At 42.8% G+C, this 60948-nt stretch overlaps 2 protein-coding genes across 2 annotated transcripts; one reads left to right on the top strand and one right to left on the bottom strand.

Annotated features, from left to right (window-relative positions):
- Positions 1–290: 290 nt before the first annotated feature.
- Positions 291–2906, bottom strand: PROP1 (PROP paired-like homeobox 1; the record flags this gene model as incomplete). The annotated part of the gene is made up of 3 exons (XM_081135607.1): positions 291–632; positions 1341–1573; positions 2792–2906. 3 exons carry the CDS (start codon positions 2904–2906, stop codon positions 291–293), a joined length of 690 nt encoding a protein of 229 aa, XP_080991733.1.
- Positions 2907–17983: 15077 nt separating this feature from the next.
- ZNF354A (zinc finger protein 354A) lies at positions 17984–38347 on the top strand. The gene is made up of 5 exons (XM_081135168.1): positions 17984–18123; positions 19024–19111; positions 22224–22350; positions 23609–23704; positions 36216–38347. Exons 2-5 carry the CDS (start codon positions 19079–19081, stop codon positions 37778–37780), a joined length of 1821 nt encoding a protein of 606 aa, XP_080991294.1. The 5' UTR covers positions 17984–18123; positions 19024–19078; the 3' UTR covers positions 37781–38347.
- The last annotated feature ends 22601 nt before the right edge of the window (positions 38348–60948 follow it).

Genomic DNA, 60948 nt, shown 5'->3' with positions numbered 1-60948 from the left:
TCAACCCTTTTTATACACCAGCAGCAACCATTGCTACCATCAAAACTACCCTTCCTCTGGTCACCTCTACTGAGGGTTTTGTGTATCTTCCAGTAGGTTCACCTCCCTAAATTCTCTCAGTTACCTCTGTGAGCCTTTATCATGATCTCCCATTTTTAAATTTCTAATCTCTGAGCTGCCCCTCACCACATTTCTACTTTACTCTTAGAAGGAAAGGAAACTGCCTAGTTTTCTCTGTGTTTCCTGAAGGCCACGGGCTAGGCAATTATCTTATCAGCACTTGTTTGACCTTAGTTCCAGGACTTCGGTGGCTCAAGGCTGAGAGGAAGCATGGGTGGGGGTGGGGGACAGGGCAGGTGACCAGCGGGGTTTGGGTGCAAGGTGGGGTACCAGTCTTCAGACTGGTGGGGTCGAGCAAAGGAACCACCTGTAGAGGGCTGAGAGGGAAGAGCATAATTGTAGGGGTGAGGAAAGCAGGTGCCCGGTGGAGATGGTGTTGAGTAGGAGTAGGGGCAAGCAGGGGACTCGGGCAAGAAACCAGAGAAGGTGGCAGGAGACAGAAGGTGGGCCAGTGGCTGGAGCAGTGACCGTTCTTGCTTCCTCTGCTTAGCTCTGCGGTTCTGGAACCAGACCTGAGGAGTGGGGAGAACAGCCACGTCAGAGCCCTTCTCTCAGTTAGGTGGCACTGCGACTGGGGCCCCTCCCCCAGCGACAGAAGGTACAGGTACGGGGTACATTTCTCCCACATCACCTCAGGAAGTAAAGCTCTCCAGAAGGCATGTCTGCGCCAGGCCTGCTGGCAAAGTGAGACGCATACTCCTTTCCCCAACTTGTATCTAAATTTGCCCCTATAGCTGTGGGTAAGAAATGTCAACTTCCAACAAGAAAGAGATAAATATGACACGATGGCATTTTCCCTCCCCGGAAAATAGGAAATTTCCCCCAGGGTTACTAGAGGTTAAGACAATGGATGCGTTTAATTGTTATAGACAGGGTTGGATTTAGGGTAGGGCTTATACTTTAGACTGATTAACTCCACGTTAGACTTGAGGGAGCCTCAGGCTGGTTGAGTTTTGAGGCCGTGGTTAGGGGCAAGGTTATATGTTTATAGGTAGGTGAGGAGTTAAGATTGAATTTCTGTTGGAATTCACAGCACTGTTAAGGTTGGGGGTAGGTGCTGAAATTCAAGTTAGATTAGGGTGGCACTAGGGTGAACTCGGTGCGGATGAGCTTATGGTGACTGGTGGGCGAGGCTGTTACTGAGGCTGGGTTATGATGCCCGGGAGAGCCTGTGTCCCGGGAGTGCCTCAGCACCGGGGCTGCTGAGGACGGGGCATCACCTGGATTCTGGCCTCGCTGAGGCCGGTGTCCCGGGCAAGGCCCTCTCGGGCCCAAATGTCAGGGTACTGGTTTCTCCCAAAGGCTGACTCCAGCTGGTCCAGCTGCGCTGGGCTGAAGGTGGTGCGGTGGCGACGCCGGGAGTGCGGGTGGCCTCTCCGTTCTCCGTGCGGGGAAAGCCTTGGTGTCCCCACCGCTGCACCAGAAAGGTTCCTGCAGGGCTGAGTGCTCATGTCTGGGGACGGAGGGGAAGGGAGAGGTTGCTGCCCGGTGGACCCACCATCCATTCCCGGACCTCGTATGCTGTTCCCCGGAGGGTCTGTGCTGTGCCTCTCTGCTCCTCGTACAGACTTGGCCCCAGACAGACGCCCTTCAGCTTCCATAACTAGGAACCCAGCTCAGCCTTGGCCCTGCTTCCCCTCTGAGTGTCCTAAGGCGGGCTGCCCTCTCCACATGGGGTCCGCTCTTCAGGCTCACTTCACACCCTGGGCACTCAGGCCCTGGCAGCCTCACCTCTCCAGGGCATGCCCGGCCCTATTCCCCTCCCCCAGATACGCCCCCATGTAACATGCCTCTACGCGTGCCTTTCACCTCTCTGAGCACACATGTCACCTCCTGGGTCACAGCCTGTGGATCGCCTGTTCGCTCGGAAACCCTAACAAACGGCCCAGGTCTCTAGGACCCCATCACTTGTCCCTGCTCTCAGGCTCACATTCCCCTGAAACCTTCTTTATAAGGCTCCCATCCTCCTACACCCCTCGCCAGGGAGGGTAAAACATTTCCCCCCCTTCCGCTCGGACAACCCTCCCCTCTGAACATTTCATCTTCTGCCTGATTCCGGCCCTGGCGGGGCCGCTAGGCTGCAGGAACCTGAGCTCGTGGGAAAGGCTCGCCTGTCCTTCCCACAGGCTCACTAAGCCCCCACACTAATTAGTCTGAGAGCCAGTCGGGGGAGAGAGAACAGGAGAGAAAAGAAACACCTGGAAGGCACGCACAGAAGAGGAGATGTCTGCAGCGGAGGCTCCCCATCCCCATGGGGACCCAGGGGTGTGGCCCGACCCAGGGCTCACCGTCTGTCTTGGGGACCCAGATGGGTTGAGCCACTGGTCCCTTGCTGTCCTCAGCTCCCAAACCCTGGCCCCGCCAGCCCTCTCCTCCAGAGGAGGCGGTGCAGGGGGCAAGCTCTGAGGTCAGGAGTGAGGACACTCAGCGTCGCCTCTGCCCCCCGCTGTGTGCTGCTCAGCAGCGCGTCACCGCCAGGGCCTCGGTTCCCCAGCCCTGAGCTGAAGGAGCGGCCCAGGCCCTCTCAGGCACCCACGGTTTTAACCTCCTAGGGCTCTGCTTTTTATTTCTTCTCTTCACCTTCCCTATGGCAAACCACTGCCCCGCAGGAGCCCAGGCCTGGAGCCCCACACCTGCGGCCTGCTCAGGACCACCCCCGGGAGTCACTCACCCACCGTGGAGGCCTGAGTCCCAGTGGCCGGGCAGCTCTGGAGACTCTGCCAGACGCCGCTGCAGACTCGCCCCTTCCTTCGCTTGCCCCGCTCGCTCCTTCCTTCTACTTCCATACCGAACAGCACACACCCTGGGCGTCGGGTCTCTGTGTCCCTGTGTCGCTAAAGCTGGGCCAGCCTTTCTCCCTTCCTGTTGCTTACCTCTAGGCCTGTTACCTCCTCTGTTTATACCTCCCTTGAGTCTCTCTCTCTGTGTAGATATAGATAGATATCTTCGTTTTTTCACTGCCTCTCCTTTTTTTCTATTTTTTTCTGATTCCCCAGTCCTTTGCTTGAGCGTCACCTCTCTCTCTGCCTTGCCCTCACCCCGTTTCTCCGTTTTGTCTCCTTCCCTCTCGCTGCCCCTTCTCTCCTGCGCTCCGCTCTCTCCCTTGGCTCTCAGCTGCCTCCTCGCCCAGCCTGCAACCCCACACCGCCCCTTTCCCGAGTCTCGAAGGAATGACCTCCTCCTGGCCCTGTGGGCCCATCCAATCACTGCCTGGTCACCAGAGCCCCTTCAGCAGGGTAGGATCACAAGCCGGATGAGGGAAGGTGCTCTGTTGGAGGGTCCAGGGACTGGGGCCAAGAGCTCCTATTCCCAGAGGACAAATTCTTTTGTCCTGTTAAATCCCCTCCTGGGAGCAGGCAGGGGAAGGAGGGGAAACCACATTCCTCCTGAGACCCTTCCTCAGAACCCTACCAGGAGGGAGGGTGCAAATGGGGCCAGGAGCAGGGCCTGCCTGGCATGGGCCTGTGGGTGATACCCAGAGGCCTGCTTCTAGAAAACTGAAAAACTGAGAGACACAAGTGCATTCTGGCACCTCCAAGATACCCTGATTCTCAGAATACACTAGACACCCCTGAGGGCAACCTGAACCATAGGATGAGTCTCCAGGACACCACAGTTCTCAAGTACCCTCTGCTTGCCTCCTCCCAATGTCACCTCCTCATTCACCCAGAGCCCCAGGACTCTGTGATCTTCCAAGGTTGCTCAGACTTTCAGAAAACTCTGACCCTAAAAAAGCATCTGAATTCTAGGTGCATCCTGGCCCCCCTGGGCCTCAGGACTCTGCAGGAGACAGAGATTCCCATGACAGTCTGACATTCAGATTGTTCAAAGAAGCCCTGATACCTCCAGAATCCCCGAGCAGTCAGGATATCTGACACCCACAGTACACTGCTTCTTGAGGCTACACAGACCCAACAAGCACATTCTGACATTACTAGAGCATCCTGACCCTTTAAAGACAACCTGGTACCTCAGGAATCTAGGATCCTCTAGGACACACTGGAACCCAGAGCATTCCACCTCTACTAGGAGATCCTCTCCATCCCACTATGAAGTTCTGAGCTCTCAGGACACACTGACCCAATGGGGACACCCTAACCCCCTTAGAACACACTGCACCCGTACAACAGTCTGATCCTCAAGGTCATGCTAATCCTTCACATGCATCCTTTAAAAGCACCCTGACAAGTTAAGACAGAAAATCATCATAATCCTCTAGGACCTTGAGACTTTCAATATAGCCCATGAATCAAAAGCATCAGAAACATATGAGAGCTTGTTAAGAATGCAGAATCTTGGCCCCACCACAGTTCTACTGAGTCAGGATCTGAATTGCAGCAAGATCCCCAGGAGACCTCAATGTACATTTGTCTCCCTCAACTCAGACTGCCAAAAAACACTACCACCAAACCCCACAAATAAACAAACAAAACCAAATGTTGGGTGGCTTAAACAATAGACATTTAATTTTATAGTTTTGGAGGCTGGGCAAGCCCAAAATCAAGATGCCATCTGATTCAGACCCCGGAGAGAGCTTGTTCACTGGCCTGCAGACAGCCGTCTTCTGTGTCTTCACAATGCAGAGAGTGAACCAGCTCTGGTGTCTCTTCCTCTTCTGACAAAGACACTAATCCCATCATGGGAGCCCCACACTCACCATTGCATCTAACCCTAATCACCTCCCAAAGGCCCCCACCTCCAAATACTCATCACATTGGGGTTAGGGCTTCAACTTATGAACTGGAAGGAGGCACAAACATTCAGTCCGCAATAAGATTAAAGTTGAGAAACCCTGATCCAAGACACCAACCCTTCTTCCCCTACTCCAAGATATGCTGTGACCTCCTAGAGCAACCTGAGCTCCATGATAGCCATGACCTCCAGAGACCCAGTAACATGCAGTCAACTTGGACACTTTTTTGGGGGTTGGGGTGGAGATGAGACTGTTCAGACTTGGAGCCACCAGAGCAGTACTTTAAAGAGAGGGTGAGAAGTGGATGCAGTCTCCTCTGTGTAGACAGTTCAACTCCAATTTTGGATAAAATACAAGTGCCCCCTTAGCAGCCACTATCATCACCTATCTACTTAGAATGAATCCGGTCTCCAGCACCCCCTGCCCACTGCCAATCAAAAGATGATGCCACTGGGGTCAGGAGACAGCTGAGAAGACCAATCCAGCAAGCAGTGGGAGCGGCCAGGTTTGGGTGCAAACATTGAATTCCAATATACCCTGATGCCTCGATACCTTAACACTGCCAGGGAACCCTGACCAGCCATCCAGGACAGCCTAATTTCTCAGGACATTTTGATATTACAAAGAAACTCTGGTCCACTAGCCCTACTCCCTGAGGACACCAGGACACCATGACTTTGACTTGACATCACAGAATATCATAATCCTTAGGAGGCTGGAAGATTTACAGGCATTTGGTCTTTTAGGGCACCCTGATCCCCCCAACCCTGACCTTCAAGGATCCCTGACCCAGTAACCTTGTCCTACAAGAAGCAGAGTGGTGTGATAGGAAAGAGCACAGGTTTGGAGCCAGACTGCCATGGGTTCAAATCCTACCTATACCTCTTACTAGCTACGTGATTCTGAGCTCATTACTTAATATCTCTGTGCAACAGCTTTATCGCCTGGGGTAATTAACACAGTTGACTCTCTTTATTTGAAGTAGATAGTTATGTCTCATAAAGTCACTACAAACACTGAATTAGTGAACACTGAACCATTGCTCCTCTGTGAAATAGGTTCCTGTGAGCCTCTGAACACAATATTTTTGTCAACTGGTCAATACATAACCTTGTTGCATGTGTGTTTCCATTTAAAGATACCTTGCTTAATACATTTTGTTAATTCATTAACATTGGACTCACAGCCAACAGTCCTATACCTCATGCCTGGACAAAGCTCATCTAAGTCTCATAAGGCACGTCATGGCCTTCTTGCACTTAGGGACACCAGACAACACTTCAGCTTTTATGCATTTTAAGCAGCAAAATTACCCCCAAAAGCACAAAAATGTGAAAAATAACAGCGCTAACTAGAATGCAAAAGATACCTGTATACAGTGTGAGAGCTGATTCAAAAAGGCAGGGCAGTTGCCTTGTTTTACCTCATCTAGAAGTGTGGGAACTCAACATTTTCACCCCTCCGTGCATGCTCATGGCTACAAATAACCAGACATGCAAAAAGCCTTGCAAAAGAGTATTGGCTTTGGGGGTTACAAATAAATTTTAGTGAGTAGGTAAGTTTGCAAATACAGAATCCACAAATAATGAAGACCACTTGTACCTACCTGATGAAGTAATGATTGAAAATTAATAAGAGAAGCATTTAGGACTATGCCCTGAAATAGTAAGCAGATGAAAATGTTACTTTGTTATCATTATTATTGTTACCAGAGTTCCTAGGAGGCTCTAGCCTTCAGAATCATTCTGACCCTATCAGATTCTTGATTGCCTAGGGCACAAAGAATGCATTCACTCCCTAGGACTCATGGCCCTCCAGCAAGTTTTGTTTTGTTTTTAAATATATCTTTATTGATTTCAGAGAGAAGACGGGAGAGGGAGAGAGAGAGAGAGAAACATCAATGATGAGAGAGTCGTCATTGATCGACTGCCTCCTGCACGCCCCCAACTGGGGATCAAGCCCGCAGCCTGGGCATGAGCCTTGACCGGGAATTGAACCCTGATCTCCTGGATCCTAGGTCTATGCTCAATGGCTGAGAGACACCTGGCCAGGCCTTCCAACAAGTTTTGACTTCAGTACCTTATAATCAGCATGGTAGCTTAAACTCACAATGACTCCACGACCCTCTAGGACATCCAGACCCATAGAGATTTTGGAAACTCTGACCCTATAAGGAATTCCCTGACCTGAAAGGATCCAGATACTCAAGGGCATCCTACCCTTCAGTCTATTCAGAAGCCCTGGTTGGTTCTAATCTTGCAAAGGGCATGCTGACACTGGAAAACCGCTCAACTCCCAAACCCAGCCCAGGAGATATTCTGATCATACAGGCCTGACCCATAGGACATTCAGACCAGGTAAAGACATATACTGATTTCCCAAGGCGCCCAGACTCTCTGAGGTACCCTGGCACATCAGGACATCTGATGTCAGGATACTTTAACCAGTGTCCTTTAACTCTCTCAGCCCTAGACTTCTCAGCAGGCACCCTAATCACTGACACCTCCTTCTGCCTCCGACACACAGACAGCCCAGAACAACTTTGACCCACCTGGACCTTTTGAATGCAAAAGATGATTTTTCTAACCTTCAAGAAATCCTAGCCTCTCAAGGAAACCATTCCCTTCAAGAGACTTACTCCATAACATTCCCTGAGCCACCAAAATATCTCGACTCCCTGGGTCCTGTCACTGCTGCCTAGCATCCTCTGGTCCTCCAGGACCCTCTGATCCCCGACACTGCTCTGACTGTACAAGGACACCTTGACACTCGGCTCCACGACAGGTCCATTCAAGTCTATTCAAACTCTCGAGGACCACCAGGTCTCCAGAAAACGTTGACCTCCTTAGAATACCTGATTTTCACACATTCAGATACCAACAGGGTGTGCTGACCTACCTGAAAACCCTGCCAGCTCTGTACTCCCAGAATTTCCAGGACTCTTGGAATCACCCAGTCAGCCCAACGTCTAAGACATCCTGATTCTGTGAGAACAGTTTGATCTTCCAGGACACCCTGACCTCAAAGTTAATGATGTTATAAGGACACTTCAAGAATGTTCTGACATGATAAAAATCCTGAGGCTCAGAACACCCTGCCTCCTATGACATTCTTTCTCTCTAATACCCCTGCCTTCCCAAGACTCTCCAAGTCTCCCAGACTCTGTGACTTTTATGTTTCCTGAATTTGGTCCTACATGATATCTTGGATTACTCTAAACACTCCCCTTTTGCTCCCCCAGGGTACTCTGACCATTTAGAATGTCTTAATCTATCAAAACGCTTGGAAACTACAGTCACGCTTACCATCCTGAGACCAGGTGAACCCACAGGACAGTACTCTGATTATATAAGGACTCCCCGAGGTCCTAGAAAATAAGGTCCTTATAAGGACACATAATTCCCCTGGATAACATAAACACTAGTTTACTCTGAGCATATGAACCACCTGCCTTCTAAGTTATTCAGCCTTAGAGGGACATCTCAATGTCACAAGACACTCTCACTCCCAGGGCATTCCAGCCATCCAAGGTTACTTAGGCCTCCAGTATATCTGGTACCTCAGGAAATTTCACCCCCATAAGGACACCCTACCTGTTGGGTCCACTGTGATCTTGCAGAAAACACTGGTTATCCAAAATATACTAAATATCCAATAAATTCTGTCCCTTAAGGATGCTCTGATTCTAGAAAAAACCCCTGTGAGTTGATAGTCTGAGTTTGAAGTCTGGAACCAACATTTGTGTGTGACTATGAGCAAGTTTTTAAATCACTTTAAGCTTCACCTTCCTCATCTGTAAAATGAATACTAGAATATTCTTCTGTGTTCTGGGCTGGCGAAAACAACACATGTCCACTCCAGGTGAGGATCTGGTCTCAGGATACAGGATAATAAATAGAACCAGTTTCAAGCCTGGGACCAGAAGCCAGTCTCACTTAACATTGAGACCTTTGAATTTGGAACCTATATATTTATTCTAGAGCACATGGTGGATTTGCGGCTATGTGGGGATGGGTCAAGGTGGCACGTGTTTCAATAAAGCTTCTAGAAAAAAAATATAGTCAAATGTCCTCTTTACCTTGGGTCTGAGATGAGGTAGACTTGAGATAGACTGAGGTTAATTTTTTGCCCGTATGGATATCCAATTGTCTGAGTGACATATATTGAAAATGTTTTCCTTTCCTCACTGCTCTAATTTCCATATGGATTTTACAACCAGCTTGTTCAACTTCATAAAAACAATCTGGAATTTTGATTGGCATTAAATTCACTCAATGTACTCAAGGGATATTTTTAAAAAAATAAATGTTTGTTTACTGTCAAATAAGGATGAGCCTAATAGTACAGGAAAAGGCCTTGTGATTGGGCAGGCTTTGAAGAGCAGGTAGTCCCAGACTTCATCGGCAGATACAAGGATAATGCTTAGCTTTTGACTCTGTACTTAAAAACCTTAGCTAAATAGCCTTTGGGTCATAATTTCCATCAGAAATGTTTCTTCTGTTCTGAAATGTTTCTGTGTCCATCTTGATTTTGGGCCTTGTAAATACTTGGCTTTCTCTGTCTTCCTGAAGATTGTTTTCTTTTTCTTTAAAGTCCAATAATTGGCCCTGGCCAGGTAGCTCAGTTGGTTAGAGCATCGTCCCAATACACAAAGGTCGTGGGTTCAAACCTCGGTCAGGGCACAGACAAGAATCAACCAGTGAATGCATAAATGAATGGAACAACAAATCCCCCCCCCCCTTCAATAAAAAAAAAAGTCCAGCCCAGCCCTGGAATGGCTCAGTGGTTAAGCGTGGACTTAGGATCCAGGCGATCAGGGTTCGATTCACGGTCAGGGCACATGCCCGGGTTGCAGGCTGCAGCCGATCAATGACTCTCTCATCATTGATGTTTCTATCTCTCTCTCTCCCTCTCCTTTCCTCTCTCTGAAATCAATAAAGATATATTAAAAAAAAAAAGTCCAATAATCAACCAACCTGCATTCAAGGTCTAATTTCTGCATAATTTCCCCCTGAGATTTGATCTACTGATTCCTCACACTATACTGGAATGCAAAGGCCATATAAGAGGGCCTTTGGATCTATATTGTCTAATAGGAAAGGGAAAGAATGGCAACTATGCAAAAATAATGCACCCCGCCCCTCCATCAGACTCATAGAACGACAAGACATGCATGAAGACACCCAGTAATGCACAAATATGTTAAAAGAAATTATTCAGGATGGAGAATGCACACTTTTTAGTTTCAAAGCCTACTGAAAGCTATAGTAATCAAAGCAGTGTGGCACTGATATGTAAGCCAACGGAAGAGAACAGAGAGCACAGAAATAAATTCTCACTTGTAGGGTCAAATGCTTTTCAGTAATGGTGCCCAGACCATTCTATGGGGAAAGTGTTTTAAACAAATGGCTCTGGGGAAACTGGATATCCACATGCAAAAGAATGAAGTTTTATTTTTAACTTACATGATATAAAAAGTAAATTAAATATGGATTGTAGACTTAAATTTAAGAGTTAAAACTATAACTTGGTGCCCTGGCCACCTGCAATGCTGCCTCCTGTCCATACTCCAGTTGTGTCTGCAGAACCCGCCACGCCTTAGCCCTGATGGCTTCAGTGGTCCGACCCTCCCTGGGCTCGGTGACCGCTCCCATGCAGCCTATCAACCACTCGCCCAGGATCTATGCGGTGCGTGCCCATGCTTCCTTCAGCCGCTCCTATCATGGCATCCCGCCCAAGCCCACGATTGTGCCAGTAGCCTTGGTGCCTGCTCCACCTGTGGCGTCCTTCCCAGCTCCAGCCCCAGTGCCCTCCGTTAATTTCCCCACCTCCCACGGAAGATGAACCTGCCTCCAAGAAACTGAAGTCGGAGGGCAGCCTCATGCTCAAGGAGGAGTTCCTTCACAGAAACGGGGCCCAGTGTCCATCAAAGTCCAAGTGCCCAACCTGCAGGAATGGAACCTGAATGGCCAGGTGCTAGCCTGCACCCTCTCATTCACAGGCCAGGTCTCTGCTGCCAAGGTGAAGATCATGAAGCCACGGGCATGGGAATATTTTCCTGCAGGGAAATAGGAGCTGCACTGTGAGGGCATCTTCATCAAGGATTCCTCCTCGCTGGCTTACTACAACATGGCCAATGGCGCCACCATCCACCTGGCTCTCAAGGAGAGAGGCTGCAGGAAGAAGAAGAGAGAAACCTGCTGTCAGGTCCCAGCCACTGCCATTTTGCCTCTCCTGTCCCCTGCCCTTTGCCCCAGACCCAGGAGACCCTGCCTTGTACATTTGTTTCCCTCTTACTTAGTTTGGAAATTCAAACTGTCCTGCAGTTTCCTCCCTCTACCCCTCCCACATTGATAACCGAGGGCTTCCTCCCCTCTCTCCTCCCCAGTGGCCTCAGGAATTCCTTTGTGTTCTGGTCTTGATTTGAGAGGATTCATTTCTTCAGGAAGCCCATTAGGAAATGCGAACCCAGGGGTGTTCTGCAGGATAGTGTCATATAAGCAGGTTGGCACTTGGTTGATAGACTATGCTATCATCATTAATCATTTTGAATCTTGCCATGGGCTAATAAACTCTTAGACCTTTAAAAAAGAGTTAAAACTATACAACTTCTAGCAGAAAATATAGGGGAAAAGCTCCATTATGTTGGCTTTGACAATGATTTTTTGGATATGACACCAAAAGCACAAGCAACAAAAGAAAAAAATAGAAAAGTTGGACTTCCCAGAAAAGAAACTCTTTTGTGCGTTAAATAACAATATCAAGAGAGTGAAAAAGGAAACTCACAGAATGGGAGAAAATACTTGCCATCATTTAGCTGATAAGAGTTTAATGTCCAGAATATATAAACTACTACAACTCAACAACCAAAAATATAAACAAACCAACTTTAAAAATGAGCAAAGGATTTAAACATTTCTCCAAAGAAGATATACAATGGCTAATACCACACGAAAAGATGTTCAACATCAACAGTCACTAGAAAAACACACATCAAAACCACGGTGAGCCCGGCCGGGCGTGGCACAGAGGTTGAATGTAGGCCTAGGATCCAGGTGATCTGGGTTCGATTCCCGGTCAGGGCACGTGCCCGGTTGTGGGCTCGATCCCTAGTCGGGGGCGTGCAGGAGGCAGCCGATCAATGACTCTCTCATCATTGATGTTTCTGTCTCTCTCTCTCCCTCTCCTTCTTCTCTCTGAAATCAACAAAGATATATTTTTAAAAACACACACAATGAGATAAAACATACACCCATTAAAATGGCTATTATTTATTTTTAAAAAACGACAACACAGGAAATTACAAATGTTGGTGAAAATATTGAGAAATCGCAACTCTTGTGCACTCCTGGTGGGAATATAAGGTGGTGCAGCTATGATGGAGAACAGTAGGATGGTTCCTCAAAGCATGAAACATAGAATTGCCACGTGATCCGGAGATTCCGCTTCTAGTTATATATCTGCAAAAATGGAAAAAGGACCCGAACAGGTGCTTGTACACAAATGTTCATAGCAGCACTATTCACTCATAGCCAAAAGGTGGAAATGACTCCAATGTCCATCAACAAGTAAATGGATAAAATTTGGTGTGTACATACAAGAAATATTATTTGGCCTTAAAAAATTAACTTCTGACACATACTACAATATGAATGAACCTTGAAAACATGCTAAGTGAAATAAGCCAGGCACACGCACATTAAAAAAAATATATATATATATATATATATATATATATATATATATATATATATATGGTTCCACTTATATGAGGTACCTAGAATAGCTGAATTTATGCAGAAAGTAGGTGGTGGTTGCCAGGGCCCAAGGAGAGTGGAAAATTGAGAGTTGCTGTTTGGTGGGTACACGGTTTCAGTTTGGGAGGGTGAAAAAGTTCTGGAGATGGATGGTGGTGATGGGCGCCCGATAATGCGAGTGCACTTAATCACCCTGATCCATGCACTTTAAAATGGCTAAGGTGGTAAATTTTATGTTATTTTACCACAATTTCTAAAAATAATTCAAGGAGACTGAATTATTCCTTTTACCCAAGAGAAGTTTTCCTTATTACTTTGCTTACGTTCTCCATTCCATTTCTTGAATTCTCTGTCTCGGGGACAAAGGCTACCCTTACGCAGGTCACATCGCCTGCCTTTGTACTTCTTACCTTTGCTCTGCTACGTTTTTGTGTCTTTCTGCTGCATTCAGTGTCTCCATCCAGACTTTTTTCCCTCTAAGCCACTAATTTCGTTTTTAGCCGTGTAGCAACTTGTTTGTGCGACCGTATGAATAGTTCCACAGTTGTACTGGTTTGGTTCCCCATTTGTTTCTGCATCGTTGCATTCTCCACTCCATCACATCCTGTTGCCTTAGATTTCGTCTCTTACTGATTTCTTACCCTGGTGCAATATTTAAAAGCATAATGTACTTGCTCAGGCTATGTTACTCTCCCCCCCCCCCCACTGGTACCATAATTTCTTCCTGTTATTGTGTGTCTGGTGGAGGAAGAAGTGTATTATCTTTCCACAGCTGTCATTCTTTTTTGTTTTTAAGCGAACTTTAATTTTTAGAAGAGCTCTTAAATCTAGACCGTCTAGTCATCCTAAACATGAGGGAGTTCTTCTTGACTCCATTCTCAAGCCGTCTGAGACCTGTTGGCGTTTCTCAAATCTCCAGCTTTTGAATTGTGTATTGTTTACTCGTTGCTATGAAGATAGCTTGAAAGTGGTGGGGGTGGGCTATAGACATTCGTAGTAGATGGGTGTGTGTCAGCCGGCATCAGGTTCTGCTGTACATGGTGGAGAAGGATGCGGCTTAGACAAGATAGACGTTTATTTCTGTCGTGCACAAAAGAAGGTCAGAAGTAGGCACCCCAAGGCTGGTACAGTGGGTCTAAGTTGTCATCACATTTCCAGGCTCAGATATTTCTACTCCACTATCCTAGTGCAAAGTTTACATCCTCCCATTACGGTTCAAAAGGACAGCTGGAGGCACAGTTATCATTTCCACACTGCAGGCCGAGAAAGGACAGCAGAAGAGCAAAAACAAGGTTCTTCCAAACTGAGCTCGCTCCCTTTAGGGAGTCTTCCCACAATTCCCACACAATACTTTCCCATCATTGTCTTAGCTAAAATTTATTAATAAGGCCACACCAATATGCAAGGGAAGCTGGGAAATATAACCTTTATTTTGAGCAGCAAGTCAGATAACTAATAATTGTTATTCAATCAATAAAGAGGGAATGGAATTGGTGTTGGTGTACACAAGTGCAGTCTGCTCCAGAGGGTGTATAACATCTGCTCTTCTTTAGGGGATTTTGTGAAATCCTATACTAAGGATCACACATCTTAGGCAGGGTATATCCTCTCCCCATGGTAATTGAAATTCTGCGTTCAGATGAATATACTAATTCAACCCTCCCATCTGGCAACCAACAAAATTTCTCTGTATCTATGAGTCTGTTTCTGTTCCACTTGTTCATTTTGTTTGTAGATTCAATTGTTGGTAGATATCCATTTATTGCCATTTTATTTTTTTCTTCTTCTTTCTTCTCCTTCTCGTTCTTGTTCTACAAAATCCTTTAACATTTCATTTTGGGGTTTTGGGGTGATGAACTCCTTCAGCTTTTTCTTGTCTGGGAAGCTCTTTATACCTCTATTGATTCTAAATGATAGCTTTGCTGGGTAGAGTGATCTTGGTTGTAGGTCCCTGCTTTTCATCACTTTGAACATTTCTTGCCACTCCCTTCTGGCCTGTAAAGTTTCTTTGGAGAAATAAGCTGACAGTCTTATGGGAGATCCCTTGTAGGTAACTAACTGCTTTTCTCTTGCTGCTTTTAAGATTCTCTGTTTGTCTTTAACTGTGTGCATTTTAATTATGATGTGTTTTAGTGTGAGCCTCGTTGGGTTCATCTTGTTTGGGACTCTCTGCGCTTTCTGGACTTGTATGTCTGTTTCCTTCACCAAGTTAGGGAAGTTTTCTGTCATAGTTGTTCCAAATAGGTTTCCAGTTTCTTTTTTCTTAAAATCCTCACCAGAGGATATTTTTCCATTGGTTTTCAGAGAGAGTGGAAGGGAAAGAGAGAGAGAGAAACATCAATATGAAAGAAACACATCAATTAGTTGTCTCCCACCCCCACCCCCACCAGGGCTGGGAATTGAGCCTGCAACCGAGGTACACACCCTTGGTGGGCATCGAACCTGAGACCCTTCAGTCCACAGGCCAACACTCTAACCACTGAGCCAAACTGGCTAGGGTAGGTTTTCAATTTCTTGCTCTCTCTATTCTCCTTCCAGTATTCCCATGATTTGAATATTATTATGCTTGAAGTTGTCCCAGAGACTCCTTACACTATCCTCGGGGTTTTTTGGATTCTTTTTTGTTTTCACTGTTCTGATTTGGTGTTTTTTGCTTCCTTATATTCCAAATCGATAATTTGATTCTTGACTTCACCTACTCTACTGTTGATTACCTGTAAATGATCCTTTATTTCAGTTAGTGTGTCCTTCATTTCTAACTGGTTCTTTTTAGGCTGTTGAGGGTCTCACTAAGTTCATTGAGCATCCTTGTAACTAGTGATTTGAACTCTACATCTAGTAGATTGCTTGTCTCCATTTTGTTTAGTTCTTTTTCTAGGGTTTTGTTCTGTTCTTTCATTTGGGCCATGTTTCTTTTTCTCCTCCTTTTGTCAGCCTCCCTGTGTTTGTTTCTATTTATTAGGTAGAGCTGCTATGTCTCCTAGGCTTGGTAGCATTGCCTAGTGTAGTAGGTGTCCTGTAGTATCCATGACACAGCCTTCCTGATCACCCCAGCTGGGCACTCATGGTGTGTCCCCTTTGCAGACTGTACACCTTCTGTTGTAATTGAGTCTTGATTGCTGTTGGCATGTCAATGGGAGGGATTTACTCAGGTGGTCAGCTGCAAGGACTGGCTTGATAGATATGTATTTATTGTCATTTTATTATTCTCTTCTTCTTCTGACCTCCGACCTCCAACCACCTTGGAGAATCAGCTGTGCAGGGGCCCACCACACATAGCAAGACTAACTTCAACATGGCTCTGGTACCCACTGAGTCCATCCCTTGAGTGTGTCACTTGAGGAAGTGGTTGGGTAATGGTGGGTCAAAGTGGTCAGAAACTATCCACTGGGTGCACTAGCTCTGGGGCCTCCTGGGAGGTGCAGGCCAAGGTCAACCACTGCCTGTGTTCTGCCTGGGGCCACTGGGCAAAAGCTACAAAATAATCTACTTTCTTAAGGTTGATTTGAAGATTAGGACTCCCATCTTCGCAGTTGATGCCTCCTTGAGAAAGAAACCTTTCCTTATTTCAAATTCTGACATTTTGAGTTTTGGCCTTTGGAAGCGTTGGGCACGCAAACTTTGGGCTGGTAACAACTAGGCAATGTGCTTAAAATTCTGACAGTCCTTGATCTAGCAATTCAGTTCCAAGGAATTTAAACTAAGAAAATAATTTTCAAAGATATAACTACAAGGATATTGATTGTTAGGGTTTTGGACTGGTGATGAGGGGCTGTGATAGATTTCACAACTGAGAGAAGAGATAAATGCAGAGCAGGAGTTTATTTTACTTTCCCCTAGAAGAGAAAGGGCCAATGCATGCTAATCAATACAAGGGCAAGAAACAAAGGGCCAGCCTGCTCTTTTAAGCAGGTACTGTTGCCAGGCTACAAAGAAGGGAAGGGTTTGGGTTTTCTTGAAGTTGAGCAGATACCAGGGAGGTTGTCTTGACAAGTTATACTTTGTTTGCTTTCCAGGGGATAGTCCTAGGGAGATGTCCTAGGAAGGTCTTATCAGTATTTTCCCCAAGCCTTAGAGCAAAAGGTATGAGGAGTTCAAAAGAGGCTTGTTTGAAGGGGAGAGGAAAGGGAACTTTCTCCTAGAGACTCCTTGGTGTGAATTATCCCTGAGCTGTGAAAACAGCAGGGGAGAGAGAGGGATACAAGAACATAGCCTTGAGAGTAGCTTATTTTGTCTTACAGTTTGAACAGAGGGGCTGTTTGAACCAGAGGCGCCAACATTCTTAGGGTTTAATTACCAGGTGCTTCTCATAAATTGTGAAAGGCCACAGCAAAGAAAAAGAAAGGCCTTTTTCTGTCATTACATTAATGGAGCAAAAATTGGAAATAATATAACTAACAATAGGGTCTCAGTTAAATATATTTTAATAAATGAGCTTAGTTTAAATATATTTAACCAAAAAAAAAAAAAAAAAAAAAAGGTGAAATGGCATGAACTGAAGCCATTAAAAACCCTACTGAGGGACAGTATTTACTGGCAAATTCAAATGTTCAAGGCATATTCTTAAGTGGGAGAAAAGCTAAGATAGTTACAACTTGCAGTATTCCATTGTGTTAAAACGAGAGCAGTGGTATTGGCTGAGAGATTCATATGTAGTTCAAAGGTCTGTTAAAAGATGTTCACCAAAATGTTAACCACTTATTTCTGTGTGGTGGCATCAAGTGCATTTTTCTTTTACTTAAAAAAAAAAAAAAAATCAATCTTTTAAATGGGGCACATGTTCCGTTGGCAAAATTTAAAAAATCTGTGGGCTTCTCAGTGGCTGGCCTGGCCCTCCCCTCCCACCCTGCCTGGGACGCTTCCCTCCATTCTTACCGTGTGGACTGCAGAGGGCACCCTGCTGACTCTCCCAAACGGGCCCCAGGTGTCCCCACCCCCCCCTTTAGCTTCTCCCCATAACACTCGTCTTCTATAAGTCACATAATTATGTCCTTGGCGTACTGTATGCCCCCTGCCCCCTCAGAGAGTTCCCAAGAGCGATGGTGAGTGGATGATCTTTGCTTTGTCCGTGACATGCTGTATTTCCCGCTGCCTACACCCGGCTTGGCGCACAGGCACCTCCGTGGAGCGACCGAGGGGACGAGCGTCTGGTCCCGCCGTGGTCTGCCTGCCTCGCCATCCTTGACGCAGATGGGGAGCAGCCAGACGCCACCCTCGGCGAGCCCGCCCTTCCCCCGCCGAGGACCCGGGACCCAGGGCTCCGCGGCGCATCGGGTGGCGCCCGGCCCGGAAGCGGGGTCTGGGAACCCGACGGGCTCCCGCGCGCCCCCCTTCGCAGACGGGCTCGGGGAACTACACTTCCCAGCATCCTCAGGTTCTCGCGTGGGCGACATTTCCCAGAGAGATTCCCGCCCCTCCCGACCTCCGCCGCCGGAGTGGGCGCCTTCCCGGCCGGAGCCCCCGCGGAGTCCTGCCCGGAGGCGGGCGTCGGGCCGGGCGGTTCCGTGGCCTCCCCCCCGCGGAGCGCGGCCCCGAGCCCCGAGGCCTGGCGAGGTAAGCGGCGGAGGGTCCGGGGTGCGGGGAGCTCGGCGGCCTTGGGAGGATGCGCGCTCAGGCCGGGAGGTGCGCGCGGGGCCTGCGTGGGCGCGGGGACCCCGGCTCTGCCCGCCTGCCCCCCGCGGGGCGTCCCGCAGACGCGCCCGGAGCGCGCCGGGTCTGGCACTTGGTCCCTGCGGGCCCCAGGCCCTGCCTCTGCCCCGCCGCCTCCGGGCTGGTCCCCGCGCTACCTGCCGGCCCCCGCCGGCCGTCGGCGAGCGCGGGCAAAGGTGTTTCCCCTATTCCCGCAGCCACTGCCCTCCGGGTGGCAGGCGCACCCATCGCTTGTCCCCGAGCAGTGAGCTACTGGCTTCCCCCAGTGGCCAAGTCAGGGCTTCGGGGTCTGTGCCCACGCCTCAGATAGCAGCCCCCTCCCGCCACGGGAAAGCTGGCGTTTACCCTTTCCGGAGCAGTTTTCTCTAAATATCTGGAAACTGATAACTTCACAGGAGCGGGAGGTAGTGGGTGGGAAAAGCTCGTGGTGGAGAAAGGTCGCCGCACCGCGCCGCGGCGGGACCCCGGTGCGCGCTCACCGGCTGCGTGAGCGGGGCCGGGGCGCCCGCTCCGCGCTCAGTCTCCTGGTCTGTGAAATGGGGGTGCTGGCACTGCCAGCCGCGCTGCGGGACCAGACGATGTGGAGGGTGCCCGGCGCTCGGGAGCTCGGTGATTTGCTGCTGGCTGATCGAGTCCTCGGGCCTGTTGTCTCTGGGCCAGGGTAGCCCAGCCCTCCCTCTGCCCCTAGCTCCTCCTGACTTCCCTCTCTGAGGGCACCTGGAGTCAAACTCGGGTGGCGAGTCTGAGGGATGGAAAGTAGTAGGGGCTTGCTTCTCTCTCCTGCCTCCTATTTTCTGCTCTCAGATCTGCCTTCTGGACACCCTGCCCATCCACAGGGGGAAGAACCCAGAAAGAGGACATGGCCGCTGGACAGAGGGAAGCAAGGTCTCAGGTGAGCTCATTGTGTCTCAGGTCCTAGGGACAAATGGTTTATTGTTTATTTGGGGGGTTTTTTGGTTTCTGCTTTGCCCCCAACTGAAGTTCTCTCTACCCAATGCAGTTTTCTCCAGGATTTGGAGCCCAAGTCTTTTTCCCTTTGAAGAGTTGGTCCACCGTGGTGGATGGTGGATTCTGAGGTGAATGCTTGCCTCCTCCCCCCAATCCATCTCTAGTGTTTCCTTTTTTCCTAACAGGCGCTCTTTTATTCATTAATTTCAGTTCACTACATGATTACAAATTTGACAGGTCAGATGCCACGCATCTTGTATCACTTGGGGACAAAGCAAAGAAACATAACACTTGGCAGAGTTCCTTTCTGGCCCTGCCTCCTTGCTTCACCCATACCTCCCTCCCTACCCTTGGCAAGAATGCTTTCCTTTTTCTTTCCACCCGTCAGAATCCTCATGATACCTTCCCCAGGCTTCTTCAATCCATAGTTTTTAGTTTTTCCTTTTAACTTTGGATCATGTGCCTTGCTTCTCCCACTCTTGAAAACTGATCTTGACCTGCTATTATCATCTTTATGTGTGAGAATGAGGGAGGGACCCCATACACTGAGCCAGTGCTTGAGCAAAGGATAGCCATGTTGGAGGGGTCTCTTGACCCCAAGGGCAGAGAGAAGACTCCTCAGGAAGCAGCAGGGAGGGGTTTGTGGGATATTGGTAGTGGAGAGGCCGTGTATACAGTGGTTAGGAAATGGGGCTTTTGAGCCAGATGGCCAAGTTTGAACCCATATCCTCTGTTGTCATTTATGGGCTTTGGGCAAATACCACCACTTCTCTGTGCCTCAGTTTCCTCACCTGTAAAGTGGGAATAACAGAGTACCTACCTCATAGGTTAGGTGAGCAGGTCACGCTAATTGGTGCGTGGAAGGTGTTTAGATCAGGGCCTGGCACAATACCTGGCTGTCATGGTAGCTGAACAATGTTTTTCTAGGAATAATACCATTACGGCTTGTAGATAGATAATGTTATAAGATGTTCCTAGGACTCAGAAAATACTTGTTCTTTCTTTACTCATCTTCATCTAACAATAACAGGTAATGCTGCTGGGAACGTCCTGGAGGGCTTTACCTTTGTTCTCGCTCTCCCAACAGCGCAGCAGTTATTACCCCCATTTTACATGGGAGGAAACGGCTCAGAGAAGTGGAGTCACCTGAATGCAAACCCAAGTGCGTGTGGCCTAGAAATTCATGCTTGTTACTGTCCAGCCATTGCTCTGGTGATCTGTCAGACCCAGGGCAGACCCAGCCGTGTGTTACCAGGGCTCTTCTGCACTGTGATGTCATCTTTTGGGCACACAAAATTTGGTGGTGGCTGATATTTTGAGGCTACTGCTAGGGCCTCCCATTGCAGATGTGAGCTGCTTTTTCCTAGTTCTTTGCCATTCCATCCCAACAGAACCAAGCTGCTCTCTTGTCCAGAGTCTTCTTCATCCTTAGGTGTGAGTGAATCCTGTACGGCATTCTCCCGAACCTTGCCGGCATTCTCCCGAACCATACGTCAGTACTGCATGGCCCTGTGAGTGAAACTCACTGACAAGATGTTTATGACCAGAGAGAGAATATACTGTGTCAAAAGAAAACTTGAATTGTTTTCCTGCCTTTGTCACTAATAAATCATGTGACCCGGGGCCCGGACTGCCCTGCACTTTGTGTTCCTCACCTCTAACATGAGGACTGAAGTAGGAGATGGCGTACAGTTCTGTACAACTACACTTTTTCTTTCATTGTTCAAATTATTTCATGTGTTTTTCTTCTCTACCAGCTGGGTTTTAAGTTCTTTTGAGGGCACGATTGTTCTTTGTGTTCCCGCATATGCCAACAAGTTGTCTTACTGTACATGTATTGCATGCTCATATTAAAAACTCAGAGAATAAAAAATACATATATAAAGAAGAAATTTTAATCACTCTTACCCCAACAGCTGGAGATAATCACTGTCACCCTTTTGGTATGCATACCTCAGAATAATTTTTTATGTACCTTTATTTATATATGTACATATGTATATACGTACATATGTATGAATGTATGTATTTTACCTTTTTTACTTTTTTATTGTGACAAAAGATACATAGCAAAACTTACCACTTTAACCCTTTCTGAGTGTATAATTCAGTGGCATTAAGTACATTCCCGTTGTGTAATAATCACCACTGTCCATCTCCATTATATGGATTAACTCATTTATTTCTTAACCTATAAGGTAGGCATTGACAGGGAGTGAGGCAGAGAGGTTAAGAATGGCACCTGAATTGGAATTCCATCTCTACCACCGAGCAGCTGTGATATTGTGATTTATATTATAAAATACATATTTCGTCTTACACCTGTTCCTGGCACATAGCTTTCAAAGTGCTTATAATTCCCTAAGTGATTAGTAATACTTGGGTTTTTTACCTGAAATAAGTTCAAAGCAATAAAGATGAAATAGCTATGTTCTGTTATTCATAACCAGCCCTTTCAATCACACCCGAGTTTATATTAATGAGGTCACTTTAGGGAAGCCCCTAAGGATTAGGGCTGGTTGCCAGAGAAACCAACCCTGGTGAGAAATTTGGAACTTTCAGCCTTCTACCTGCCCTGCCTGCCTCAGGCTGGAGGTTGAAGCAGTCCTCCGTGTGTAATGAGCTAATCAATCATGCATATGGAATGGCCAGTGATTTAATCCGTCATGCCTTTGTAATGAAGCCTGAAGCCTCCATAAAACCCCAAAAGAACAGGGCTCTGAACGCTTCCTGGTTGGTGAGTGAACATGTGAAGGTTCAAGGAGAGTGGCACATCCAGAGGCTATGGAAGCTCCATGCCCCTTTCCCCAAAGCTTGCCCTGTGCATCTCTTCATTGGCTGTTCCAGTTATATCCTTTTATAATAAACTGGTAATCTAGTAAGTAACTTGTTTTTGTGAGTTCTGTGAGCCACTCTAGCAAATTAACGGAACCCGAGGAGTAGGTTGTGGAAATCTCTGAATGTGGATTTCATGGGAGCCCATCTACGTCCCCACTACCAGGTTCTCCACTCTGTGACGGGTGGTCTGGGTGAGGTAGGATGGCTTGTCTTTACAGATATCAGTGACGTTCAAGGATGTGGCTGTGCTCTTTACGAGGGACGAGTGGAGAAAGCTGCGCCCTTCTCAGAGGAATTTGTATCAGGATGTGATGCTGGAGAACTACAGTAATCTGGTCTCTCTGGGTAAGGAAGTTTTCCCTGTAGACACAGAATTCAGAAATGGGGATAACTCAGCACTTGCTTCTCTGAATAAAAGCCATGGGTCATCAGAAACTTTAGCTGAGTTTTGCCTTAGGATTGCACAAATTGGATCTCCAAAAATAAACTTTAAAAACCTTTCCCCTTTTTATAGGCATTGGATTGCCCCGTGGGTGGCACAGTCTGCACAGTTACACGTTAGAAATTCCCTCCTGATTCAGGCATCATTTCCCCACTGTGATTGTTCTGTGTTTGGTTGCTCACCTCTCAGCAGAGAATGTCCCTCAACCCTCTTCATTGACCTACCACTTGCCTTTCCTAATTCTCTTTTCCAATTCAGAAATTGAGATAACTTAGCACCTGCTTTCCTGGATGAGCACTGTGGGTTGTCTAATAAAGTTTTTCTGAGTTTTGCTGTGAGATTGTGCTTATGGGATCTCTACAAATAAATCTTAAAAACATGATTCCCCCTTATAGGTGTAGAATTGGTCCATGTATGGGAATGGAGGAGGTGGTATTGATAATCACCCCTTTCCTCTATATAATTACACATTAGACGTTTCTTCATGATTCAGACACTGTTTCCTTGCAATAGTTGTTCTGTGGTTTGTTTTCACGTCTCTCAGCAGAGGGCTTCGTTCAGTCTCTGGACCTATCATTTGCCTTTCCTACTTGTCTTTTCAGAGATCAGCAAATGTTTTCTGTAAAAGGCCAGGTAGTAAATTTTTTAGGCTTTGTGGGCCACATGTGGTCTCTCTAACATGCTGCTTTTTTTTCTTTCAACCATTCTTTGTTCAAGGGCCATACATAAACAGTGGTCTAGATTTCGCCTATGACCCATACTTTGCTGACCACTTCGGTTGTTGAAAGGGAGTCAGTCAGTGTTTTCTCATTTTAAATAAGCTACTTGGTACATAATGCTTTCCATAGATACCTGTTTACAAATTTAATTCAGTCAAATTTTATTCATTTAACATATTCCATCATCTATAGGAAGCCAATAGCACCCTATTAATCAAGGCTGCATATTTATGCTATTTCTCTAAGGTACAACTAATTATTACATAGTTGTGTCCTACAAGTCCCTTTTTCCTCACATACCTCTCACATCATGGGGGCACAACTTGAACATCCCACACAAGCTTTTTGTACCATCTCCTGAGTTTTCCACTCAGATCTGAGATACCTCTGTGTCAAAACAAAGCCAAGTCTTTTTTTTCTTTTTCTTTCTGTCTATTAACAGGACTCCCATTTTCCAAACCAAAAGTGATCTCCCTGTTGCAGCAAGGAGAAGAGCCCTGGAAAGTGGAGGAAGAGAGTCCTGGAGGCTCCTCTCTCGGTGAGTGGGGGGCTGAGGTGTCTGGAATCACTACAGGCAAAGGTCTGGTTAATAAGTGGATGAGTGTCAGGAAAGTTGCTCCAGGGTTCTCTGTCCTCAGGAAGTGGTGGAGAAGGGGACGCTGAGGACCCCACACAGGAGCTGCTGCTATTTTTCCCTGGTAATCACAAATGAATCTGTCAGGATCTCTTTTCTTGTTCTTTCCTGTTGTCTCCAGAGGAGGGCAATATTCTCTTGTGTTCATTCAGCAGACATGGTATATTTAAGGAATTGCAACTAGTTCATTTTGACTGAGGCTCGGGTATGTACATGGGGAAAGGAGGAGATGAGGAAGGAAATCATTTTAGAAAATTTGATGGGGGCCCCTCTCTTCCCTTCTGAACCCTACTGCATGCACCTTCATCCAGGCCCTAATTACATCTTGCCTACATTATGCAATAGTCTCCAGAAACTTCCCATGTTCAGTTTTGCCTCACTTTAAATCTATTCCTTGCAATGGTTCCAAAGTAACTTACTAATTTCAAATTACTAATGACTTCATGAGTTATTTTCCATGTGAAAAATTAAAAGATTACCTGTAAATAAAGTCCCCTTTCATCCCACCCATTCTAGATCCCATTCCAAATGTAACTGTTACCAGCTAAGCTGTGCCCCTAACTTGAGATGTGAATGAAATACTCTGGTAGAGATTGCCGATGGACAGTTGTATAAGGTATACGGGATTGGAACTCAATGAAGTTAGGGAGCAGTTGGTACAAAGGTGGCATTTGAAGCCTTGAGCTGACCAAGTGAGGCAACAGAGCAAAGGACAGAATCCCAGGAAATCTCAGCATTTACAAGGTGGATTAAGAGAGAAATGGGAAAGGCAGCTGTGATGGAGGTTGGGGACAGAAGGATGCAGGTCCTGCACTAGTGGGGCTCAAGGTTGAGTGTCTTACAGTTTTCCAAGTACAGGTGTTTATCTCCTTTGTTAAATTTAATCCTGGGTATTTTTTTAATGCAATTATAAATGGGATTGTTTTTTTAGTTTCCCTTGTTGATAGTTTGTTATTGGTGTATAAAAATGCAACAAGCCTGGCCGGCGTGGCTCAGTGGTTGAGCATCAACCTATGATCCAGGGGATCGCAGTTCCATTCCCAGTCAGGGTTCATACCCGGGTTTTGGGCTCAGTCCCCAGTGGGGGGCATGCATGAGGCAGCCAAACAATGACTCTCATCATTGGTGTTTCTGTCTCTCTCTCCTCCTTCCTCTCTCTGAAATCAGTAAAGATATATTAAAAAAAAAAAAAGCAACCAATTTCTGGATATTTATTTTGTATCTTGCTATTTTACTGAATGCATTTATCAGTTCTAGAAAGAAGTTTTTTGGTGGATTCTTTAGGGTTCTCTATATACAGTATCATGTCATCTGCAAATAATGACAGTTTTACTTCTTCCTTTCCAATTTGGATGCCTTTTATGTTTTCTTGTCTGATCACTGTGGCTAGGACTTGTAGTGCTATGTCGAATAAGAGTGGTGGAAGTGGACATCCCTGTCTTGTTCCTGACCTTAAGGGAAATGCTTTTAGTTTCCCTACTGAGTATATTAGCTGTGGGTTTGTCCTATATGGTCTTTATTATGTTGAGATATGTTCCCTCTATTCCCACTTTGCTGAGAGTTTTTATCATAAATGGGTGCTGGATTTTGTCAAATGCTTTTTCTGCATCTGTTGATCATATGATTTTTATTTTTCATTTTGTTTATGTGGTGTATCACATAAATAACTTGTGGATATTGTACCAACTTTGCATCCCAGGAATAAATCCCACTTGATCATGGTGTATCACCTTTTTAATGTGTTGCTGGATTCAATTTGCTAATATTTAGTTGCTGATTATATCATTTATGTTCATCAGGGATATTGACCTATAAATTTCTTTCCTGTTGTGTCTTTATCTGGCTTTGGAATTAGGGTAATGCTGGCTTTGTAAAATGAGCTTGGGAATCTTCCCACTTCTTGAATGTTTTGTAATAGTTTGAGAAGGATAGGTGTTAGTTTTTTCTTGAATGTTTGGTAAAATCACCTGTGAAGCCATATGATCTAGGTTTTGTTTGTTGGAACTTTTAAAATTAACTTTATTTGTTGTAATTGATCTGTTCAGATTTTATGATTCTTTCTGATTTAGTTTCGGAAGATTGTATGTTTCTAGGAATTTATCCATTTCTTCCAGATTGTCCAATTTGTTGGCATATAGTTCATAATATTTTCTTGTAATCCTTTGTATTTCTGTGGTGTCAGTTGTTACTTCTCCTTTTTCATTGCTGATTTTATTTATTTGGGTCCTCTTTTTTTCTTGATGAATCTGGATAAAGATTTATCAATCTTGTTTATCTTTTCAAAGAACCAACTCTTGGTTTCATTGATCTTTTGTATTGTCTTTGTAGACTAATTTTTCCCTCCTCTGTGGTCTTTATTATTTCCTTTCTTTACTCACTCTGGGCTTTGTTGGTGGTGTTTTTCCCCCTCTACTTCCTTTAAATGTAAAGTTAGATTGTATTTTCCAGATTTCTCTTGTTTCTTGAGATAGGCCTGTTATGCTATAAATTTTTCTCTTAGGACTGCTTTTGCTGTGTCCCATAGATTTTGAGTTGTGTTCACATTTTCATTTGTCTCAAGGTATCTTTTGATTTCTTCCTTGATCTCATTGTTAACCCATTCATTGTTTAATAACATGGCATTTAGCCTCCATGTGTTTGTGTGTTTTTCAGTTATTTTTTCTTGTAATTGATTTCTAGTTTCATACCATTGGGGTTGGAGAAGATGCTTGATATGATTTCAGTCCTCTTAAATTGATTGAGACTTGTTTTCCCTCCTAACATATAGTCTATCCTAGAAAATGTTACATGTGCATTTGAAAAGAATATGTATTTTGCCACTTTGGGTGACGTGCTCCAGAGATAACAATTAAATCCGTTAAATTAGTGTGTCTTTTAAGGCCACTGTTTCCTTGTTAATTTTTTGTCAGGAAGATCTATCCATTGATGTTAAATCCCTTACTATAACTGTATTACTGTTGATTTCTCTCTTTATGTCCATCCAGATTTGCTTTATATGTGTGTGTGTGTGTGTATGTATGTGTATGTGTATGAAAATATATATATATATATTTTCATACACATACACATATATATGTATATATATATATATATATAATTTTAAACATATCTTTATTGATTTCAGAGAGAGGAAAGGAAGGGGGGGAGAGAGAGAGATAGAAACATCAATGATGAGAGAGTCATTGATCCGCTGCCTAGTCCGCCACCCGGGCATGTGCCCTGACCGGGAATCGAGCCCCGATCTCCTGGATCCTGGGTCTATTCTCAACTGATGAGCCACGCCCAGCCGGGCTGCTTTATATATTTATGTGCTTCTACATTGGGTGCATAAATGTTTACAAGGATTATATCCTCTTGTTGCATTGATTCCTTTATCATTATGTAGTGTCCTCCTTTGTCTCTTACTAGAACCTTTGTTTTAATATCTATTTTCTCTGAAATAAGGCAAAATAGACTTTAAAACAGCTTTTTTTTTCTTTCTTCATTTCTGTTTGCATGAAATATCTTTTTCCATCCTTTCAGTTTTAGTCTGTGTGTATCTTTCTTTCTGAGGTGGGTCTCCTGTAGACAGCATGTATATTGGTCTTGTTTTTTTATCAGTTTGGCTACCGTATGTCTGTTTTGTTTTTTAATTTATCTTTATTGTAGAAAGAATTACAAATGTCCTGTTTTTTTCCTCCTTGACCCCTTCTACCCACCCCCACCCCCCAACCCCCACCCTAGGCCTTCATCATACTATTGTCTGTTACCATGGGTTATACATTTATGCAAAAAAGTTCTTTGGTTAATCTCCCCCACCTCCACCCATCCATCCCCGCATTCCCTCTGAGATTCATCAGTCCGTTCCATGCTTCTGTGTCATTGTATCTATTTTATTCATCAGTTTATTTTGTTCTTTAGATTCCACATGTAAGTGAGATCATGTGCTTTGTCTTCCTCTGACTGGCTTATTTCACTTAGCATAATAGTCTCCAGGTCCATCCATGCTGTGCCAAAGGGTAAGAGATTCTTCTTTACAGCTGCGTAGTATTCCATGGTGTAAATATCCCACTGCTTTTCTATCCACTCATCTACTCATGGGCACTTGGGCTGTTTTCAGATCTTAGCTATTGTAAATTGTGCTGCTATGAACATAGGGGTGCATAAGTTTTTTCTGATAAGTGTTTCCTGTTTCTTAGGATATATTCCTAGAAGTGGGATCACTGGGTCAAAAGGAAGTTCCACTTTTAATATTTTGAGGAACCTCCCTACTGTTTTCCATAGTGGCTGCACTAGTCTGCGTTCCCACCAGCAGTGTACCAGGGCTCCCCTTACTCCATATCCTCGCCAACACTTGTCATTTGTTGATTTGTTGATGGAGCCATTCTGACAGGTGTGAAGTGATACCTCATTGTGGTTTTAATTTGCATCTCTCTGATGATTAGTGACATTGAGCATTTTTTCATGTGTCTTTTGACCATCTATATGTTCTCTTTGGAGAAATATCTATTGACGTCCTTAGCCCATTTTTTAATTGGGTGTTTGTCTTCCTGTGGTTGAGTTGTATGAGTTCTTTGTACACTTTGGAAATTAGCCCCTTATCAGATGTATCCTTGGCAAATATTTTCTCCCATACTGTGGGGTTCCTTTGTATTTTGAGGATGATTTCTTTTGCTGTGCAGAAGCTTTTTAGTTTGATATAGTCCCATTTGTTTATTTTTTCCTGTTTCTCTTGCCCTAGGAGATGTATTGGTGAAAATTCCACTACAAAAGATGTCTGTGACTTTACTGCCTATGTTTTCTTCTAGGATTTTTATGGTTTCATGACTTACATTTAAGACTTTTATCCATTTTGAATTTATTCTTGTGTATGGAGTAAGTTGGTCATCTAGTTTCATTTTTTTGCATGTACCTGTTCAATTTCTGGGGTGTCTGTTCTGTTCTGTTGATCTATATGTCTGTTGTTGTAACAATATCAGGCTGTTCTGATTATAATGGCTTTGTGGTATAGTTTGATATCTGGTAAAGTGATCCCTCCAATTCTTCTTCTTTCTCAAGATTGCTGCGGCTATTCGGGGTCTTTTTCAGTTCCAAATAAATTTTTGGAATGTTTGTTCTAGTTCTGTGAAATATGCTGTTGTTATTTTAATAGGAATTGCATTGAATCTATAGATTGCTTTTGGTAGTATGGACATTTTAATGATGTTAATTTTTCCAATCCATGAACATGGTATATTTTCCCAATTCTTTATATCTTTTTCTATTTCTTTTTTTAGTGTCCTGTAGTTTTCCGAGTACAGGTCTTTTATATCTTTGGTTAAGTTTATTCCTAAGTATCTTATTTTTTTAGTTGCAGTGGTAGATGAATTGTTTTTTAAGTTTCTCTTTCTGAGAGTTCATTATTGGTGTATAAATATGCTATTGATTTTTGGATGTTAATTTTGTATCCTGCTACCTTGCCGAATTAATTTATTAAATCTAGTAGTTTATTGGTTGAGTCTTTAGGGCTTTCTTTGTACAATACCATGTCATCTGCAAATAATGACAGTTTTACTTCCTCCTTTCCAATTTGGATACCTTTATTTTTCTTCTTTCTGATAGCTGTGGCAAGGACTTCCAGTACTATGTTGAATAAGAGTGGTGAAAGTCGACAACTCTGTCTTGTTCCTGTTTTTAAGGGAAATGGTTTTAGTTTTTGCCCATTGAGTTTGATGTTGACTGTAAGTTTGTTATATATGGTCTTTATTATGTTGAAGTATTATTCCTCTATTCCCACTTTGCTGAGAGTTTTTATGAAAAAGTGGTGTTGGATTTTGTCAAATGCTTTTTCTGCATCTATTGATATGATCATATGATTTTTGTCCTTCATTTTGTTTATGTGATGTATCACATTTATTGATTAGTGAATATTATATCAGCCTTGAATCCCTAGAATAAATCCCACTTGGTCATGGTGTATGATCATTGTAATGTATTTGCTGAATCTGATTTGCTAATATTTTGTTGAGGATTTTAGCATCTGTGTTCATCAGGAATATTGGTCTATAATTCTCTTTCTTTGTAGTGTCCTTATTGGATTTTGGAATTAGGATAACGCTGGTCTCATAAAAAGAGTTTGGGAGTCTTTCCTCCTCTTGAATTTTCTGGAATGGTTTGAGGAGAATAGGTGTTAATTCTTCTTTGAATGTTTGGTAAAACTTGCTTGAAAATCCATCTGGTCCCGTACTCTTTTTTCTGGGAGTTTTTTAAATTACTGCTTCAGTAATTTAAATTCAGTAATTACTGCTACAGTTGTTATTGGCCTATTCATATTTTCTGATTCTTCCTGATTGAGTTTTGGAAGATTGTCTGTTTCTAGGAATTTGTCCATTTCACCCAGGTTGTCCAGTTTGTTGGCATATAATTGCTTGTAGTATTTTCATACAATTCTTTGTATTTCTCTGATGTCAGTTGTTCTATCATCACTTTCATTTCTGCTTTTATTTACTTGGGTCCTCTCTCTTTGTTTCTTGGTGAGTCTGGCTAAAGGTTTGTCAATCTTGTTTCTCTTTTCAAAGAACCAGCTCTTTGTTTCATTGATCTTTTGTATTGTTTTTTTTGCCTCTATGTCATTAATTTCTGCTCTGATCTTTATTATTTCCTTCCTTCTACTTCCTCTAGGCTTTTCTTGCTGTTCTCTTTCTAAGTCTTTCAGTTTTAGTGTTAGTTTTTTAGAGCTTTTTCGAGTTTTTGCGGTATGCCTGTAATGCTATGAACTTTCCTCTCAGCACTGCTTTCACATTGTCCCAAAGATTTTGGGTGGTGGTTTGTTCATTTTCATTTGTTTCCAGGAAGTTTTTGATTTCCTCCTTGATCTCATTGGTAACCCATTCATTGTTTAATAACAAGCTATTTAGCCTCCATGTGTGAATATTTTTTTTTCTTTTTTTTATATATCTTTATCGATTTCAGAGAGAGGAAAGGAGAGGGAGAGAGAGAGAAACACCAATGATGATATCATTGGGGATCGAGCCCTCAACCCGGGCATGTGCCGTGACCGGGAATTGAACCTTGATCTGTATCCTAGGTCGATGCTCAACCGCTGAGCCACGCCTGGCCGTGCCATGTGTGAATATTTTTAAGGTTTTTTTTTTTTTTTTTTTATAGTTGTTGATTTCTAGTTTCATGCCACTGTTGTCTGAGAAGGTGATTCATATGATTTCAGTCTTCTTGAACTTACAGAGGCTTTTGTGCCCTAACATGTGATCTATTTTTGAGAATGTTCTATGTGCACTTGAAAAGTATGTATATTCTGCTGCTTTGGGATGAAATGTTCTGTAAATGCCCATTAAATCCATTAGGTCTAGTGTGTCATTTAAGGCCTCTGTTTCCTTGTTGATATTTTGTCTGGATGATCTGTTCATGATGACAATGGGGTGTTAAAGTCCCCTACTATGATTGTATTGCTGTTGACCTTCCTCTTATAGTCCAGCAAGAATTTTTTTATATATTTAGGTGCTCCTATATTGGGTGCATATATGTTTATAAGGGCTGTATCCTCCTGTTGGGTCAGTCCCTTTAGTATTATGTAGTGACCTTCTTTGGCTCTTATTATGGTCTTTATTTTGAAGTCTGTTTTGTCAGAAATAAGTATTGCTACTCTGGCTTTTTTTGTTTTGTTTCCATTTGCATGGAATATTTTTTTCTATCCCTTCACTTTTAGTCTGTGTAAATCTTTTCCTTTGAGGTGGGTCTCTTATAGATAGCATATATATGGGGCCTGTTTTCTTATCCATTCAGTTACCCTTTGTCTTTTGATTGTAGTATTTAAGCTGTATACATTTAAGGTTATTATTGATGTATACTTATTTAATGCCATTTTTCCCTTTATTCCTGTGTTCCTTTCTCTCAATATTTCTTCTTCTTAAGTCAGTCCCTTTAGCATTTCTTGCAGTGCTGGTTTGGTGGTACTGAACTACTTTAGCCTTCTTTTGTCTGTGAGGCTCTTTATTTCACCATCTATTTTGAATGGTAGCCTTGCTAGATAGAGCATTTTTAGTTGTAGGTTCTTGCTTTTCATTACTTTGAAAACTTCATGCCATTCCCTTCTGGCCTGAAGTGTTTCTGTTGAGAAATCTGCTGACAACCTTATGGGTGATCCCTTGTAGGTCAGATTGTTTCTGTCTTGCGGCCCTTAAGATTCTCTCTTTGTCCTTGCCATTTGCCATTTTAATTATGATGTGTCTTGGAGTGGGTCTCTTTAGGTTCCTCTTGATTGGTACCCTCTGTGCTTCCTGAACTTGTGTGGCTTTCTCCTTTTCTGTCATTTCTTCCACCAGATTCTCTATCCCTTGCTGACTTTCCTCCCCCTCTGGCACCCCTATGATGCTGATGTTGTTTTGCTTCATGTTGTCCGAAAGTTCCTTTAAACTGTCCTCATGCTTTTTAAGTATTCTTTCTTTTTGCTGCTCTGATTGAGTGACTTTTTCTACCTTATCTTCTAATTCACTTATTTAATCTTCTGCTTCCTTGAGCCTAATTCCTTCCACCCTATTCTTGATGTCAGATATAGTGTTCTTTATTTCTGCCTGTTTCTTATTCATAGTATCTATATCTCTTTATGCTAATGTAGCTTTTACTAAGTTCTTTGTATTTCCCATTAAGTTTCTCCGTGTTCCCGTTAAGTGTCTTGTGGTTCTCACTAATTTCCTTGAGCATCTTTAGAACCATTACTTTGAACTCTGATAACTTGGTTACCTCCATGTCATCGAGGTCTTTTTCTGGTGATTTTTCCTTTTCTTTAATTTGGAGGTTGTTTCTTTGTCTCCTCATTTTAGTGTCTTTTTGTGTTTGTTGGTGTTTATTAGATATATTTGCTTTCTCCCAGTCTTGTGGGGTGGGCTTTTGTAGTGAATGGTACCCAGAGGTGTTTTCCTTATACTTCTCAGCTGTATGCTCTAGTTGTGTCCCTTTTGTTGGTTCTTCAGGCTCTCCTGTTGTGATTGGTTCTAGATTGTTGTTGACTCATTCACGGGAGGACCCTCTTCTCAGGTTGGCTAACTTTGAGGCTCAGCCACAACTACACCATGTGAACTGTTGTATAGGTGCTGACAGGGCAAAACAAAACAACCAAACTGACAGGAAACAAACAGGAATTTACAAAATATCCTGACACAATAAAAACAACCCAAGAGAAAGTAGAATTAGGAAAGCGAAGTGAGAACACAGATTCTAAGGCCAAAGAGAGAGGGAGAAGAGACTATTACTGCTAATAGTAATATAAAATAAAATAAAAGATAAAAAATAGAGAAGCTACTGGGAGATAAAAGGGGCAAAGTAAAGATTCCGAAAGACTGGTGAGTAAAAAGATAAGGGTAGAGAGTAGGAATAGAAAAGTGGTTAAAGAAAAACAAACAAAAAGGAAGACAATGAAAGGGGGAAAAAAGTTATGCCAGTGGACAAGAAGAGAGAGAAAGGTAAAGCAAGAATAGGGAAGGAAGCCAATAAGAGCTATGGAGGAAACAATAGAGAAAAGCAATAAACAATGGTTATAATAATATCCCAGCAATAAAGCAGAGAACATCAAGAAAATCTTGATAATAGAACAACAACAAAAAGCAAAGCAAGACAAAACAAATCCAAAACAAAAATTAAATAAATTAAAATTTTTTCTTCTTAAAAAATTCCTCTCCCTTCTCTTTTCTTAAAAAAAAAAAAAGCCAAAAAAAGCCAAGGAGGTTCATCTGGGCAGCTTATGTTGTATGAAGCTCACTGTTTTGTATGCTGATTTCAGGTCTCCTGGGAGGTACTTTTGTGTCAGCCAATGTCAGGAGCTGCCTAGGTTCGGCTCCCAGTGTCCTTATGTAGCTGGTTGGTCTGAGACTCTCTGTGGACCACCTCCACCTGTCAGCTATTTTGCCTCCCCCTTGTGGTTGCCTGGCCTTACTCTAGTGTCTTCCAAAGATAGGCTTTAGGGTGCAGGCCAGCTAGTGTAGCTCGGGCTATTGATTGCGTCCCTTATTTAGATTTCTTTGTCAGGCATTCACTGTGGGGAAGTTAATCTCTGCTTCAAAGCCAACTTCTCAGTTTCTATGATACCCTTCAATTCTAGTTCCCCATGCAATGACTGGCCTGCTGCAGGTTCAAATTGAATTCAGTCTGTTGCCTTTTCTGTATGGGCAGTTTCAGAGGCCTGGGCTCAGTGGGATTGATCCAAAGAGTCTCCAGTGCGCACATTGCCTGCCCAACCCCCAGAAGGGGTTTTAAGCATTTCCTCCAGTTCCCAAACAATAGTCCCTGAGAGTCTTACTCTTGTAATGACCTCCTATGAGTTGTTCTTCCTTCCCTCCTTGGACTATGCCCAGCTGGGGGTACCTGGGGCTTCAGTGAGCTGAACCAGCCCCTTTCCTGTTGGGGGTGGTGTTCCTAGCCTACAGGAGAAGTAGGCATGCTCTGCCCTTCCTTTCTCAGTTCTGGTTGGCTGATCTCACAGGGCATTCAGTTCAAACTCCACAATGTAGTTACAAATCCTAGCTTTTCTGGTCTGTCTCCCCAGTGTAAGCCAGGAAGGTGGGTGGATACCATGAGATGCTGACCAGTAATCAAAAACATATAAAGAAGAAACAGGCAGAAAAGCTGCTTTGCAAGGATCTGGCACCCTTGCACCTTGGATCCAAGCAGGAGGGGTTACAAAATCAGCCCCACGCAGGTCTCCTGCCCAGCTGATCCCAGTAAAGCTAGGGTAGCTCCTTGTATGCTATCCCAGCCCTTTTCAGAGCAGGTCCAAAATCCCCAATCTGCCCCACTGGCAGCTCCTGTCCTTCTCTCTGGTGGTGGGAGGGCTGTGTACCCCTTCCCTGAACCACACAGTTCAAATGCTTTCTGGGGCTCTGTACAATGCCTTACAGGAAAGCAGAGGGCCCCTTTAGGTTGCTACTGGGTGCAGCGCACAGGCCCCTTTCTATTTGGAAGCCACATACTACGGGACAGCCTTTCCTGGGGTCAGCACCCGGGAGAATATGGACACATTCATATGAAAGTGGATGTCGGATAGGAATCTCAAATACAATGAGATGCAAAGGAGCCCTTTAACTGGTTACCTCTAGCCCAGGAGAAAATATCAAACTGTGCACCACCATTTCTCTGGCAAAATTTAATATTCAATGAATTGTGTTCTTACCCAATTTTAATATTTATTGAAATCAATTTTGCTCTGTACCACTTTTTTTTACCTTTTTATATTTATCCCTATCGTATCTTTGACTCTTTTTTACTTTGCTTGCTCAGTCTCTCATGTTTGATGTATGAACAGGGCTGCCTTCCTAACTTGCAACTTTTGGTTTCATGTCTACTTGTGACCCCTGTGTAGCTTAATTCAATAATACCTTCCTGTTTGAACTTGCCGTCAAACCCTCCCATCACCCATGTAATGTACTGATCTATAAGGCAACTTCTACAAGTATTTGAATCATGTTTGTATGTGAAACTTACATTTTAATAATTGAGAATATTTGACATTTTTCAAATTAGGAATATATAAGTAATCAAGAAAGATCAAAATATCTTGTATATAATTCACATGCCATCGAAAGATCTAGATGTTAGTAGGGTATGTTAATCTGATTGTAAAGAACACTTATGGGGAAAAAGGAAAATAACATATTTAGATATATATATATAATGTTTTTTAAAACACTATGGTAGGTCCTTTTATAAGGAGAATGGACTATGGGAACTTGAGAGTCAAGAAAAGAGAAAGAGTTTATTTTTAATTTTTAATTTTTATTTTTTTAATATATCTTTACTAATTTCAGAGAGAGGAAAGGAGAGGGATAAAGAGAGATAGAAACATCAATGATGAGAGAGTCATTGATTGAGCCCGCAACCCGGGCATGTGCCCTGACCGGGAATCGAACCCCGATAGCCTGGATCCTAGGTTGATGGTCAACCCCTGAGCCATGCCCGGCTGGGCAGAAAGAGTTTATTTTTGAACTGAATCTAAAGGGTACAGAGGAATTTTGTACCCTGGCATGAGGGAAAGGAAGGAAAACTTTCCAGGTTAGGAATGATTATACAAAGAAGAGAAATTTCATGAAGATAATTTAGGAGTCTATTGTAGACTTTGGATTCTGATCCTAGACTGCCCTTCCTAATTCATACTCTCCTTTTCTCCATTCTTCATTCACCAATTCTCCTGGTCACTCTTACATTCACCCTCTTTTAAATGTGTTTGTTTTGTTACTTTTTTTCTACCCTAATACTTCAACTCTCATTGATTATTTCTCTACACTGCTTCAATCTCCTAAAATTTTCCTCTTACCATTTTTTAGGCAGATACCAAGACCTTATTTAAGTATCATCAATATTTAGTCATTCTGTACATTTTGTCTCTGTAACCAAAAGCTCTATCACATGAAACATCTTCAGGTTTTTTTTGGTGTTTTTTCTCCCCCTCCAGGATGGAAGAGCAGTCATAAAACCACAAAGTCAACTCAAACGCAAGATTGTTTATTTCAGGAGCTGATAATGAAAAGATCCAAAAGGAATGAACCCTGGGTCTTCAAATCAGAAAAACCCTGCATATATGAAGACAGATTAGAGAAAAAGCAGAAGAAAAAGGAAAGTGTTCAGATACTTTCAGTCACCCACAAAAGTATTCCTACTATAGAAAGAAGACATAAAAGCACTGAAGTTGGCCAAAACTTTAGCCCAAAGTCAGTCCTTATTAGGAAGCAGATGGTTCCCAGAGAAGAAACACCACCAAAATGTGAAGTACAAGGAAACAGCTTCAAACAGAATTTAAATTTACTTAATCAACCAAAAATCAACACAGCAGAGAAACGCTATAAATGTAGTATATGTGAGAAAACCTTTATTAACACTTCATCCCTTCGTAAACATGAGAAAAACCATAGTGGAGAGAAATTATTTAAATGTAAAGAATGTTCAAAAGCCTTTAACCAAAGTTCAGCTCTTATTCAACATCAAATAACACATACTGGAGAGAAACCCTATGTATGTAAAGAATGTGGGAAAGCCTTTACTCTTAGTACATCCCTTTATAAACATCTAAGAACACATACTGTGGAGAAATCCTACAGATGTAAAGAATGTGGTAAATCTTTCAGTCGAAGGTCAGGCCTTTTTATACATCAAAAAATACATGCTAGAGAAAACCCCTATAAATATAATCCAGGTAGGAAATCATCTAGTTGCAGCACATCCCTTTCTGGGTGTCAGAGAATTCATTCCAGAAAGAAGTCCTACTTATGTAATGAATGTGGTAACACCTTTAAGTCTAGCTCATCCCTTCGTTATCATCAGAGAATTCACACAGGAGAGAAACCTTTTAAATGTAGTGAATGCGGGAGAGCCTTTAGTCAGAGTGCATCTCTTATTCAACATGAAAGAATTCACACTGGAGAAAAGCCCTATAGATGTAATGAATGTGGAAAAGGCTTCACTTCTATTTCACGACTTAATAGACACCGAATAATTCATACTGGTGAGAAGTTTTATAATTGTAATGAATGTGGTAAAGCCTTAAGTTCCCACTCAACACTTATTATTCATGAAAGAATTCATACTGGAGAGAAACCGTGTAAATGTAAAGTGTGTGGGAAAGCCTTTAGACAAAGCTCAGCTCTCATTCAACATCAGAGAATGCATACTGGAGAAAGACCCTATAAATGTAATGAGTGTGGGAAAACCTTCAGGTGTAATTCATCTCTTAGTAATCATCAAAGAATTCATACTGGAGAAAAACCATATCGATGTGAGGAATGTGGGATATCTTTTGGCCAAAGTTCGGCTCTTATTCAACATCGGAGGATTCATACAGGAGAGAAACCCTTTAAATGTAATACATGTGGGAAGACTTTTAGACAAAGCTCATCGCGTATCGCCCATCAGAGAATTCATACTGGAGAGAAGCCTTATGAATGTAGTACATGTGGGAAACTTTTCAACCACAGGTCATCTCTTACTAATCATTATAAAATTCATATTGAGGAGAGCCCCTAGAAAGTAAATTTGCATGTATGAAAGCCTTAAACCAAAGCTTATCAGAATACATGAGTGATGGAATAAATGTATTGGATACATAAAAACTTTTATAATTTAGTTGTCAGATATTAAATTCCACGGATAAATCTTGACTATGTAATAGATAATGAAAATGGAAAGTGTTCACTTCTATAGACACTTTAAAATAACCTGAAATGAATTCAGAACAGGAGACACTGGGCATTTGTCAAATAGAAGAATTGTTTTATCTCTACAGCAGTGTACACTAGGTACCAAATGTGGTTGTCAGCAACATCTGTGCCAGGAGTGGGGTGTGTGCACTGGGTTTCTCATTTTAAAAAACTATAAACATAATACTTTCAAAAAGAACATTTTAATAGCATATAAAAGATGTGATCAAAGACATTATACACTTTCAGGGGGAAGGACCAAATAAAGTATAAAATGAACTGTAAACTACCTCTCAGTTTCTGAGGCTTGTCCTTCTCCTGACCTGATGTCAAACTTTGTGCATGATTTCATTTCAAAATAGAAATAAAAGTCTGCTGTCTTTGTTCTTCTAGTAATTGCTGTGAGTTGGGGATTTTCTACCCAATTTGTAATTTTGTTTTTTGTTCTTGTTAGTCTTCACCTGAGGATATTTTTTCCACTGCTTTCTTTAGAGTGGACGGGAGAGAAGGAGGAGGGAAGAGAGAGAGAAACATCAATGTGAGAGAGACAATCTGTTCTCAGAATTTTAAAAAACGTTTATTGATTTCTAGAGGGAGAGGGATAGGAACATTGATGAAAGAGAAACATCATCACTTGGCTGCCTCCTGCACACCCCCTACTAGGGATCTAGTCTGAAACCTGGGCATGTTCCCTGACTGGGAATCTAACCATGGCCTCCAGGTTCATGGGTTGATGCTCAACCATTGAGCCACATCGGCTGGGCTGGCCTCAGAATTTTTTTCTTTGAAGTTGTTTGTTATGAAAGTACATGCTATACACCGAGCTTTCATCTTAGATAAATTAAATGGAAAAATCAATTATTTAAAGTTTAAAGCTATTTACGTATGGCTTTCAATATATATGTTTTCACAACAGAGGAGCTGTCAAAGGAAGTTTAATGAACCTTAACACCTGTGCCAAAATATTGAAAGGTACATCAATCATTTCATAATATAAATAATATGTTATCCTTAGTTGGTGTGCTCTAGTGTCAAACAATTTCAGGAAAACAAAAGGAGCACTTATAAACCACTCAGATTTTTTTTCCCATCCCAGCTTTGTGGCAGGAACCACACTGCACAGCTGGGAGTTGTAAGAAACACAGACCTTCAAGGAGCCATGAATTGGGGAAAATAAGGTGGAATTCAGGGGCTAGTAGATGAGTAAGCAAATTATTATGTCAGTAAGTAAATGTGGTTGTTTCAATAGGCAAATAGATAATTTGTGACAATATGTTGCAGTGGAAGAATGTAGAGGCTTGAGCAGGATGAAGAAAGAGGAGATTGAACTAGCCAAGGAAACCTGGAGACATCAAATAATGCTTTCCAGAGGCAGTGATACCTGAGCCAGGATTTGAGAGAATAGGAGCTCTCCCCAAGGTGAGAGCAGCATTTCAAATAAGAGGAGACTGCATATGTATTGACACCTTTGTGGAAACTCAAGAATAGAACCAATCAACAGGAGAATGACTGATGTTAAAGGTTGAGCAGAAGGCAGAGGCCAGATAACAAAAGGCCTACTTGCCATGCTAAGAAGTTTGGATTTTATCCTGAAATTGATGGAATCCAAGATTTTAAGCCAGGGAAAATGTTCTGGCAACAATGTGTAGAGGGTGAAGGCCGAGTAGGTAAATGCTGTGCTTGCCTCCTCCCATGACCACATCAAAATGACAACCAAGTTACAGAACAACGACCTTTGAGAACCACCTGGACACTAGCTGGAAGAGGAAGCTGCATTGAGACTGGTAGGAGGGGTAGAGAGCAAAACGGGTTGGTCCCACACCTACCTGTGGTGGTTGAGAATCAGGAATGTGTTGGCTGTGGAGGTTCCCACTGAGGAGTGAGGGGTCCCAGCCTCACACCAGGCTCCCCAGCCTGGACCACCAGTACTAGGAAGAGTCCCCAGAACATGCGGCTGTGAAAATCAGCAGGGATTCTGTTTGGATGAGACAGGGTTGCTGTAGCCCTCATAAGGTGTCCTTTTAAAGGACCCATGCATGGACTTACTCCCTGATGAACTCACTTGCTTTAAACTCCAGTACTACAGTTCAAAAAGTGCTGAGGACATATGGGGAGGTAGTGAATTGTTTGGCCTCAGGGCTAGCAACGAAGGGCCAGCTCTGTTCCAGAAAGAAGTGCTGGCACTTCCTTTGTTGAGACTCCCCCCACACACAGCAGGAAGGCTCAGGTGGATGCCATATCTGAGTCTCCATCCATTTTGCTAACACTGCCCTTCCTTGCACGGTGATTCCCTGAGACTTTACCACACCCAACCCTCCCATAGACCCAAATCTTTCTGTGGCTGTTCTTCACAACTTGCTTACCTTGGGTCACTGGATTTTCCTAAATCTCTCAAAGGTCCACAAATCTCAAACAGGCACTGTCTGGCTTTGGTGTGTTCAGTACCTCTTACTAAGTGGCCCCAAACATGGCATTAGTAGCAGCCAACCTTGGCTCAGAACACAGGCAGCTACAAACCATAGATCCATTTGTACCTACCAGGTGGCCCTGGGCTGGGCACAGGCAACAGCTGACCTAGGTCTGCATTGGAACTACTCTCAAGAGGCGCCAGAGCCAACACCTGATGCGCAGATTCAGACCATACCAGAGCACCATCCAATTAGCGCCACAACACACCCAAAGGGTGAACTCAGCAGGTATCAGAGCCTTGCTAAAATGAATCCCAATCCCTGGAGCCAGCTCCTACACAGTAATTCGTCTGCCATAGTCACAGCCAGTCTTTACAGCCAGTCTTCACAGCCAGACAGCCTGAGGATCAATCCCGCCCACTGTTGTGTCAACAGCCATTTAGGCTCAATTATAACAGGAGGGCACACACAACCCACATAAAGGACACTCCTGGAGCACCTGGCTCAGGTGACCAGGGAGTCTGAGTCACTGGGCCCTACAAGACACCGCCTATATAAGGTTCCCCTTCCAAGACTGGGAGACATAAATCTACCTAACACATAGAAACAGGCAGCCAAAATGAGGAAACAAAAATGTCCGAAATGAATGAACAGGACAAAACTCCAGAAAAAACTAAACAAAATTAAGGCAATCTATCTACTAGATACAGAATTCAAAACACTGATTATAAGGATGCTCAAAGAACCTAGGGGGAGAACAGATGAGCTCAGTGAGAATTCATGCAAAGGTGGAAACCATTAAAAAAAAAGATGGAATGAACACGATTACTAAAATGAGTACATCAGAATCAACAGCAGATTATGTGAGAAAAAAGATCTTTTGAAACTCTGCAGTATATTCAATATAAAAATGATGGACAAGAATAAACTCAAAATGGATAAAAGACTTAAACGTAAGACATGAAACCATAAAAATCCTGCAAGAAAACATAGGCAGTAAAACTTGCCGATATGTCTCCAAAGACACGGGAAGCAGGAAAAAATAAACAAATGGGACTACATCAAACTAGACAGCTTCTGCTCAGCAAAAGAAGCCATAGACAAAACAAAACAGGAGCCCACTGTCGGGGAGAACATATTTGCAAATGGTACATCTGATAAGGGGTTACTATCCAAAATATATAAAAAATGAATACAACTCCATAACAACCCAATTCAAAAAGGGCAAAGGACCTGAATAGACATTTCTCCAAAGAGGACATACAGATAATAGACAAGAAAAAAAGGCCCAATATCACTAATCATCAGAGAGATGCAAATTAAAACCACAATGAGGTACCATCTCACACCTGTCAGAATGGCTCCATCAACAAATCAACAAATGATGTGTGCTGGTGAGGGTGTGGAGAAAGGGAAGCCTTGGTACACTGCTGGGGGGAATGCAGGCGGGTGCAGCCCCTGTGGAAAACAGCATGGAGTTTCCTCAAAAAATTAATAGTGGAACTGCCTTTTGACCCAGTGATCCCACTTCTGGGAATATATCCTAAGAATCCTGAAACACTAATTGGAAAGAATATAAGCACCCTGTGTTCATAGCAGCGCAATTTACAATAGCCAAGAACTGGAAACAGCCCAAGTGCCCATCAGTAGAGGAGTGGATAAAAACACTGTGGTACATTTACACCATGGAATACTATGCAGCTGTGAAAAAGAAGGATCTCTTACCTTTTTCGACAGCATAGATGGACCAGGAGCTTATTATGCTAAGTGAAATAAGCAAGTCAGAGAAAGACAAATACCATATGATCTCATATGTGGAATCTAATGAACAAAATAAACTGATGGATAAAATAGAACCAGAGGCATGAAAGCATGGAACAGACGGACAGAGGTCAGAAGAGATAGGGATTGGGGTGGGGTGACTGGATGAAAGAGGGTGAAGAGATTAGCCCCAAAACATATATGCATAGCCCATGGACACAGACAAGTGTGGTGCGGGTGTGTGTGTGTCTGGGTGGAGGTGGGTAAAGGGAGAAAATGGGGCCATCTTTAAATGTGTCAACAATAAAAAAAGAACATTGAAAAAAATTATGGAAAGTCAGATATAAACCAGAATATACTAAATCCTAAAACTAAGAGAGATATGGTTAACTCAACTATTAAGAAAAAAAGTTACAAATTTTCTGATTAAAAGATTTAAATGAAAGTAAAATAATCACAGCAGTTGTAATGATTGTTCATACTGTATCTCATCATCATCATCATCAACCTATTCTTCACAAAACACTAACCAAACATACCACAAGTATTTTCTGATTCTAAGACTGCAAATGGATTTTAAAGTGCCAGGATAAATTAATGCAATAATATAAAACTCAATAGCTCCATTTACTGTTGTGGAAATTATTAAAGATCTAAAATGCTTTATTTTCTTTTTATAATTTAGCCCAAGATACAAGTGATCACAATACAAAAAAATATTTCCCTTTGCTTGTGCAATGCTTTTCTCATGAGTCTTGCTTAGAAGACTATTGCAAGTAAAATGTCTTTCAGATAAAATATCAGAAACAATATATATAGTTTTGCAGAAATTTACTTACTGAGTTGAGTTTATGAGGAAAATGCCCTGCTTTGGGTAGAGATTATACGAATGCAAATTTTGGTGGGTGTGCAAAAGTGGGGACCATCTATTTAAAACTGAAACAAAGTCTAGAGGATTTAATGGAGGGTGTTGGTGGCCCTGCCCATATTCTGCATTTCTGCATAATGCTGCACAGATAACATCTGATATCCTTTCTGTTGATACTGATGTAATTATGAAATTGTTGCATTTCTTCAGCATTTAAACATTTGAACAGTTAAAGGATTTTTGTGATTTGGCTTGCATTTAATAATCAATTCCCCAGCATCCAAAAACTTGTTTGGATGTCTAATTTTAGCTACAGAAAGTAAACAGCAATGAAGTCATAGCTCCCTACAGTGAGGAAAAGCTGAACAAGCTGAAAAATCAATGACTTTTATCTTCTTGAGGACTGAAGTTGTTGGACAAATTTCAACACTGAAATCTGGAGAGACAGGCATACCCAGAAACACAGTCAAGATCTGCTTACCTGGAACAGAACCTGCTGGTACAAACATTTAAATGGTAATTTTGATGAATCTCTAAAGGTTGAGTGACAACGAGCTTGGGAGTGAGAAACTTCAGGGCCACAGTCCTAAGAGGTCTCTCACATTTCTATTGCCATTAGCTCCAAAAACCTCTTCCTAGTTCTCTGGCAGGGGAAGGGTAACCACTATGAAGCACCCAGAGTCTTCACCAAAAATACCTACTCTTTACTCTGCATGAGGCATGGAAGCAAGTCAATGCGGGAAGACAATGGCTTGCCTTCTGGCCAACAAGGCTCTTATTTCTTCCATTCTCTCTGTGCATATTTGGTGTTCAATTGGTGCCCAGCCAGCCACATGTATGTTTTTTTATAGCTCTTTTTTAATTGTAGTAAAATATATATAACAAAATTTAATATTTTAACCATGCTTAAGTGTACAATTCAATGGCATTAAGTACATTTACATTGTTGTACCACTCACCAGTATCCATCTTCAGAATTTTTTTCCCAGCCCAAACTGAAACTCTGTGCCCATCAAACAATAACGACCCATTATCGCTCCCTTTAGCCCCTGGTAACCACCATTATACTTTCTGAATCTATGAACTCAACTCTTCTAGGTACCTCACATACATGGAATCATATAGCATTTGTCCTTTTGTATCTGGCTCATTTCACTGAGTATAATGTTTTTCAGGGTCCATTTGTGTTGTAGTGTGTATCAGAATTCCTTCCTTCTTAAGGTTAACAATATTCCATTGCATGTATATACCACATTTTGTTTATCTACTCACCCACCATTTTTCATAACTTTTTAAATTTTATTTTTCAATTACAGTTGACATTCAATATTATTTTGTATTAGTTTTAGATGTAATTATAGTGGCTAGGCAATCATATACTTTACAAAGTTTCCCCTGATACTTAAGGTACCCACCCAGCACCATACATAGTTATTATAATATTATTGACTACAATCCTATGTTGTACTTTACATCCCCCATAATCATTTTGTAACTACCAACTTATACTTCTTAACCCCTCCACCTTTTGCACCCAGCTGCCAACCTCCGCCCCTCTAGCAACCATCAGTCTGTTCTTTGTATCTGTGCATCTATTTCTGTTGTGTTATTCATTTATTTTGTCCCTTACAGTCCACATGTAACTGAAATCATATGGTGTTTGTTTTTCTCTGACATATTTCAGTTACCATAATACCCTCTAGGTCCAATCATGTTGTTGCAAATGCTATGACTTTCTTCTCTTTTGAAAGGCTGAGTAATATTACATTGCATATATGTACCACAACTTTTTAATTCACTCGTCTATCAATGGGCACTTGGGTTGTTTCCATATCTTGGCTATTGTTTACAAAAAAAAAAAAAAGCTGCAATGAACAAAGGAATGCACGTATTATTTCAAGCTAATGTTTTGGGTTTCCTTGGATATATACCCAGAAGTGGGGAGAAGATATTCTCCAAAGATACATCCCATAAGCGGTTAATGTCCAAAATTTATAAAGAATTCATATAACTCAACACACACACAGAACAACAACAACAACAACAAAACAAAAATTTCCCAAACAATTCAATTTAAAAGGGAGCAGAGGACCTGACTAGACACTTCTCCAAAGAGGACATACAAATGCCCAATAGACATATGAAAAGATGCCCAACATCAAACATCAGGGAAATGTAAATTAAAACCACAATGAAATATCACCGCATATGTCAGAAAGGCTATCATCAATAAATCAACAAATGACAGATATTGGTGAGGGTGTGGAGAAAATGAACCCTCGTGCACTTTTAGTTGAAATGCATATTGGTGCAGCCACTATGGAAAACAGTATGGAGAGTCCTCAAAAAATTAAAAATAGAGGCTGGAGGTGCAAGCAGCAGGTGCCCTTGCAGGGAGCACAGGTCCTGAGTGCAGAGCCTGCCTGGTTCCAGCAACCAGGTGTGCCCCAGTAAGTTTCTGCCTCCCTTGCCCTCCCCATGGCAGGCTGAGTATCTCTGGCCCACGTGTTCTTTCCTTGAGGGCACAGTGAGGAGCCCCAGGGTGTGCATGGAGCACAGGGTGAGTCACAACAGTGCCTACTCACTGAGAGGGACCCCTCACCCGACACCCTGTACCCCACAGGACCTCAGCTCTCTGCCCAGGTCTTTGGCACAAGAACCCACAGTCAACACTGTTGCTTGAAATCCCTGAATCCTTCTGGACTAGAGGCTGGAGAGAGAAAGGAAGAGGGAGAGAGATAGAAACATCAATGATGAGAGTCAAGGAGATTCCAACATGGCAGCAGATTGAGTGGAAGCTACACTGACACTCTCCCAGGACCAAACTGGAATTACAACTAAAATGTAGAAAAACCATCCTAAATAATCAACTAAAGACTAGCTGGAGAGCACCTTCATAACCAAGGACCTACAGTGAGGACCACATAGAGACTGGTAGGAAGTACAGAGGTGAGAGGGCTGGCTGGGCTCCCACAGGCAGCAGCTGAAAGTCCGGAGGGATATCTCAGCTGGGGGCTGTTCCCACTGAGAACTCTGGGTCATGTTTTCTTATCCATTCAGCTACCCTATGTCTTTTGATTGGAGCATTTAATCCATTTACATTTAAGGTTATTATTGATAGGTACTTATCTATTACCATTTTAATTCTTTATGCCTACGTTTCTACTTCTTATTACAGCAGTCCCTTTAACATTTCTTGCAATGCTGGCTTGGTGGTGGTAAACTCCTTTACCTTTTTTTTTTTCTTTTTTTGTCTGGGAAGCTCTTTATTTCACCATCTATTCTGAATGATAGCCTTGCTGGATAGAGTATTCTTGGTTTCAGATCCTTGCTTTTCATTACCTTGAATGCTGCATGCCATTCCCTTCTGGCCTATAGAGTTTCTAATGAGAAATCAGCCGACAGCCTTAGGGGAGCTCCTTTATAGATAACAGATTGCTTTTCTCTTGTTGCCTTTAAGATTCTCTCTTTGTCTTGAATTCTTGGCATTTTAATTATGATGTGTCTGGGCGTAGGCCTCTCTGGGCTTTTCTTGCTTGGGACTCTCTGTGCCTCCTGAACTTGTGTGACTTTTTCCCTCAACAGGTTTGGGAAGTTTTCTGCCATTATTTCTTCAAACAGATTCTCTAACCCTTGCTTACTTTCTAAATCTTCTGGCATTCCTATGATGTGAATATTGTTACGTTCATGTTGTCTCACAGCTCCCTTAAACTGTCCTCCTGTTTTTTAATTTTTTTTCTTTTTGGTTCTCTGAGTGATTTTTTTCTACCCTGTCTTCTAATTTGGTGATCCGATCCTCAGCTTCTGATAATCTGCTGTTATTTCTTCCAATGTTTTTCTTATTTCTATTATGTCATTCTTAATTTCTTTCGTAGTTTCCATATTTTTTCCTCATGTTGTTGAGCATCCTTATGATCAGTATTCTGAACCCTGATAAACTGCTTATCTGCATTTAACTTAGCTCTTCTTCTGGAGAATTCTTTTGTTCTTTCATTTGGGGCTTATTTTTTTTGTCTCCCCATTTTGGATGCCTGTTTGAATTTGTTCTATATATTAGGTAGATCTGCTAGGACTCCCACTGTTTTGGATGGTTTCTGGTGCAGGTCAATGTCAGAAGCTGTTTGTGACTGGCCTTGAATACCCTGTTTGAAGCTTTCCACACTCCACAGCTTGTGGTTTCCTCTGCTGGGGCTGGGTGCATTTGGAAAGGACCAAGATGCCAACCAAGTTCTGCTTTTCCAAGCCCTGGGTCCAGAAGCATATCAGGCAAAGCACCCAGAGACTGATTGTAATTCACAGTCTCTTAATGAGCCTCAGGCTGTAGAAACTCCACAGGGTGGGGCGAGAGGTTTTCCAGGGGTGGGCAATTGCTTCCCCCTAGGCAAAAGCTGCCTGGCTGGCAAAGGTCTGCCTGAGAAAAATATTCTCTGCTGTATGGGGGAATGACTCAGCACAGGAACCCAGATGGGTACCCTCTGAGCTCTATCCTCCAAGCCAGTACCCCTGGATTCTCATCACACAGCTCTAGTCCACTCTGCCCTCCCTCCACCAGAGCTCAAGGTGAGTGGTTGCACATGAAACTTTGTGTTCGCCCTTTAAGAGTGTACATGAATTTCTGGCCATCTCTCCCTGGCAGACAGAAACCCTGCTGCTTTTCACAGCCAGATATTATGTCGGCGCCTTTCTCAGTTCTGGTACTCTGGGTTGGGGAGCCCAGCTTGGGGTTGAGGCCCCAGATTTCTCAGTGGGAACCGCCCCCAGCTGAGACATCCTTCCAGAACTTCAGCTGCTGCCTGTGGGAGCCCAGCCAGCTCTCTCGCACTTCCAAACATCTTACCAGTCTCTATGTGGTCTCCACTTTACATCCTTGGTTATGAGGGTGCTCTCCAGCCAGTCTTCAGTTGATTATTCAGAATAGTTTTCCTATATTTTAGTTGTAATTCCAGTTTGGTCCTGGGAGAGTGTCAGTGTAGCTTCCACTCAATCTGCTGCCATCTTGGAATCTCCAGAAGCCTTTTTTTCAATACTTTGTTCTCAGAGAGCCTTGTTAGTGTCCATCTCCTATAGGAGTTCTTGTTTCCTGCCAAAGACTCTTCTTCCAATGACAATCTCCATGAGGCTGGGCATTGTTGTAGCTGCCGAGCTGAACTTGCACGAGATTCTACCTCCATGTTGGCCATCTTGATGTATTATTTTTTGATGTAGTGTTCTATTTCATTTGCTAGTACTTTGCTTAGGATTTTTTCATTTGTATTCATCAGAGAGATTGGTCTGTAGGGTTTGTGTGTGTGTGTGTGTGTGTGTGTGTGTGCGCGCGCGTGTGTGTGTGTGTGTTGCCCTTTCCAGGTTTTGGTAATCAGGGTTATGTTGGCCTCATAAAATGTGTAAAGAAGTATCACCTCTTCTTCAATTTTTTGGAAGAGTTTGATAGGGACAAGTTTTAAATCTTCTTTGAATGTTTGGTAGCATTCACTGGTGAAGCAATCTAGTCCTTGGGGAGGATTTTGATGGTTGTTTCAATTTCCTTACTGTTGATTGGACTATTTAGATTTTCCAATTCTTCATGATTTAGTCTAGGAAGGTTATATTTTTTTAGGAACTTAACCATTTCTTCTAGGTTTTGAATTTGGTGGTGTACAGTCTTTCATAGTATTCTAATATGATCCTTCTTATGTCTGTGATGTCTGTGGTGACTTCTCTTTCATTTCTGATTTTTTTTATGTGGGTCTTTTCTTTTTTCCTTAGTGAGTCTAGCTAGGGGTTTATTAATTTTATGAACCTTCTCAAAGAACCAGCTGTTTGTTGTATTAAATTTTTTGTATATTCTTTTTGTTCTCTATTTCCTTTCTTCTGCTCTAACTTTTATTATTTCCTTTCAACTTTGGGTTACTTTTGTTCTTCTGTTCCTAGTACTTTAAGATATGATGTTAGGTTGTTTACTTGGGATTTCTCTTGTTTCTTGAGATAGGCCTGTAATGATATAAACTTCCCTCTTATTAGTGCTTTCACTGCATCCCAGAAATTAGATATGTTGTGCAGTCATTCTCATTTATCTCTATATATCTTTTTTTTAAAATTGATTTCAGAGAGTGGAAGGGAGAGGGAGAGAGAGAGATAGAAACATCAATGATGAGAGAGTCATTGATTGGCTGCCTCCTGCATGCGCCCTGCTGGGGATCGAGCCCACAACCTGGGCATGTGCCCTGACCGGGGAATCAAACCCTGACTTTGTTCATGGAACGATGCTTAACCACTGAGCCACACTAGCCAGGCTCTACATATCTTTTGATCTCACTTTTTATTTCTTCTTTGACCAAGTCATTTTTTAGTAGCATGTTGTTTAATCTCCATGTATTTATGGGTTTCTTTACTTTCTTTTTACAGTTGATTTCTACTTTCAAGGCATCATTGTCAGAGAATATGCTTGGTATAATTTCAATCCTCTTGAATTTGTTGAGGCTAGTTTTGTGACCCAAAATATGGTCTGTCCTTGAGAATGTTCCATGTACCCTGGAGAAGAATTTATAATCTGATGTTCTGCAGTGAAAAGCTCTATGAATGTCAATTATGTGATTTGGTCTAGTGTGTCATTTAAGGCCGATATTCCTTTATTGATTTTCTGTTCGAATGATCTATCAAGAGCTGTTAATGGAGTATTAAGCTTCTTAACTATGATTGTGTTTTGATCTCTTTCTCCCTTTAGTTCTGTGAGTAGTTGTTTTATATATTTTGTCACTCTGATTGGATGCATATATATCAAGAAGTGTTATGTTTTCTTGATATAGTGCCACTATTATCATTATAAAATGACCATTTTGTCTCATGTTATCTTTGTTATCTGAAATCTATTTTTTCAGATATAAGTATGGCTACACATGCTTTTCTGTGGGCATTATTTGCTTGGAGAAACATTTTCCACCCTTTCATGTTGATTCTACCTTTGCCTTTGCAGCTTAGATGTGTCTCTTGAAGGCAGCATATGGTTAGGTTTTGTTTTTGGATCCAATCTGCTACTCTATACATCTTTATTGGTGCATTCAGTCCATTTACATTTAAGATAATTATTGATGTATGAGAATTTCCTGTAGCCATTTTATCTTTTGTTTTCTGGTAGCTCTGTGCCTCCACTGGTCCTTTTCCTTTGTGTTTCTGTGTGTTGATTTTGCTTGGTGTTGTTTCATACTTTTTGCCTCTGTTTTCTTTTCTTTCTTTTTTTTTTTTTAAAGCAGTGTGTCTTAATTTTGGGGGTTTTGTGTGTGGTTACCATTAAGTTTATGAAAAATAAAGTTGCATATGTACAGTAGGTTTTTTTCCTTTTGAGTGCATCTGATCTCCATTCTCCTGTGCAAGTTCAGGCCCTTACCCCCTCCCCTTTTATGTTTTTGTTGTCACAAATTATCCCTGTTTATGCTGTAAGCTTTTTGGTGATCTTACTTGTAGTGTTGTGACCTTATGCTCTTTGTTTCAGGTAGAATAACTCCTTCAAGTGTTTCTTGCAGTGGAGGTTTTCTGGTGGTAAAATCCCTCAGCTTCCATATGTCTATGAAAGTTTTTATTTCTCCTTCATATTTAAAGGCTAACTTTGCTGGGTATATTATTCTTGGCTGGTAATTTCTCTCTTTCAGTAATTTGAGTATTTGGTTCCACTCTCTTGTGGCCTGTAGAGTTTCTGCTGAGAAGTAGGATGATATTCTGATCAGTTTTCCTATGTAGGTCGTCTCTTTCTTTTTCCTGGCTGCTTTGAAAAATTGTTCTTTGTCATTAATTTTTGACAGTCTGAATACAATGAGCCTTGGAGAGGGCCTCTTTGGATTGAGGTAACTAGGAGCTCTGTTTGCTTCTTGGATTTGAAGATCTAGTTCTTTCCATAAGTTTGGGGAGTTCTTATCTACTATTTGTTTAAAGAGGCTTTCCATTCCCTTATCCATCTCTTCCTCTGGATGCCTGCTATTCTTATATTGCTTTTTCTGATGGAGTCAGATAATTCTCACAGAGCTCTTTTTTTTTTTTTTTTTTTTTTTTTTTATGCTCAGGTCTCTCTCTTCCTTCTTCTATGTCATTTCTAGATTCCTATCTTTGATGTCACTAATTCTTTTCTCCATCTGGTTGACTGTTTCCTGTGCTCAGTAGCTCACTCCTAACCTCCTTAATTGAATGCTTCATTTCCAAGATTTCAGATTGCTTCTTTCTTAAAATTTTAATCCCTTTGGTAAAGTACTCGTTTTATTCATTAATTTGTTTTCTGGGTGCATTGAATTGCCTGTCTGTATTTTCTTGCATCTTGTTGAGTATTTTTAGAGCTGCAATATTGAATTCTCTGTCATTTATACAAATATTTTCATGTGTTCCAGCTCACTTTCTGGAGATTTTCATTTTCTTTCTGAGCTTCCTCATTACCATGGTTATTCATGATATTTGCTGGTCTCCTCTGTCTGGGCATCTATGTATTGTTGACCTCTCTAGCAGCTTTCTCTGAAAAGGTCTTTCTACTATTTTCCAGTAGATGGCACTGAATCACAAGATTTTTACCTCTGTGACCTCCCTCAGCGGATTTTTGCAGCTTCCCTCAGAAAGTACAGCACAGCCAAGCTGCTTGCTGCTTGGGGGTGGGGTTTATTTTGCCTTCACCATAATGGTGACCCTGGACCTCCAAGGGGTCCCCCACAGCATGCCCCACTGGATCAATCACAGAGGGAAACAGCGATTCTGCTGCATTAGCTCTCAGTTTTCAGATAATGTGCTCCTCAACCCAACTCCAAGGGCAACCAGAGGCAAGTTTTGGGAGTCCAAGGTGTGGCAGGGCTCTGTGGCTCTGTTTCTTTTCTGAAATACCAGTGCCCAACAGCAGAGAGCTGCAGCAGAACCTCTTCTACACTGTGTCGTTGCCCAGGCATCTCTGCAGTCTCAGATGCTGTTCACATGGCTTGCCCTGCTGGAGAGCCCACTGAGACTCTGTTCCTCCAGGACAACGGAATCACTTGCTACCACCAGCTTCCTCCCCTCTCTGGGCAGAGCTGGCCACCAGCTCCCAGCTGCAGAGCTATGTCCATGGCCATCTGCGCCCTCCTCCCTTCTTACCTCCCTGTTTGTTCCTGGTTGCCCACCCTTAGATACCTCAATGTGCAGGCCTATCAGGTGTGCTTCTATATTGAGCACAGGATCCTCTGTTGAGTTATAGTTGATGAACTTGTTAAAATTTCAGGGGGAGAGGCCAAGGGATCTCTCATGCCTCCATTTCCCCGACGTCACTTAGATATATATGTTTTTAATACTGGCATTAAGTACTATAAACTTCCCTCTTTGAACTGCTTTTGATGCTTCCCATAAGTTTATGTTGTTTTCATTTGTCTAAATATTTTTTTCTTTTGATTTCTTCTTTGACTTACTTGTTCTTCAAGAGCATGCTGTTAATTTTCATTTATTTGTAAATTTTATAATGGTTAATCTGTCAATAATCTCTAGTTTCACACCACTGTGATTAAAAAGATGCTTGGTATGATTTTACCCTTCATTACTTTGTTAAGGCCTGTTTTGTGGCCTACTATCTGATCCTATCACTGAGAATGTTTCATTATTGAGAAGAATATTTATTTTGCTGCTATTAGAAGAAAGGTTTTGTGTGTCTCTGTTAGGTCCCCTTGTATCAAAGAGTAGTTCAGGTACACTCTTTTTTTGTATTGATTTTCTGTTTGTATGCTCTATCTGTTGTTGAAAGTAGTGTATTAAAATTATATATTATTATTGTATTGTTTTCTATTTTCCCTTTCAGATAAGTTAATATTTGCTTTATATATTTAGGTTCTCTTATGTTGGGTGTTAATAAAATACAATTGTTACAGCCCATTGATGAATTAACTCCTGGATCATCATATGATATTCTGTGTCTCTTGTGACAGTTTTTTCACTTAAACTGTACTTTGTTGGATATAAGTATAGATCCTGCCTTTAAAATTTTTTAAATTTTCATGTAATATCTTTTTCAACTCCTCATTTTTAGCCTATGTGTGTCTTTAAGGATAAAGTAATTCTACTATAGGGTCTTGTTTTTTTAAAAAAAATTATTTATTCTGCCACTCTGTCTTTTGATTCGGGAATCTAATATCCCCAACGTGAAGAAGCTCTACAAAAAGAGGGCTGAATCATTAACACCCTGTTCAGAGTTTAATTATCTTTAGCTTATCCAGTGCAAGTTTCTTTCATTGCCCAGATCCTAGCAGGAGCCATTGGCAGTAAGCTTGCTGGTATGGTCCAGGGAGCTTAGAGTTCAGGGCATAGTCTGGATGAGGGCAAGTGGTGGGTTAGGAGGGTTAAAGAACACCCTGCACTCAATCTGCACATTCAATTTTACTTATCTAGTTGAGATAAATTGTTCTCCCTAAACGCAAGCATTGGTATATTTTCAGATTTGAAGAAACAAGTTAGCCATTCCCACTAAAACAAGATGTCTCTTCCTTTCCTTTATTTCTTTTTTTCCCTTCTTCATTCTCTATCTCTAACTTACGGGGTGTGTGTGTGTGTGTGTGATTGTCTATATGTGTGTTTGTGAGATTTTCTTTCTTTCCCCTCTGTAAAATGTTCTGGATAATTTACATGATTGAGTGGCTGTGAATGAAGATGTCCCAGAGGAGGAGGTGCTGGCAAGCACGTCACATTGAAGGAACTCTTGGAGATATTTCAGGGCATTGAAAGCATGAAAGGTAAAATATTGGAAGATGATCCCGAACTTAGAAAGGAGGACAATTTACACAGAAAAGATATCGCTCCAAACACTAAGTCATACGATGTGAAGAAGGCGTTCATTGTTCAGTCTACTCCTGATAAGTTTTTTTTGTTGTTTTTTTACAAAGAAGTAAAACACTTTAAATCAATGTTTCTAATGTTTTAGAAGACAATGTACAGTGACACCTCAGTTCTCGAAGTTAACTTGTTCCAGAAGGCTGTTGGAGAAGCCACTTGTTCAAAAACCGAATACTTTTCCCCCATTAGTGTTAGATGGGCCAAGTACAGAACCCCAGGTACAGACCCGGGTACAGGAACTCGGCAGGGCAGGAAGCCCTGGATGCCCAGCAAGGGGGCAGAACTGGGAAAACAAGAACCTTGTCTACAGGGTAACCCCCCCCCCCCGCCCCCCCGCATATGGCTGGTCATGCGATTTAGACCCCCTGAGCGTTTCCTCCCTAAAGATAACATCGAAGCCTCAGTTGTATTTCAGCTCCAGGCCCAGAAATGCTGCAAAACCAGACAAGCGGCACCATGGCTGCCTCAGGACCTGATACATTGGCTCATGACCCCCTGCCCTGGCCCCGGCCCCTCAGTGGAGACCAGGACCCTGAAAGAGCCCACCCGGAAAGCTGATGAATATTCTATTGAGACCCTCCCCTGAGACCTCCCCTAAGATTCCCACCTGCAAGAGAGAGATAAATATACTCAGGATGAAGGGCCAGCCCGCACTGCCCCCCACGGGAGCGCTCCAGCGCCGTTCCCTTCCCCCTTCCATCTAAGGCACCCCAAGAGGCTTGAAACCAGGGGAGCAATGGGCAGCAGCGGCTCATCCGGGGCTCACCCCCTGAACCTGTCTCCAGGGCCCCTTCTCTCTCTGACTGCCCAGGGAGCCGAGGCAGCCCAGCCAGGCTCTCCTGTCGCTTCTTCCATGCACCTTCCTTGTCTCACTGTCCTAAATATACTTTTGCCGCCATCGTGGCCCCAGTACCTTTTGACTGAGTGCTGCATAGCCCTTCCCTTTGGATATCCCAGCCCCACCCAGCCCCTCTTCCTTAAATAAATTAAAATTTTCTTTATTCACCATCTGAGATGGCTCTTCAGCCTGCCCATGCCCCACCAACCTTGACCTTTCACCCATCATTCTTAATCTTGGTTCCCTAGGACGGCTCCGGGACCCCCAAGAGGAATCCAGTTTGCTACAAACTACCAACTCTGCCCAAGAGGGGCATTGTCCCAGGACAAGTTCTCTGCACTAGAAATTATGTAGATGTGGCTCTGTTTCCTCAAATCAAAACCTAAACTTAAACTAAATTACCCTGGAGTTAGGGGACAGGATTAAGAGGACAGAGGGGCTGAAATTCACTGTGTATCACCGAGTGGTTAGGAATCGGAAAGTTTCTGTCTCTCCTTCCTTTCCATCCCTATGGCCAAGAGCCTCCTGTGCACCAGACGGCATCATCCAAATGAAGTGTTCAGTTTAAAAGCCTTTCTATTCTAAAGGTGCTTGATACTGTGACGATCATTAAGCTCTCTGACATTCCCTGGACTCACTAATTGTCTGACAAGACTCCCTCCCTTCTCCTATCTCCCACCTACTTTCTCTTTTCACCAGCTTGTCAGGAAAATAAGGGTACAGAAGCCACTGTCTCCATTCAGAGGCCACAATAAGAATTGCTCTAATGATAGAAGCCCTCTAATGATTTTTTCTGTTTAAAAAAAAATTTTTTTTTAAACTCTTTACTTTGAAATAATTATAGATACACAGAAAATTTCAAAAAAAGCACAGAGTGGTCTTATGTACCCTTCACCCAGTTTCTCCCAATGCTTATATCTTAACATAATTATATTACAACATGAGATCCGGGAATCTGATGTTGGTATAATGTGTGTATAAAGCTTTATGTCATTTTTGTAAATGTAAGTTTGGATAACAGCGGCTGTAAACAAGACACAGAACCATTGTATCACCACAGCATTAGAAAGGGTTTGGGGGACACACCCTCCTACTTGCTGGTAGGCATGTGAGTGAATGGGCCTCGGTGGAGAGCAGTAGAGCAATTCCTTTCTAAAACTTTCAGTGCACATTCCTTTGGACCCAGCATGTCCTCTTTGACAATGAATCATACAGATATCTGCACATGTGACCAATGCACAAACTGTCCATTGCTACCTTGTTTATAAAAGTCAAAGTTTGCTCACAAAGTTCAGTTCTGAAAGACTGGTTTGAAAATCAAGGAACATCTGTAGAGCAGTGAAAAAATACGATATCTATAAATACCCTGATGTGAGATGATCTACAATGTATGTTATTTTAAAAAAACTGAAGAGCAAAAAAACATGTGTATGTGTGAAAAATATTAAGTAAATAGGCCAAAACCAACAAATTGAGTCCAAAAACGTACTGATCAAAGACTAAATTGGACAAAAATTAAAATTCCCAGTCATTGGCACATAGTGTAAAAATAACATGTACACACACACACACACACACACACTTTTGGGCACAGGCCATAACCAGAAAAATGCTGGAGAAACTGGTACAGACTATTATTAGGGTGGGGGACTAGCTGGGTGTCCGGGCCCAGGATGAGTTTGGAGAAAGACTCCTCTTCGACTGTTTATCATTTTCATAACAATTGAGTTTTGTGATATGTGTGTGCATTACCTATTCTAAAGTAAAATAAATATTTTATTGAAATATAACTATCTTTTTCTTTGGCTCTCCCCCCAATTTACGCTTTCTCCCTCCAAACCCAAGATGAGTTTATGCTTGTATTGGTTTGCTCAGGCTGCCATAAAAAAATATCACAGGATGGATGGCTCACCAACAGATGCTTTCTGACTGCTCGGGAGGGAGACAGGAAGTCCGAGAGCAAGGTGTCAGCAGGTTCAGTTTCTCCTGAGACCTTGTTCTTGGTTTGCAGGTGGCCGCCTTCTCACTGTGTCCTCAATGGTCCTTTCTCTGTGCCAGTGTGACCCTGCTGTCTCTCCCTGTGTCCTAATCTCCTCCGCTTAGAAGGACACCAGTCAGATTAGATAAGGGACTACCCTAACAGCTTCATTTTTTTTTAAATGTTTTTTTAAATTGATTTCAGAGAGAGGAAAGGAGAGAGAGAGATAGAAACATCCGTGATGAGAGAGAATCATTGATGGGCTGCCTCCTGCACGCCTCCGACTGGGGTTCGAGCCCGCAACCTGGGAACGTGCCCTGACCGGGAATCGAACCTTGGTCTGGATCCTAGGTCAATGTTCAACTGCTGAGCCACACCAGCTGGGCCAGCTTCATTTTAACTCAATTATTCCTCTAAAGGCCCCATCTCCAAATGCAGTCACATCATGAGGTCCTGGGGGTAAAGCCTTCAACATATAAATTTAGAGGGAACACAATTCAGCCCATAACACTTGACAGATAAAATCTTTTCCTAAAACTTGTCTCATTTTCACTCGTCTATAATTCTTTGAAAAAAGCAATTCACGGGCCCTACTTTAAAACTCTCACTACCTTTGTTTGGTTTTGTGATATCATTCATTGATCTTATTCTTTTTGAAGAAGTATAAAGTTTACATTCTTTTGCATGTTGTCATTTGGTCTTGTGTGTTCCAGAAAAGGCTGAAGGCTGGGATTTCCCCTCATTCCTTAGTACGAGTCAAGCCTGTGAGCCGAAGGGGCAGCATCTTATCTTTCTAATAAACTCCTTCTTTCGCCTTTGCTGCTACGACAGTCTTTCTGCAATTCATTAACCGTCTGTCACTGTATCTCAGTTCCTCAGGTCACAATGTGAAAAATTGTTTCCAAGTCTTTATTTTGATTTTTCATGTCTCCATTTTCCTTCCTCACTTCAGTCAAGAAATATTTAGGATGCGGTGCCAGACACTGGCCTGGGCCCTGGATCCACAGACGCGACCAAGGTAGACAGGCCCTGGCCCTGAGGAGCTCGCAGTCGGCGGTAAAGCTGGAGAATAAAGCAGAGGTTAAATCCTAATCTGTCGCTGCGGCCGAGCGGTTCCTGTTTATCATAGTTTTCTTCCCCCAGCCCGCACGGGATTCAAGTTCTTTTCACTGTATGGGATAGAAAGGCGGCGTAATTGGCCTAAGTGAAGGCAGTGGACCGGCCCTCCTAGGCCTTAAACACCAGAAGCAGCTTGCTCCAGGCCACATGTCTGCAGGACCAGGCCTGGCCTGTGTCTCAGCAGAGCCGTTCACTGTGTCAGCTCCCATGTCCGGTTCCCCGTGGTGGCTACACAGTGGCAGAGCCCCAGGTCCCACACCCTCCCCATCTTTTGATCCAGCAAGAAAAAGCTGGATCTCCAGAAACCTCAGCCGAAGTGGCCTTGAGTCTCCTTAACCGTTCTTGGGCTCTGTGCTCACCCTCCCGGCCATGGGCACTGCGGTCGTACTGACCCATGCGGGCCACGGCGTGCCCTCCGCCCCCAGAGCCGGAGCTGTCGTTACTGCATCATAAAGACACATCACAGTCTTTTTCAGGTCTTCTGTTTCTAAATTCCTGTTCGCTCACCAAGGAAAGAACTGCCTTACAGAGCTTTGTGCTCAGGCCTAGCATTGTGGCTGGCATGAGGCAAACATTCAATAGGTGGTTATTAAATGAGGGAAGGAACCATTCATTTCGGATAACAGGAAATCTGTATAAAAACAAACTTCTCGAAGGTTGTTTAGAAATCAATAAATGTCACGCCCTTCATTTGAATGTGAAATACTGCACACTTTACTTGACTATCCATTATTAAACAATACTTTAAAAAGGAAGTTACCTTCATCTGCTGCTTTTGGTTATTGACTATACTTCTCAACTTGAAATATGATGCAATAATCCAATACCTGTTAAGTTTAAAGAACCTTACATTTTCTATTAACACTACATATTCAAATTTGTTGAAGTGGTATCATTATATTATTAGCATCGTAATAAGTGCTATAGTAAATGCATATTGAGCACTTAGAATGTGTTAATATATTTTGCTTCAGCACTTTCTACATATTAATTCGTTTGTTCCTCATGAGAGGATATGGTGATCTAAAGTGATTAGGAGCCAGTATTTCCCTTTAACATATAATAATTTGTCTGGTTTAGATGAAACCTTTCTAATCTACAGAGATACAATATAAAAATCAGTGCAAAACTGACACCTAAATATGCCTTGGTATTTACTGTAAAAATGAACGAAATAGAAACAGAGGCATGGACACATGGAACAGACTGACAGCTGTCTGAGGGTCGGAGGGTCGGGAGAGTTGGGTGAAAGAAAGTGAAGAGATTAGCCTAAGAACATATATGCATAGCCACAGGCCCAGGCAATAGTGTGGTGATGGCCAGAGGGAAGGGGGGAGGCAGGGGCTGGTGGAGGGAGCCAAAGAGGGCGGAAATGAAGACGTTTGTAATAGTGTCAATAGTGAAAATAAAGCTTTTAAAAAAAGAGAGAAAAAAAGAAGTTTTCAAATGAAACTTTAAGTATAAAACATTGGTGATACATTCAAGCTTACTATGAAATCCAAGGTACAGACGTTGAATCAAGATTTATTAAAATAAAGATGGAAATGAAAATATCCATCAATATCCATCACTGCAGAGACACTGGAATCCACTGATAGCAATAAAACTCAGCGTCGGAAAGAAACACTACTTTCCACGGAAACCAGCAGAATTACCACAGTCATGTTCTTCGCAGGGCTTTTCTCCCCTGTCAGTCTTTCTTCTTTCTTTTCGGAACAAAGCAGCTTCTGATGCAGTTTCAAAAAGTAGCAACCTGTGTCCAGTGACACAGAAGCAGATCAGGAATTCATGAAAAGATCCTCGCCCAGAAGTACAGCATGTGCCACCCTCGTTCTAAAGGCCTTTTGCACATTTTTAATCAAATAGACCAACAAAGAATTATGCTATCGGCTTGAGAAAAAACTTGCAAGTACGAGTGACTGCATTTCCCGAACGTCTTCTTGGAGACAAGGAAGCCGAAGTTCTATGTTTCCTTCCCACCACTCAACATATGGCAACGATAAACGTGGTCATCAGAAGTACTCATTCCGCGGTTAATTTTTCGGGGTGTCTTCACCTGACACGCCACACTGCAAGTTTAAGGCGTGCGGCCTGTTGACCTGATCCGTGCCTGTTCCGCAGCGTGACTGCCGCCGTAGCTGCAGCTAAGGCCTCTGGCATGTCACATAAACCCCTTTTCGGTGGGAAGAACATTTCCGATCTAGTCTCAGCAGCTTTGGGGGATCTCACGCAGCCGTGCTGGCCAGAATCACGTGCTGCTCTAGGACTCATCTGTCGACGAGTTGCCTGCGATGAACGGTTGTAGCGTGTTCCTCAGCTGCTATCGGAAGTCTGCCTACCTCCAGTCATTTATTAAATCGATATTTATTAAGCAATTACTCATTTTTGCTGAAGAGTTGTAGCACTCCTGGAGGTGCGGGTTACACCGTGGTGGACAAACCCCTGCCTTCATGGGACTCACGTCTAGGAGCAGAGACGTGCAACATCCAAGTGAGCAAATGAATTAGAGAGTTTCAGACAGTGAGTATGAAGATATGAATCCAAAGGAGGAGACGACACAAGGGGATGCGGTAGAGGAGGACTGGGTTTAACTCTAAATAGGGCGATCGCGGAGAAGAAATCGCAAAGAAAAATTTCTAGGCAACGGTGACTGTAACATGGGTATGTAACATGGCGAGGGGGAAGCTGGGTGAGGGGTGCACAGCACTCTCTGTCCCGCTTTTACAGCTTCTTGTGAGTCAAATTATTTCAATATAAAAAGTTTAACATTAATAAATAATCCACTCATTGCGCTAAAGCCTATGATAGAGAGGAACTGGGGCAGTGAGAGGACTGGAGACTTTAGGGAGGGCGATCAGGAAAGGGACCTTTGAGAAAGTGACATTGAGCAGAGATCAGGACTCCTGTGAACGAGAGAGTAGTGTTTGGGGCACAATTGCAAAGGCATGTGTAGAGGACCTGGGGGGGGAAGAGCTGCCATGAGAAGGAACTGATAGGTGATCCATTCGGCCGCGGGCACAGCACATCAGCGTCGAAAGCACTTGGCATTGTGCTGGCGGGATTTCCCTGGATTTTAAGCCTCAAATGTAACGTATAGTGGCTTTTTCTAAGCTAAAATAAACACCTTGACTATCACCACATAGCTTAAATATTCATTTACGATCATGTGTACTAAAGCCCCTCATACTTTACTATACAGACAAATCACCTGGGGGTCTGTTTAACA

This window comes from Miniopterus schreibersii, assembly GCF_964146895.1.
Source record: "Miniopterus schreibersii genome assembly, chromosome: 4".
NCBI classification, from domain to species: Eukaryota; Metazoa; Chordata; class Mammalia; order Chiroptera; family Miniopteridae; genus Miniopterus; species Miniopterus schreibersii.
Note: the sequence above shows the minus strand (reverse complement) of the source record. Positions and strands in the feature narration are given on the sequence as shown.

Coding starts and splice junctions, on each gene's coding strand:
- ZNF354A (XM_081135168.1), top strand. CDS start 19,079: ATGGCCGCTGGACAGAGGGAAGCAAGGTCTCAG. Junction 19,112..22,223: donor AGAGGGAAGCAAGGTCTCAG/GTGAGCTCATTG, acceptor TTGTCTTTACAG/ATATCAGTGACGTTCAAGGA. Junction 23,705..36,215: donor TCCTGGAGGCTCCTCTCTCG/GTGAGTGGGGGG, acceptor CTCCCCCTCCAG/GATGGAAGAGCAGTCATAAA.